At 39.7% G+C, this 72,089-nt stretch overlaps 3 protein-coding genes across 3 annotated transcripts in view; all 3 read right to left on the bottom strand.

Annotated features, from left to right (window-relative positions):
* The window catches only part of LOC148535004 (olfactory receptor 1-like), a 918-nt gene extending 874 nt beyond the window's left edge, over window positions 1–44 (bottom strand). Inside the window, exon 1 of the mRNA XM_088464899.1 lies at window positions 1–44. This exon is cut by the window's left edge and continues 874 nt beyond it. Within this exon, the coding sequence (XP_088321025.1) occupies window positions 1–44 (44 nt within the window).
* Window positions 45–12,832: 12,788 nt separating this feature from the next.
* On the bottom strand, window positions 12,833–13,738 carry LOC148535005 (olfactory receptor 1496-like). Its single transcript, XM_088464900.1, has one exon. The coding sequence runs from the start codon at window positions 13,736–13,738 to the stop codon at window positions 12,833–12,835; it is 906 nt and encodes a 301-aa protein (XP_088321026.1).
* Window positions 13,739–42,998: 29,260 nt separating this feature from the next.
* LOC148535006 (olfactory receptor 1-like) lies at window positions 42,999–43,916 on the bottom strand. The gene has a single exon (XM_088464901.1). The coding sequence runs from the start codon at window positions 43,914–43,916 to the stop codon at window positions 42,999–43,001; it is 918 nt and encodes a 305-aa protein (XP_088321027.1).
* Window positions 43,917–72,089: the final 28,173 nt, after the last annotated feature.

Raw genomic sequence — 72,089 nt, forward strand, 5'->3', positions numbered from 1 at the left:
AATGGCAAAATATGGAATTTTATAACAGAAGTGTGGTTCTCCATGAAATTGTCACCAGTCTGCAAGACAATAATTATAATATATACATATATAATTAGTTATAACTTACAGTAATATCCACTCACCAATTGTAAAGACATGGTATATATTTACAGGATGTTTTCAGACCCCCCATGTTTTGGTTTTAGGTAAAACCACCCTAAAGTGTTTTGGGTCAGATTCAATTTTGTTTTTTGGATTTATTTAAAATGTATAAAAATCAATAAAAACAGCTAAAAATTTGTACCAGCTTACATGAAATCCAGAACCAAGATTTGTTTTTTACATCCGAGTTCTGAACTTACAGCAGACCTAAGCTGGGTCTCAGTTCTACTTGAAACCCCAAAAGTGATCCAAGCTGAGACTCGGTTTGACTTGGATCCCCTCAGTTCAGTTGTGTTCTTTTATCAAGAAAACTAAGCTGCACATCTCTAGTTTTTACATATATTCCTGTCACATGCATTATTTTAATTTGCTACATAGCTGTATAAAACTAGATAAACCTGACATTTCACATTGTAATGTTCCTTGCTGACTCATAATGAATGAATTAGACAAATTAGGGACATCTTATAGAATGTAAAATATGTCTTTCAAACTGAATTTCTTTTCAAAAAGGTTCATATTTTTTTGTCTGCTAGGTAAATATCCACATTTAAGTAATGTAATTGAAGCAATAAGAGCATATTCTATAATACACATGTATCAGGGGGTAGAGGAAAGACCAGATACAGTTTGATATCAATGATACATTACTGAAATTTGCCATTCTGTATCCTGGGTGCAAACATGACATCCTGACACTCTGCTACCCAAGTGCAATCCTCATCTCTTTTCACTCTGCTACATGAATACAATTCTAAGCTCCTGCTTCTACTCGATTGCAATCTTGAGTTCCATGACACTCTACTACTTGAGTTAAACAATTAAAACTCTGCAGCCTTTTAATACTTTTATGTCTTTTTTTAATTGACCCAAACAGATGTGCTGTATTACAGGTTGTTATTACAATTGGCTTACCATTTTTTTTTTATTACTACTTTAGGGCAGAAATATGAATTATATCAACAATGAGATATATTTCTGTGCTAACTTTAAAAAGTTGTCATTTCTAATTTATTTTGTAAATATTAAATCTGCAAAATGTATATATTTAAATGAATATATTGATCAGTGCTATTAATATGTAAATTAAATCCTGACTATGTTCAAACATATTGGACTGAAAATATGCTGGAACACAGGAGAATACACATACTTAATATCAGCGCTTGTACACACGGATGTTGAAAAACAACACTGGTAAAAACAGGTAATAAATCCTTGTACAGTAGTTTGTCCGTACTTTTAAGGGAGTCTGTGAAGTATAATGTGTCACAAGTCTACCCCTCAGCACAGTGTACTATATTCTTCATGAGCTTTCCTATAGGACTACATTGTCTTTAACTGAGCATTAACACTGCAGACATTGTTGAATTTGATATTAAATGAAGTAAATGTAACCCTTGCTAGAAAATTTGCTTTTTCTTCTCTTACAAATACTAATGTTACAGTGCTGGTGTAATTTAGCTATAGATGATTTCAGACTCATTTGTACACAGTTACATTGACCAGGAATAAATCATGGATAGACTACACAGTAGCTTTCAAAAGTATGCTCTCATTATAATCATATTATAGTACTATCCAACATTCATATTTCTAACAAAAAAGTGAGTCTTTTTAGTTTACTTACAAAATGTTTCCCTACAAATCCTTGCTAAAACACATCAGTTGTTTAAATTTTATGACAAATATTATTTAATACCTTCCTGTATGTCTTATAAGGTATATGTTCTATTACATAATGACAAGCCCACCAGTGCTCTCACCTTATATTTGGTTCACCTACTACGTGAGTAAGGTAGTTGTGTTTAAAAACTGATAAAACAACGAGGATGCAATTAAATTCACAGGCTGGAAATCAAAAATGGTGATCATATAGACCAGCAGTAAATGTAGTCTGTGTTACTGACTCTACAATTCGTAAGGATTAGAGAATTTGTTCCTTATTCTTCTGTCCCCGCTCAATTAGTCAAACATTTCGGAGGCATCTATGTATAGCATAAAAACATGATGTGATGACAATAAAACAAAAATGCAAGAAAACAATAAAACAAACAAGTAAATGATTAAAGTAATTATGTATCCACTTTTTGAAAATACCACTCACAAATAAACATATCCCCAAGTTTAGCATTGCTGGTGACCTTCACCTTTCCTGAACCTGAGAGGCAGCTGCTGCTGAATCACCACCATTGTATCAGTTGATGTTAGATGACACAGAGAAGGAATAACATGTGCTGGGAGAATGCTGGATTATATACTAGAAAGGGAAGCATGGTGAGATGGGGTAATAGGACTTGGTTGCACATATTGGAATGTGATGCATATCTACATATATTGCAGTTTTAAAATAACCCTTACTGCATAAGAAGCTTTACCATATTTGTTTTATAGCCATAATATTTTGACCTATTAATTCAAAGATATACACTTTAAAAATCCAAATTCTGAACTACCCCAAAAATAAATAAATACAATTTTACTTATAATCAGACAGTGTAAGTGACACTTTGCTGACATAAAGTACATACACAATATTAAAATTGTTCTATACAAACTATATAAAGACATTTTGGTGTCAACTAATTTTCTACCCACTGTACATAGTACACAGCACTGTGCTGATACTGTCAGCTACAAATGCCCTAAGTAATATTCCTCATGTCTTCAAGTCTATCTGTGAAATAAATATTTAAAACTTCTGTTGTGTAAATCACTGTGTAATAGATTACATACCATAGAACATGTCTTGTCCCAGCCCTTGTTTCATGTTAGACACAGTTTTTATATATAAGATTTTATATTCTATTTATACAGTAGGTTGATGAAAGACCTCCAGGGGAAAATAAATGTTATGTAATTATATTGTTGCAGCAAACTGCTCTGGGATATTTATTCACTCACCTGCATTTTAAAAGTAAACTTTTTCATTTGGTTACTATATGCTTACAGAGTTCTGAGATTTATATATTAAAATAATTTTACATACTTTTGCAAATTGTACTTTTCCATGTTGGATCAACTTGTATTCTAATTTTTTATGTCCATTTTACATTTGAAATACAGAAAACAAATAAAATACAAGATATTGTACAGTTCATGTCTGATTTCTGTACTGTCTATGTCCTCTTCTACCAAAGTGCAAACCTCAGTTTCTGGCACTCTGCTTCTTGAGTGAACTCTTAGGTTCCTGCATTGTTTGAGTGCAATCCAAAATTCCATGATACTCTGCTACCCAAGTGCAATCCCTGACTTTGTTACTCTACTGTACATGTGCTTCTTGCACTCTGCTACTTGAGTAACATGTTCAATCTTAAATTCCTTCCATTCTGTTACCTGAGTACAATCCTAAATTTTTGACACTATGCTACCCAATTGCTAATAGGAGTCCCCAAGGACAGATTGGGATATTCTCCCTCCTACTCCCCTCTCATCCCACTACTTTATCTCTCTCTCTCCCTTAAAAAGTGGGAGGCACATATAGAAACTGTTGTAATTCCTACACCGTTCACCTGATTTGTATGTAATTACCCTCAAATTAAATCTGAAAGTCTGTCATTAAAGCACATCTTGTTTGTTTCATTTCAAAGCCATTGTGGTGGTGAATAGATGCCAAAATATGAAAATTATGTCAATGTCCCAATATTTATGCACCTGACTGTATCTATCTATCTATCTATCTATCTATCTATTTATCTATCTATCCATCTTTATAAATATGTATATGTGTGTGCACACATACATACATTTATACATCCACACGCATATAGATATACAAATATATACATACACACATACATACACACACATATATACATATACATATGTCACACATACCTTACACACACACACATATGTCAGATATAAAGTACATTACAAAAAACTTACCTTGCAGCAGATGTGATAGGGACAGGATCTAGCAGGCTGGTAGGGGCACCATGTTCTTAATCCCCGCCCAGTGGCAGTTCTAGGGGCTGGCTAACAGGGCTGTTGCCCAGAGCGCCAGCCCCTAGAGGGTGCCACTGAGTCCCTGGGAGCGAAGAAAAAAAAATCCCAGAAATAAAAAAAAACCCAGCGCTGGCCCCCACCTGCTAGCCACTGCAGGGAGCTCCATTTGCCGGGCACCTGCAGATATTTGTTATCAGCAGGCACCCGGCTCCCTCCCTGAAGCGGCAGCAGAAAGCAAGAGCTCACTCCTGAGCTCCGGCTTCCGGCAGAGAGAACTATGGGAGGGACGTCATGATGTCATGACATCTCCTTCATAGATCCGAGGAGCTGGAGCTCACTCCTTAGCTATGGCTCCCACAGAGTGCACTATGGGAGGGACATCATGATGTCTCTCCCATAGATCCGTAGTGGAGCCGTGGTCGGACCGGACGACAGTGGACACAGGAGTGGAGCTTAAGGTAAGTATTGTGTTTGTATTTTAATTGTATTTTTTTTCAGAAGCACCAGCACTGGGGGCATGGCTATAGGGGGGATTACTATAGGGGGCATGGCTATAGGGGGCATTACTACTGGGGGCATGGCTATAGGGGGGCATTACTACTGGCAGCATGGCTATGGGGGCATTACTACTGGGGGCATGGCTATAGGGGGGCATTACAACAGGGGGCATTACTACTGGAGGCACTTCTATTGGGGGGCACTACTACTGGGGCACTACTATTGGGGGCATTACTATAGTGGGCATTACTACTGGAGATACTACTAATGGGGCATTACAACTGTGGACACAACTGTAGGGGAAATTACTACTTTGGGCACTACTATAGGGGGCATTCCTACTGTGTGCACTAGTATAGGGGACATTACTACTGGGGTACTACTAATGTGGGCACTACAACTGTGGGCACTACTATAGGGCACATTACTACTGTGGGCACTACTATTGGGGGCATTACCAATGGGGACACTACTATAGGGGACATTACCAATGGGGGCATTAACACTGTGGGCATTACCAGTGGGGGTATTACCAGTGTGGGCACTACTAATGAGGGCACTGCATGGGGGGCACTACTACCAGGGTCATTGTTAAGGGGCACTACTACTGTGGGCATTGTATAAGGGGCACTAATTTGGGCATTGTGTAAAAGGGGCACCACTGTGTGTCATAACATGAATAAGGGACTACTGTGTGGCATAATTTGAATTGGGGATAATGTATTATAAAGGGAATTACTGTGTGTGGCACAATGTATTATACAGGGCATTACTGCGTGTGGCATAAAGTATTATACAGGGCATTACTGCATGTGGCATAATGTGTTATACAGGTTATCACTGCATATGGCATAATGTGTTATACAGGGCATTACTGCATGTGGCATAATGTGTTATAAAGGCTATTACTGTGTGTGGCATAATGTGTTATACAGGGCATTACTGCATGTGGCATAATGTGTTATAAAGGCCATTACTGTGTGTGGCATAATGTGTTATACAGGGCATTACTGCATGTGACATAATGTGTTATAATGGGCATTACTGCTTGTGGCATAATGTGTTATACAGGGCATTACTGCGTGTGGCATAATGTGTTATATAGGCCATTACTGCATGTGGCATAATGTGTTATAAAGGCCATTACTGTGTGTGGCATAATGTGTTATAAAGGCCATAACTGTGTGGCATAATGTGCTATAAAGGGAATGACTGCGTATGGCATAATGTGTTATAAAGGCCATTACTGTGTGGCATAATGTGCTATAAAGGCCATTACTGTGTGTGGCATAATGTGTTATAAAGGGAATTACTGCGTGTGGCATAATGTGTTATAAAGGGCATTACTGCGCATGGCATAATGTGTTATAAAGGGCATTGCTGCGTGTGGCATAATGTGTTATATAGGGCAATATTGCGTGTGGCATAATGTGTTATATAGGCCTTTACTGCATGTGGCATAATGTGTTATAAAGGTCATTACTGTGTGTGGCATAATGTGTTATAAAGGCCATTACTGTGTGGCATAATGTGCTATAAAGGGAATTACTGCGTGTGGCATAATGTGTTATAAAGGGCATTACTGCGCATGGCGTAATGTGTTATAAAGGGCATTACTGTGTAAGTCATACTGTGTAAGGTGCATTACTGCATATGGCAATTATTTGACATGAGCGGAGAGCTTGGGGGAAGCCCAGTACCTTTGTAAGTGCTGGGCACGCCCCACAGTGTGATGAATTCCGGAAGTGCTCGCGCTTTCAGCACGCGCAGAGGAACGCCATTTAAAAAGTAATTTTTTTTCTTTTTGGTGGTGGTGGGGGGAGTGAGAGCACAACTGGGAACTTTCGCCCTGAGCTCCACAATGTCTAGAACCGGCCCTGGCCCCACCCCTCACGGCACACGGGTGAATCGGAAATGACTTGGTTCTAATTAAATTGTGTCATATTGGCTCTGCCTCCTCCATATTGACCCGCAAATCGCACCAATTTGCCATGAGGGGGCGGGGCTTAAGAACATGGTCCCTGCACTCCAGTCTGTCAGGGGGGTTTCTGGGTACTTAGAAACCCCCCTGTGTGCTCTACTGAAATCAGTTCTGTACAATGTAATTTTGCCTTCATAATACTGAAAATCCTTTTTGTATTGCCTTTCTCAATTGCATCACATCTTTATCTTTAACATTCTTTATTTTAGTAAGTAACCCTGCACCCACTACTTCTCACACACTTCTCTTTATATTTCACTTTTGTAGCTGTGCTCATAGAGTACATTTAGCAGCACTGTTCTTTTACCTGTGTTTTTGAACATTTAACTACACTGTCTCTATATCACACAGCCTCCACTCCAGTTTTCATACCTCTTGTTCCCTCATTCACACCATGAACACCTTTACGTCAACATATATAAAATCCTTTACTTTGCCTACTTTTTTCACCCCTATCCTCCCTCGCTAGTCTCCTCCACTTGCTGTTCCCTCTTTCTTCCCTCTTCTGTCTCCCTTCCAACCCTCTGTTACTCTCCTCCACCGTTCCTGTTTCTCCATTCACAACCACCTCCCTCCCTTCATGGCCATGCTACCCCACCACTAATCCCCACTCCCTCCTGTCTCTGCCTGTCACCTCCAGGGCTACCAGAAGAAATCCTTGGCCCCAGTACAGCAACTTCCTGAGGGCCCACCATGGAGGGAGTGTGGCCATAGCATGTTGGGCATGGCTGCACCTCTTTGTTGGTGTGCCTAGCATGTCGGAAGCACCCACTCAGAGGAGCATGGCATAGCTCCCAGCAGCTGGCACAAAAGTATTGACTATTGGGATGGCGGGACAATCCTATAAAAGCTGCATTTTTAGCTTTATGTATTTAGATGTTATAATGAACCAGACAAAATTAAAGTGCAACAACTTTATGTTATACATTTCTCATATATCATAAATAAAATTTTGGTCATAGAGGTAAATGAACGGAGAACTTAATTTTGACATAACATCAGGTTATTTTAAAACACACACATTCTGCAGCATATATATATATGTATCCTAACCCACTGCTCCATGCTCCTTCCTCACTATCTACTCCATCTGCGTCGCCCCTGTCTGTTTGCCCATCTCCATTAGAATGTAAGCTCTCATGAGCAGGGCCCTCTTCCCTCACATGCTTCTCCTTCATCCACTTGGACTATAATTTACTCCTAACTCCCCAAACAGCACCTACCACTTGGTTGCTGATGCCCTGCTGCTTATTACAGTGTTATGCAGTAATGTTTATAAACCATGTACTTCTTCTGTATTATTTACAACTGTTAATAACTGTTTTCTTGTGTGTAAATTTGTTTATGCACATTGTAAGGCTCTGCTGAACCTTCGTGGCACCATATAAATAAGGCTAATAATGCTAATTCTACTACAACTATTAATAATAATATACACTATCTCACATGCCGCATTGTGTCAGATTTATCCCAAGAACTTGTATTATCAGTTTTAACCAGTTGGGGTCTCCAAGAGTTACAGTTTTGTTGCTGGACGCCCATATTATATACTCCGTGTGAAAATGCAAAGCAAATTGTAACATTTTGTGATTGCTCAATCACCGTGACAAAGTGGTAAGGTCTGCGGTAATCCCTCATAGACAGGTCCAATGTTTAGATTCAGGTTACACTGCATGTTAAAATGTGTTCAAGTAATTCAGTCAATGGGAGTAAGAGGACACTTTCTTGTAAATAGCTATATATGTAGTTGTTTATGTTAAATGACAAAGACAGAAGTGCATTTGGTGCCCCCTCACCAAAACATGTGGCCTGATCCAGAGGTGGATGGAATAAAGACATACAGTAGGACACAAGGGCCAATGTTTTGAACCTGCACATGTATCCAAGATGCATGCGTTCTGATGGTTACCGCTGTGGGATGCATATCAGAATTGTGCAGAGATCCAGGTAATTTTGGAAGCATGTTCCTGGGAAGTGGCTACTGGCGGTGGATGTCAGAGTCGTGCTGGTGTCAGGGACTGCGTTTAAACTGGCAGATCCTCTGGCACTGGTGGCCATGTACCTTTGGACATTCTGAGCAACCATAGGGTTTCTCTAATGTCTGATGGTGTTGCTGATGTCTGATCGATGGTGCATCTTCTGCAGCTGTATAAAAATGTATGTTCGTTTTTCTCTCAATCAGCCCCATAGTGTAGTATATTCAAATAAATTAAGGTGTGTTCAAATTAGAGATGTTCACCGATCCCTGTGTTTTGATTTTGGTTTTGGATCTGGATCTCCCCTGGTTTGAGATCTGGATTGGTTTTGCCAAAACCTCACCACCTTGTTTTGTTTTTGTGTTTTGGTTTTGGATCTGGATTTTTTCTTAAAAAAAAAATGCTAAAATCACATAAAATGGGCCTTTTTTGTTCCTACAGTATTAATAACCTCAAGAACATTTATTTCCACTCGTTTCCAGTCAATTTTGACCACTTCCCAGCTCACAAAATTGATTTTTTTCATCTAGTTAAAGGGCCAAAAGGTTGCATCCAGCTTGCTGGCTCAAAGCTGATTGATATAATTATTAATAGAGTTGAGGACTGGGCAAAGATGATGTTTGGGATACCTTTGAGGATTGAAGAATTGAAAGTTGATAGTTGGTGTAAAATTGATAATAAATAAATTAAAAAACAATTCATTGGTGCAGCCCCAGGCTGAATAATTAACGACTGGAGTCGGGCAGCACTAGGTTGCAACTTGCTTTATCTTGTGCGGCTAAGCCTAACACACATACACACATGAAATAAATTGACAAAATACACTATTTTTTGTTGTTATTTTTTTGGGTCCAGAACTTGGGCCCAGAGCACCGATTGATGACGACTGGAGTTGGGCAGCACTAGGTTGCAACTTGCTGTATCTTGTGCAGCTAAGCCTAGCACGCACACACACACACACATGAAATAAATTGACAAAAGACACTATTTTTGGGGGGGGGGGTTTTCGGGTCCAGAACTTGGGGCCGGAGCACTGATTGATGATGACTGGAGTCGGGCAGCACTAGGTTGCAACTTACTGTATCTTGTGTGGCTAAGTCTAACATGCACACACACACATGAAATAAATTGACAGAGATGGATGCAGCAGACAGCACAGCACCAGCCCAGATGGATCAGCAACAGCCCAGATGGACACAGCAGACAGCACAGCACAAACCCAGAATGGATCAGCACCAGCACCTCTCCCAGCCCTATACTACCCACCATCCCTGTTCAGTCTCCACAGCCGGAGTGAAATGGCGTCCGCTGCATAGTTCCTTATATACTACATAGATCATAGAGATGAAAGCTCGCGAGCTGTGAGATTTTGTATCTATGGTTTTGCCTCGGTTTGAGATCTGAGGCAGGGGGGAACCGAACGCACATTCAGTTGTTGCCCTGGATCTCAAAATTCAGTTGGGTTCAAATCTCTGAGATCCGAACCCGCTCATCTCTAGTTCAAATCATTAGAACTGCATCCTTTAAAATCAATTTAATTAATCTGTATGCAGCTCCAAATGCATTGCAACCATCAGTACCGCAAGTGACAGTTTTATCATATCTTCCATGGTAAACTCTGTACTTTCGTGTAAGATAATCACCACTGTATAATACTGTAATACACGTATTTTACTTTTAACAGCAAGGTATTAAAATCCCCCATACATTAAGCTAAACATATAGAGCTTATCTGAGATCCTTAGGTTACATCAAAGAGGAATATTTGTAGCCAAGTCATGAATACAACAGTTTGTATTTATAGAAGTGGAGATGTTGCCCATAGTAACCAATCAGATTCTAGCTATTATTATTTAGAAGGTGCTAGATAAATGAAAAGTAGAATCTGATTGGTTGCTATGGGCAACACCACCAATTCTATAAACTTGCACTTTAATAAATATACCCCTAAGTGTCCCAAGGGGAGACCCAATGTGTTTTGTCTTCTGTACGTCCAGACTTTCTCCAGGGTGTAGTATAATATGGTGTGGGATTCCTTATTTATTGGAGAGGGCTAAAACAAGTGTCTGGTTGAAAACATCCATTTCCACCTTTTGACAACAAGTGCCAGTGACTTCTTTCTGTCAGATAGTTTGGAATTATTGGGCATCATTTTCACCCAACTATTATCCTACACAGAGTGTTCTGACTGACCTTAGAAACAGATTATTTCAAGTAGTTCCACAGTTATTAACAACAGGGCATCTTGGCTAAGGTCAATATGGCTTCAACAGACAAAAAGCACATACAGTATAAAGTATTTAATACTGTGAAAAAATATAAGAAAAGCAGACATTAGGGACCAAAGCCCCCCATTAAAACATATATAAAAGTCATAATAATTCTTATATAAGAGACAGAACCAGATAATTATCCAGTTTGACTTAAAATGATATTTACAAAAGTGGATTATATCTAAGAACATATATATCTTGCTAACATCAGTGTAAATCTAGCATTCAAATTCAAAACAGCTTTATATTTAGGAGGCCAAAATAAATAATAAATAGATACAATATACTACAATAATATTTTTACCTTTTAGATGTAAAACTATATCTAGAAGGTAATAACATCTTTAAATATATTTGTTTGAACAAACTGCACTATATACTTCTCGTTCTCTGGGGGTGCATCTCATCCAGGTAAGACCATGGGGGAAATGTATCAAACCTCAGAGAGATGGAAGTGGAGGTGTTGCCAGGGCCAGCGCTAACATTAGGTAGCTTTAGGCAGCTGCCTAGAATGCTGGCCACTGGAGGGCACCGCTGGTTGGTTGGTCCGCACTACACAGTAACAAACACACCGCTGTCAGTGCCAGCAGCTATATGTTTGTTTTAGCAGCTGATGAGAGTCAGAAAGACTCTCATTGGCTGCTGCACCCACTGCCGGAGCTGGTGAAATTGGGATGTTGGCGTGGGGTGGCATCTCTGTTTGACCGCATTGGTTGAACACACCAAGAGCCGGCCCTGTGCAGACAATAGGTCCAGCAGGGGTAACATGCAGGTCTAGAACTGCATGGCAAGGAGCCCCTTGAAAAGGTCTACCCACCTCCCCGCCAAGCCACCACCATAATATTTTTGCCGACATGGGTCAGTAACCTTTACTGCACTGGATAAGACTGTTATAAGACAGATCCCTATACCATCTCCACCGTCCGAGAGAAGCATTGTATCTCCTCAATAAAAGGATTGGACCTGCAATTAATGGTGTTTGCCTATCATTTCCACCACACAAATCGAGACAGCACATATCCTTTGTGACCCACCCAACACACCGCTGCATATCCTGCATAACCAGTTACGTCAATTCTCCTTTCACACATCACCTTCCACCATCCCCACCTTCCAATTCTCGCACCAACATTGCGGTGATCTCCTATTATCCTCCTGCTTTATTCCTGCATTTATAATTTGCACAATATTTGAATGTATGTATATTAAGAAGGAATTTATCTATATATATATATATATATATATATATATATAGATAACCCAGATTTAGTTATGGGTATTAGTAATTTTAAGTAATTTCTTTAAAGAACAATTGGAATCATGAGAGGGTTATTATGTTTTTTGTTCTCTGACATAGTATTAAATATTAAATTCTATTTGGATACTCTCACATTAAAAAAGCTAACCTGTAAAAAGAAACACCATTACAACAACAGAAAGGACCATTACAACCAGCAGAACCACTTGGTAATTCTTCGAATAGAACATCCAGGTTAGAAATCATTTAGTTTTTTGATATTAACTAATTCGATACTACAGTTCTTCTTTACATAAAACAGTTCTTGAAACAAAGAACCTTGCCGGGTACTTCAGATCCACTTGCTTTTGTTTTATAGTAGTTCAATTAGGGTCAATATATATGGTTGTAGTGGAGATAGAAAACAATATTAGGCAGCGTTATGAAGTGACTTTTTGTTTTATAGTGTTGAAATCCATACACACAAGTCATAGAAAAAATATACAGTAATACACTTTTGTAGATTTTAAGTACCTGTGAGCCTCTAAAACCTGGCATATGACCATGCAAAATCATGATAGGACAATAAGGGACAGTATTATTTCTGCAGCTCAGATAGCATTCTGTCCTGCCCAATGGCCACTTCTTTTCTGTATGAATCAGCCATCAACCAGGACATTTACAGGAACCTGGTTTGATCTATGCACATGGATACAGGAAAGAGACTAAGTATGATCCAAAGAGGAGTTACCTTATCTCTTGTCTCTTATGCCTCTTATCTCTGAAGAGCTCTCCTGATTTTATGATTGCGTAGACTATATACAAGAGGGTTTACCATGGGGATCACTGTTATATACAGCACACTCATGATCTGCTCTAAGAAATTGTTTTGGTTTGATGGTGGTATCATATAGACGGAAATACCATTAACATAGTAGATGGTCATGATGGTGAGGTGGGATGAGCAGGTGGAGAAGGCTTTTCTTCTTCCATCCCTTGATTTAATATGCAATATTACAGTGATAATTTTTTTGTATGACATCACATTGATGAGGAAAGGACAAAAGCCAAGTAATACTATGTCAACATACATGATGATATAAAACATGTTTGAGCCAGAACAGGAGATGTCACACAGAGCTTTAAGATCACAGAAGAACTGATGAATGGTGACAGAATTGCAGAAGGACATTTTAAGAACTGAAACTACACATACCAATGAGTTTAAACATGCACATAGCCAGATCATCATCACAAGCAGGATACAGATCTTCTTGCTCAGTATCTGGTGGTAGTGTAAAGGATGACAGATCGCAATGTATCGGTCATACCCCATCACAAATAAAAGTATATCCTCGGAGCTAGCAGCTATAAAGAAAAAGTATATCTGAGTTAAACATTGTGTGAAAGTCACTGTGTTATCCCCAGATTGCAACATGTCCAAGAGTTTAGGAACAGTTACTGTTGTGTAACACATATCTACAAAGGACAAGTTACAGAGAAACAGATACATGGGGGTGTGTAAACATGAATCCAAACAAATCACTGTAATTATAGCTGTATTCACCAGGATTCCAAGTAGGAATAATAAGAAAAAAACATAGAAAATGAGGAGTTCATCACCGGCTTTCATGGAAAATGGCAAAATATGGAATTCTAAAACAGAAGTGTGATTCTCCATGAGATTCTGTCACCAGTCTGCAAAACAATAATTATAATACATACATACATATAAAATAAGTTATAATTGGCAGGATTGACCACTCACCAAATGTATACATATAACAGTATATATTTATAGGATATTTCACATATATTTATGTCACATGCTTTATTTTCATTTTCCACAGAGCTGTATAAAACTGGATAAACTTGACATTGATTATAATGTGCCTAGCTAATACATAATGAAGTAATTAAACAAATTAGCAAGTGTTGGGGGATATATATTACACTGGGAAATTTCATTCAGTAAATAGTTTGGTAAGTTGCTCCTAGTAGGGTATGGGATGGTTTCACTCACGATTCCAGTGAGCAAAATTCCAACACCAGCATCCCGACAGGGTTAGGTTACCGACACCTCTCAGTAAGTATACTAACCTTACCCCTACCCCTAAACCAAAACCTTCCTCCCCATAGCCTAAACCTAACCCTCTCCCCCGCAGCCTAACTCTATTCCATTCCCTAGTGCCTAAACCTAACCCCATTACTTACCAGCCATCGGGATGCTGGTGCTGAGATTCTGAATGATGTTGGGATTCCGGCACCGGCATTCTGAGCACCGGTATCCCGAGCACCAGCATCCCGACAGCCGGGATATAAACTACATCCCTGTCTGATAATTTTATTGTATTCTTTTTATGGCTTGGGGGGATACCACAGATAATGAGATACTAGTTTCAAAACCAAAACAAGGAAAAGAGATCTGTATCATGTTCACTTATATTAAAATTTTTCTTTAAATAATAGTTCTTAAAATGAATCCTATCTGGACAAGAAGCAGTGAAATATTGGTTAAAATAAAGTAATAAAAATATGTGCAGAAAAGTGAAATTGAATAAAATAAACATATAACTTGATATACAGTAATGAGGATATTATCCCCCTGATACTATGTGTTGCTTTCATAATAAGCTAAGAGAGTCTGTATATCTGAGCTTGCTATCACAATAGTACCACATTATCACCATATATATATGTAAACCTTATAAGTGGAATTAAATAATATATTTAATTTGCCTACATCCAAATTTGCAGTGATAACTACCTAAAATATTTGGACACTTTACTTAAGAAAATTACCCACCTGCAGGATAATCAAAAGGCAAGAGATTATTTTGCAACGTGATACTCTCATATATTTGCTTGCACTAATAAAGCTATTCAAATAATAGATCTTTTTATAATACTAAATATTCTTAAAATTTAATTATACACTTATCAAGCCAGTACAAATATTATTGAGAGAACAACTAAAATAATAAGCTTACGGACCTAAGAATTAAATAAAAAGACAATATTGTAAAAATTAACTTAAACATACACTAATTTATAATCAATAATAAAGATGACACACAAGAGGCATTTGGCTGTAATGAGTTTATTTATTTATTTACACAATTTCACTTTTCTGCACATATCTTTATTACTTTATTTTCTCCAATATTTTGCTGCTACTTGTCCAGATTGGGCTAATTTTAAAGACTACTATTAAAAGTTAAATTAAAGTGCACCTGATACATCCCCTTTTCTTTTTTTTTGTTTTCAAACATCTTATAGAATGCACAATACATATTTCAAACTAAATTTCTAACAAAACTGTGCATGTTTTTGGTCAGTTGGTAAAATACTGACATACAGTACATGTATATACATCAAAGCAATAAGGGCATAATACCTGTACACATGTATCAGGAGGAAAGAACTGATACAGGTTAATACCCATGATTCATTAATGGCTTAACTCAGAGGTTCCCAAACTTTTTTGAATTACAGCGCCCTAGAGTATCATCACTGTTTCCATGGCACCCCTAAGCCAAAAGTTTGATATTGAAAAATTCAGAAAAAAAATAATAAAGTAGTAAAGTGAAGTAAATTGTGCTCAACTGTCATCCTTAGGCTCTGTTATGTGGTGGTGGACAGGTCTGTGCTTCTGTTTGTCCACATATTTACATTAGATTGACCATAAATAATTTGATTTGGTGCTGGACCACCAACCTGAGGCACCCCTGCAAGTGTCTCGAGGCACCCCAGGGTGCCGTGGTGCACAGTTTGGGAACCAATGGCTTCATTTATTTTTTACATTTTTCATAACTTTGGGGCACAAACATAAATTATATTAACAAAATAAAAGCTACAACTGAGATATATTTCTAAACCAACTTTGAAATGTAATCATTATTAATTTATACTTATATATATTTTTTTCAATTCTTTATAACTTTAGGGCACATACATCATTTATATTAACAAAATAGGATCTACAATTGAGATATATTTCTAAACCACCTTTGAAGTGTAATCATTATTAATTTAATCTGTAAATGTTAAATCTGGAAAATGTATATATTGGAAAGAATATATTGATTGGTTCTGTTAAAGCATATTGATTATTCAAGCGCTTGTACCATACACACAGCCATTGAAAAACAACACTTGTTAAAGCATGGATAAATCCTTGTAGGTTGTCCTCACTTTTAAATGAGTCAGCGAAGACTTACGTGTCTCAAGCACAGTGTACTATGTGCTTATTGAGCTCTCCTACAGAACTTTTGTTACAATTCTGGTATACTGTCATTTAGCTTTACAGTATGTTATATCTCTCTGATTGGTATAGGGTTACATTTACAAGGAATAATCATGACTAGACTATACAGTAGCATTTAAAATTTATGCTAGCACTGTTGTCACATTATAGTACTATTCATCATTCATATTTCTAACATTTAAAGTCTATTTAGTTCCCTTACAACATTTTTTCCTACAAAACCTTGTTAAAACACAAGTCAGATATTTCCATTTTATGTCGATTATTACATATAGAACTTCCTGTACGTTTGATATTGTACTTGTTCTATTAAATAATGACCAGCCAATAGTGCTCAACCCTTCTAGTTTTTTCACCTACCACGTGAGTAAGATAGTTATTTTTTAAAACTGGTAAAAACATGAAGATGCAACTAAATGTGCAGAATGGAAGATAAAATTGGTGATCACAGAGACCATCAGTAAATGTAATAGATTCTATTGACTCTACTATTCTTAAGGGTTAGAGAATTTGTTAATTATTCTTCTGTCCTCTTTTATTTAGACAAACATCTGGGAAATGTATGTAATATTCACAGAATACCAGAGGCATCTATGGATAGCATAAAAACAGGATGTGATGTCAATAAATAAAATTTTTGCTTTTAGAGCAAAACAAAAAGGTAAGAAAACAACAAAACATACAAGTAAATGATTAATTAGTTACATATCCACTTTTGTAAATCCCATCCTCAAATAAACATGTTCCCCAAGTTTAGCATTCCTGGAGACCACTGGTTGTTTTGTAAAATCACTTTGTAATAGATGACATACATAGAACATGTCATGTCTTAGCCCTTGTTTCATGTTAGAAACATACTATATTTCTATAAGATTTTAGTCTCTATTTATGCAGTACAGTATTATAATGAAAGACCTCTGGGGGAAAATATAATTTTATGTCATTACATTGCCCACGCAAACTGCTCTGGGATATTTATTTCATCATCTGCCTATAAAAAGTTTATTTTTTCATCTATTTAATTATATGCTTTCAGAGATTTATATATATAATAATTAAAATATTTAAAATCCTTTCACAAATTTGTAGTTTTCCATGTTGGATCAACTTGTTTTGTAATTTTACTGTTCCTTTTACATTTAATACACAGAAAATAAATAAAATACACAAATATGGTACATTAACATATCATAATTATCACACAGCCGGTGAGACATAAAATCACAAATACCATGTAAATAAAAACAGTAATAAAAATGCAGAATAGCCTATTACCACTATAAGAATGCATATGCCTATAACACAAGTTCATCTAGGACTATGGGTGAAATGTAATAGGGTCTGATTTTTTATGCAAGTATGGAGTTGTATCGTCTTGCTGCGAGTATGTTCCAAGTTTGTACTGAAATATTCAGTATGTAATAACCTGCAAGTTGGAAGGTGTGAGTTGATCTGAAATGCGAGTTCATGTGAGTTTTAGGCTATTGCTACTGAAAAAAAATTAGCAAATTGTAGTGCGAGTTTCATTACAAGGTGATAGTTAGGCAATGTAACTATTGGCTACAGCGTGTTTAGCAGAAGCCTACACAGATCAATGAGATCCGTGTAGGCTTCTGTGAGCTAAAAGGTAATGAAAGTGTTAAAAAAGAAAAAAATTATGTTGCCCCCCCCTCCCCAAAAGCATAACTGGCATCGGGCTGGGTAAACCCATCCCGGTTGTGAATTGGTCCCAGGGGCAAACGCAGGATTTCTAGATGGTGGTTTCCAAATGCCTGATTTTAGAGTGATTGTGGCCAGACCATGAAGAGAACATAATTAGCACTTCAACAGCTATAATGTGTCATACAAAGTGCACTGTATGTCAAAATTCTGACATATACTGGACCAGCAAACACAGTTAACCCATTAGATGCAGCAGTAGGGCCATCCTGCCTGAACGGTTTTATTTCAAATGTGGGCACCATTCCAGAGCATTGGAGCAAGTCCAGGCATTTGGGGGAGCGGCAGAAAAACCTAGCATTGCCCTGGACTGATATGTACAGATTGGTTTCCTTGTGCACTGGATAGTGTATGTTATGCTGTATTAATAATTATCTCTATAAATGGTCAATAGTAGTGCATCCCTAGTGCATGTTTTCCAGATATCCTAGTTTGTGCACAAGTGTAATCATTACTGGTTGTGGTAATTACTTCATTTGTGATACTGAGAACTTTAAAACATGCAGCTCTACAAAAAATAATTTTACACTGTTATTGTGGTCATGGTGTGGGCTGCGGAGGCCACCAGAAACCCCCCTGCATTTGCCTATGGGTCTTTCATATTTTCATCAACCAGCACCAGGCACTGTGAGTTGATCCTGGTTGTGGAAATACAGGAGACAAAATGAGTAGGGGTCTCCCATATTATCCACAACCAGCACCATGCTCTAACTAGTGGGGGAGTAATGCCAAAGTAGGGGGACACAGTTGATGGTGTCCCTCAGCAAAAACATTCACAACCCCACTCTAGTCAGTCCAGGCTGGGGGTTCCTCGGGAAGTTCAGACCCCCACCATAAAAGGGGTTCCCCCTCCCAAGTGTACCCAAGGCCTAGGCTAAAAGCTCAGGGATATTCCCTGCACCCCTGTTGCCTTTGGGTTTGGGGTTAATTGTTTAAAAATAGAATAAATATAGTCTTATTACAGTGGGACTACTGGTCCCAGCAAGCTGGCCCAGCATGTTTGCAGTTAGAGATCCACAACTGAGGGCCTGCTGGCTCCTATAGTTCCAGTGTAAAGGAAATATTTAACAAATGACCTGACACAAACCTAGAATGTAGTATTAGTTTATTACACATTCACTTGCACTCACATTCACAGTACATACTCACCTACTCTATGGCACAGGTTGTCCTCGTCTCCATTTAGGCATCCTGGGTCTTGGCAAGAACTTTAAAGAAATACACACAAACATATTTATTTATCATATACTAAACTATTTTTCTTTCCTTATTTAAGGGGATGTTCCTAGTTTTCATTCTACCTTGACCATCCCTGGTGCAGACACTTTATTTGGAGGAGTAGCTGACACATATGTGGATGGTGAGCTGCCAGCACTTCTCTCAGTTGAAGGATACACAATAGGTAGACATGCCAACAAATCATTGTGTAACTGTGAGATGGCAGCAATACAGACCCAGTTAAGCCCTGTAATGGCCCATGGAGGGTAATTATGTTGTGTTCATCTCCTGCTATCTGCATGGAAGTATGGTTGATAATGCTTCAAAATAGGGGTGTGCACCAGCCACTTCGTGTTTTGTGTTTTGGTTTTGGATATGGCTCTTTCTTCATGTTTTGGATCTGGATTGGTTTTGCCAAAACCACCCTTCCGTGTTTTGGGTTCTGGGTTTTGTATTTTGGATCTGTATCTTTTTGGAAAAAAGCATAAAAACAGCTAAAATCACAGAATGTGTGGGTTTTTCCATTCCTATGCTATTATTAACCTCAATAACATTAATTTCCACTCATTTCCTGTCTATTCTGAACACCTCACACCTCACAATATTGTTTTTAGGCCAAAAGCTTGCACCGAGGTAGCTGGATGACTATGCTAAGCGACACAAATAGGTGGCACAAACATGTGGCCCATCTGGGAGTGACACTGCAATGGCAGACAGGATGGCAGTTTGAATAACTAGGCCCCAAAGAGTACATCATTCAAAGAAAAAAAAGAGGTGCCAGATGGAATTGTCCTTGGGACCTCCCACCCACCCTTATGTTGTATAAACAGGATATGCATACTTTAACAAACCAATCATTTCAGCGCCAGGGTCTGCCACATGACTGTGGCTGAAATGATTGGTTCATTTGGGCCCCCACAAAACAAGCTGGCAATTAATCTGTCCCTGCACAAACTGGCTCTATGGAGGCAAGATGTCGTCCTCATCCTCCTCATCCATCGATTCCTCTCCCTCTTCAGTGTTGTGTACATCCTCATCCTCACAGAGTATTAATTCGTCCCCGCTGGAATCCACACAGGTCCCTCTGTACTTTCTGCAGGCTGGTCTCCCTGGAAGAATTGATAATTAATTTTGATGAACATCATCTTCTCCACATTTTGTGAAGCAACCTCCTACACCTTTCGCTGACAAGGTTCCTGGCTGCACTAAACACTCTTTCGGAGTGCACACTGGAAGGGGGGGCAACTTAGGTAAAATAGAACCAGTTTGTACAGGGGCCTCCAAATTGCATATTTTTCCTGCCAGTACAGATACGGACTGCCTGACATGCCTACTTGGATGCTGTAACCGATGTAATCCTCCACCATTCTGTCAATGGTGACTGTATCATATGCAGTGACAGTAGACATGTCAGAAATTGTGGCCAGGTCCTTCAGTCTGGACCAGATGTCCAAACTTGGTCCTGTCTGCCCTGCATCATCACCAGTGGGTTGCTTAGGCTACCTAAGTTGTTTCCTGGCAGCCCCACTTGCGGGAGAAAATGAAGAAGGAGCTGATGATGTTGCACGTTCTGCTTCAGTTGACAGTGTTTTCACCAGCAGGTCTTTGCACCTCTGCAGGCTTGTGTTGGCCAGAAAGAGAGATACCATGTAGGCTTTAAACCTAGGATCGAGCATGGTGGTCAAAATGTAGTGGTATGATTTCAACCGATTGACCACCCTCGAATCCTGGCAAAGCGAATGAAGGGCTTCATCCACAAGTCCCAAATACCGAGCAGAATTGCTCCATCTTATCTTCTCCTTCACTTTCTCAAGTTGCTTCTGCAAAAGCCTGATTTGGGGAATGACCTGAATCAAGCTGGCAGTGTCTGAACTGACTTCACGTGTGGCAAGTTCAGAGGACTGGAAAGCCTTGCACAACACGGAAATCATTCTCCACTGTGCTTGAGTCAGGTGCATACCCATTCCTTTGCCTATGTCATAGGTGGATGTATAGGCTTGAATGATCTTTTGCTGCTCCTCCATCCTCTGAAGCACATAGTGGGTTGAGTTCCACTACGTCACAACCTCTTGCTTCAGGTGATGGCAGGGCAGGTTTAAGAGTGTTTGCTGGTGCTCCAGTCTTCGACATGCAGTCGCTGAATGGCGAAAGTGGCCAGAAATTTTTTGGGCCACCCAAAGCATCTCCTGCATGCCCATGTCATTTTTCAGAAAATTCTGCACCACCAAATTTATTGTGTGAGCAAAACATCTGACGTGCTGGAATTTGCCAAGATGTAATGCCCACACAATATTGGTGGCGTTGTCAGATATCACAAATCCCCAGGAGAGTCAAAGTGGGGTAAGCCACTGGGCGATGATTTCCCTCAGTTTCTCTAAGAGGTTGTCGGTAGAGTGCCTCTTACTGAAACCGGTGATACACAGCGTAGTCTGCCTTGGAACGAGCTGGCGTTTCTGAGATGCTGCTACTGGTGACGCTGCTGTTGTTGGTGCGTAAGGTGATACATCTACCCAGTGGGCTGTCACAGTCATGTAGTCCTTAGTCTGCCCTGTTCCACTTGTCCACATGTCCGTGGTTAAGTGGACATTATGTACAACCGCATTTTTTAGGACACTGAGGACACTTTTTCTGACGTCTCTGTACATTCTCGGTATCGCCTGCCTAGTGATGTGAAATCTAGATGGGATTTGGTATCTGGGACACACTACCTCCATCAATTGTCTAAATCCCACTCCTCTAATGGTGGCTACCAGATGCATGTCTAACACCTACATAGCTGTCAAGGCCTCAGTTATCCTCTTTGCTTCAGGATGACTGCTGTCGTACTTCATACTCCTCGCTAAGGACTGCTGGAGGGTCAATTGCTTAGTAAAAGAAATAGTGGTGTTCCTACTTTCTTTCTGGGATGATGAACGACTCCCAGCAGCAACAGCAGCAGTGGCAGCAGTAGGCGTAGCAATGCAGAATCCTCCGGAGGAATCCCGGATAGGAGAGTCAGTCATGCCAGTGACATGGCCTGCAGGACTACTTCCAATCCTGACTGAGGAGGAAATTGATGAGGAGGGAGTTGACGATGTGGTTTGCAGGTGCTTGGATACAACAGAATAAATGGATTTAGGTGTCCCTGGAAGGCTTACGGTCTTAACCACAGTTTCTGAACTTGACAGTAACTTTTTATGAATGTGCTGCAGGTGACATATAAGGGAGGATGTTCCTAGGTGGTTAACATCCCTACCCCTACTTATTCCACCTTTACATATGGTACATATGGCAAGACATTTGTTGTCCAGATTTGGATAGAAATATTTCCAGTTCAAAAATGTAGAATGTTTGGTCTTCTGCCCAGGCATGACTGTGATGGGCTTTTTCATCCCACGGACAACATCCTGTTGTACTTCAACAGTGACATCTTCAATTTGAATATCAGCAAGTGGACTTTGGGTTCTCCTTCCCGCACTTGCAGAGGGCGTGCAAATGGTGGAAGGAGCCACCTCTTCCCGTCCAGTGTTGGGAAGGTCAGGCATCGCAACCGTCGCCACACTCGGACTCTCCATGGGAATTTGTGATATCTTCTTAGAATTAGAATGCACAGTTCTTTTCTGTGCTTTTGCCAGCTTAACTTGTTTAATGTTTGTATCGGGAGGAGGGCGTCCATCATCATGTGAAGCTGAACCACTAGTCATGAACATAGGGGAGGACCTTAGCCGTTCCTTGCCACTCCGTGTCATAAATGGTGTATTGGCAAGTTTATGTTTCTCCTCAGATGATTTAAATTTATTTTTTAAGGTCATTTTCCTCAACTTTGCCATTTGGGATTTTATATGCCCTCTACTATGACATTGGACATCGGCCTTGGCAGACAACGTTGATGGCATTTCAACGTCTATGTCATGACTATTGGCCGCACCTTCAGCACTAGGAGGAAGTGGTTCTTGACCTTTCCTTATTTTATTTTTATCGGCCAAATTTTTGTCTTCCATTTTTTCATGGTAAATTGTATACCCTAATGTAAGATGATCACCACAGTATAATACTGTAAAAAATGTATTTTGCTATCAACAGCAAGGTAATAATTTGCTTGAAAAAGTCCCAGGAACGGGATGAAATGCGTTGCTGTCCTACCTGTCCTTGCATCCTACGTTGTAACCTGCTCCTGCTCCTGCAAGTGATTCCAATATGTGCAGCCTCTCCATCCCGGTGTGAGAGGATTTACTAGGGATGGCCATGGAGACTGACATCCGATCCGGCCAGCATTGCTACATTACAGCCGGTGAGAGAACGTTGTTTTGAACCTGATATCGGTCAGTTCTTAACTTGCTCTATTTTTAGTGTGCGCCCAATGGGGTGACACTTTGAGCTCATGTACCCTTCACCATTTACAATATACAAAGCCTCAGACTGGTTTCATGCTACTTGTTAAGATATCCTAACTGCAGGTCAGCAGTTACATCGTTTCAGCATACAGCTACAAACTAGCTACTGATGTGCCCAGCTATAACGTGGCATCACAGCTTTATCTCTCATGCCAGGCATGGCACGCCACACACCACGCCATGAGTCGCGCCACAAATAAAGTTTAGTAATGAAAAAAGTCATTACGTGTAATATAACTTTTTGCCCACCAGATGTCACTTTTCCTAAACTACATAGCACATGCGTCTGATTTCATTACGTGTAATACAACATTTTGCCCACCAGCTGTCACTTTTCCTAAACTACATAGCACCTGCGTCTGATTTCATTACGTGTAATACAACATTTTGCCCACCAGGTGTCACTTTTCCTAAACTACGTAGCGCATGCGTGTGATTTCCAATGTACCGTACGGTATGTTCTGTATCACCGCCCAATGATTGTTTGACAGAAGCGGTGATTCGGTACACTATTCAGTATTACAGCGTTTTCCACATGGAATCAGGAATGTACGGTATAATAAAGTGGTAGAGGAATGTCTAATCCAGTTTGAAATCATTAAGCTCTGTAATACCCACTGACTGTGCGGTTGAAATCATACTGTGTTTGCCCAAATGTAAATACTGTACTGTCGGCACTGTCCCAGACTTATACATTGTAAAGGTTTCATTACTTTACAAACTGCAGAACTCTCGTAATGGGTGATGTGTGTGGCCTAGCGGTCTAATGCCTAGTCTCACTGCTTCTCCCCTCTTCTTGTTCCATGGGTTTGAGACCTTGAAAATATGTTTTTTTAAATTATTTTTAAAATCTTCACTTAAAATATTCAGTATTCAATACAGTACACGTGGAGCACATGCCCAGTGCTTCGGGAGTCAAACAGCAAAAATAGGATTTTTATTATTGTACATACAGTACTGTACCTTAGAATGCAAACTTGCGTCAATGCCGGTGCTGATACAGACGTGGACATTATAGTGATTTTTTATGACCATCAAGTGGTAATGGGCTCTGTTAAAGAGAGTGGTCTCTGTATAACAAACTGACTGTGTGTTTAAACCGCAAAATTGCGTCAATGTCAGCGCATGCCCAGTGGATGGGTTTCAATTACTATGGAATGTGTGCCGCATGTCCAGTGGAGCCAAGCCATAAACCAAGTAGCGCTATGCCATGGCGCATGCCTACTTGTCTGTATTGCTACAGTACTGTTGAATTTTCACACTTGTGCCATTCTGCACTGTCCGAGACTTACCATACAGTATACACAATAGTATTATCATGACTCCTGAAAGTGCTACAGTAGTGGACTTTGTTTGGAGGGAAGGTTCTGTATTACAAACTGACTGTGCTCTAGAGCGCAAACTTGCGTCAATGACAATGTTGTCCCAGACTTGGAAACTTTAGTGATTTAATGTGTTCAGTAACTGATAGTTGACTCTGTTTGAGAGAGTCCCTGCACTACAAACTGACTCTGCATTTAAACCGCAAAATTGCGTCAATGTCTGCACAGTTGGCGCTGTGGTGACTTATAGCCAGTTCTGATGGGTTACGGTACAAATAGGATCTCTGTTGCGTGCCCAGTGGCAGGGTTGCAATGCATTGCCAGTGGTGCTGCGCCATAGCCATACCCTTGTAGCGCTATGCCATGGCATACAGTATGGAAGATCATACAGTAGCGGGTCATGATTCACACACAGTGAAAGTGGGATCTCCGTATTACACACTGACTGTGTAATAATAATATTAAAAATAAAAAGTGTAACCTTGACTGTCTAATATTAATAAAAAAAAAAAAAAAAGTTTAACCTTACAGGTTTCAAACCCGGGTTGTACAGACGTCTGCAATGTAGAAGTTCGATTTCTTACCTCTACGCTACAGACGCCTGAGTACTTCATTGTATGGTACTGTAGATGTCACATAAAGTACTGTAGAGGACAGATGCAATTATTACTAGGAGAGACTAGTGAGCGAGGGGTTAGGTGATCCGTCTTGCTTACACTTCTCTCCTTATGTTTGAGACCTTGATAATTAAATTTATTTTTTTAATGTTCACTATAGTACTGTAGTTCAGTATTGTTATCCAACCCTTACAAAAGTCAATATATTAAACTGTGTGTACTGTAGATGTGCCCAGCTACAGTACTGTAGTTTGTTACTCCATACGGTACACCATATACCGCATTGCTAGTTGCGCGCTACACTGTGGCATATTGAGTCTCATAGCACTGCGCATGCCCAGTTGTCTGTATTATAGTAAGTACAATACGGTAGACATTGTAGTGATTCCATGACTCTAGGAACTACAGTACAGTACAGTAGATGCAGTAGTCTAGGGGGCTAATGCCTAGCCCTACTGCATCTACCATTTTCTTGTCCCGCTGGTTCGAGACCTTTAAAATATATACTGTATACGGTAATTTTATTTTGTTTTAAATCTTCACTAATACATTATCCAGAAATTCTGGTATTTCTATGCCACAGTACTTTATGACAAAAAAGTGTAACCTTGATGTGTAATAATAATGAAAAATCAAAAGTGTAACCTTTCAAGTTTCGAACTCGCAAAAGGGTTTTACAGGCAGCGTAATGTGTTGGTTTGATTATTTACCATTACACTACAGCCGCCTGCAATACCAAGGTTGCACCTGGCTTGAGTGTGTCCTACAATACTGTACATCATCGTATCTCAGGCGCATGCCCAGATCTACGGTATACCCATGTAGAGCTTTTTTTTTTTTTAAGTCTTCGCTAATTTTGTTCAGTATTGTTTTCAAACCCTTACTAAACTCAGTACATTTTATATATTAGGAGGTAAATTTACTAAGATGGGAGTTCTATTAAGAAGTGATGTTGCCCATAGCAACCAATCAGATTCCAGGTATTATCTTCTAGAAGGTGCTACTGTAGATAAATGAGAAGTAGAATCTGATTGGTTGCTAAGGGGAAAATACAGTACAGTAACTTCTTAAATAGAACTCCCATCTTAGTAAATTTACCCCTACATGTTTAACTTTTTCCCCCCAATTTTTTTTCTTCCGCCCCCAAAATGAATGTGAATTTTTGGAGTGTTCTGACTGTTTTTTTTTTTTTAAAAGTTACGCAGTTTACAGTACCTTTAGGGGACTGTCTTAAGGCTGCACGTTGAATGCTTCCCGCAATGTTGCACCCCAATTCACCAATTTTTTCCGCCTGCTATTCATACACTAGGCGAAACTTTTTCACATACTGTCTTACTGTACATTGCATTGACTTCCCGCCTACGGTAGGCGGAAAAGCTTTCAAATTGAATACAGCGATAATTTTACGCCTAGCGAAATGATGTAATCTGCTAAACTTTTTTTAGCCAATCACGTCTTTTTGCTCCAATGGGTGAAAAAGTGCCAACCAATGTGCTCCCAACTGTCATCTCACAGGCTGTGTTTGAAAAATGACAGTTGGGAGCTGATTGACTGACACCTTATCACTTTTTTATCACTTTTCACTCTGTCTCCTAACACTGCTTAGTACAGTAAATAGACCCCTTGGAGTGAAAAGATGAGGCCGGCTAAAAAAAGTAAATAGACCCCTAAATTGAAAATGTCCCTCAGTGTATACAGTACCGTATGTCTACTGTATTGTATTCTACTGTAAGTGCCGGGCAGCTGTGAAATCACTGTGATGGGCAACAGGGATACTGTACAGTATATGACTGTGGGCGGCAACCCCCATCGGCCAGCGCGCCCCTGGTGAGTGAAATCCTGGCCAATAGCACGATACACCCCTGTTATTGATTTTTTGTACCTTTTTAATGACAGATGCACGTGTTGGGTCTCAGGTGCACTTAAAGACTAAATTACATACAGTACAAACACCAATTTTATTAATTAATGACAATTTTTATTTAACCTACAGTAACATGCTGTACAGAGGGGGGGAACTTCTTTAGCTTTCCACCCCTGTAGTCCTCTACTGTCCCCCGCTTCTTTCTTCTGCCACTGGAATGTCCTGGAATTCCAAGCTGGAAACGGACATGACTACTGTATAGTACCTAGGAGGAAGGAGATGACGTGAGAACTGTCCTTCCTCAATACCGACTGATACGCCCTATTGGACCAAGGACTACACAAAAAGATTAGGCTTTTAAGTTAAAATCATCACTGGCACTTTTGGCCTCAGATCGAGAGTTTCACCTATACCAGGTGCTGACTCTACCTCGCATCGGAGTGCAAGGTCCACTGTATGCCCTGAAGAAAGAAGGATAGGCAGAGATGAACAGACAGTAAAAGACAGACACACAGGTTCTCACCGGAGATGCTCTTGTTCTTCATCCTGCTTGATCCCACACACCCTGTACTGTAGAGAGAGAATCCGCTGTGCAGGGCCCTTCCCTGCTCTAACAGTGTCACACTAATCCACTTCTCCACATTAATATACTGTATGCCCTAACTAACCAGCCTAACAAATTTATTAATAACAAATTTGTATTATAATTAAGCCTGGTGGCAAAATACTGTAAGCAGTGCCCCTAGGCCCACAGCCAATATAACGATAAAAAAAAAATACATGAAACAAGACAGTATTTGGGTGCCCCAGATGGAGGTGAACAACAGCTGTCATTTTGAGGTCAAAAGTGAAAATAACTCCAACCCCCCCCTACTGTAGCAGCAGGTGGCCCTTGGTTTCCCAAAGAACAAACTGCCAGGGAGCTAGAAGTATCAGAAGATTCATCTGAATGCAATAACAGAGCACTAACATTATCAAAAATGCTTTTCTCACCTGATCCTGATGTCGAAGGGACCGCCGCTCCAACCATACAGTAGATGTACAGTAGAAGCCTGTCTCAATGGACGGTGCACCCACTACTGTACAGTACTGTATGTCTGCAACTATGGATGTGGATGTTGAAGCAGCCACTACTACTGTACTGTATATGAACCAAAGGAACCTGAAAACTTGAAACATCTGCATTACAAACAGCAACATCAAGCACAGTAGCAGAAACTGGCAGCTGCAGCACAATCTGTGATGATGCCAATGTGTGCCATGGAACAGGGGGCAATGTAAAGTAAAAGTAGGTGTACTGTAGGAGCCAGTGGAAGGGGTGGTTGAACCATTAGCTGCGGGCTTGCACACTGACTAGGCACATACTGAACTGTACAGTATTGAACCCGCTGTGCATAAGGGTTAAACAGTGTAGGGGCAGTGACATAATGCTGTGAGATTTGTACTGGGCCATGAGAAAAGGATGGGGTGCAAAACTGCTGATTAATCCCCACTAATTGTGGTTGCAATGACCGTTAGAGGTCTCGCGACTTTGACCACGTGGCCGGGAGGGGGAGCAGTGCGGTGGTGACAGGGCATGGCTGGGGAATAGGGTTAAATACTGTATGAACAGAGGTGTGTGACAGCAGAAACGCAAGGACAGGGGAGGGGAAGAGAGAAATGAATGAAATTAAAGAATGAAAGGAAAAGAGTAAAAATATGAAGTACAGTACATAAGGTACAGTAAGGGAAAGGAATTCTAAATAAAAAGCTTATAAAATAAATTAGGAGAATACTGTATAATGTAGAGACAGAAAGCACAACCACAATACTGAACATACAGTATGGACACAGTGTACAGTACTTAGCAGTCCGGATCACAAACTGAAAAGAGGAAGTTAAACCCCTCCTGCACATTACTAATTATATACAGTACAGTATAAGCTACATAACAGTTGCTTGACCGTTTCTTTTGATGACAACTGGTAAGACTCTATGGAGATGATCAATATCATTTTTACACTGGGCACGTGTCAATACTGTTCTCCAAAACTTCATTATCCCATCCAAAAGTTCCTGTTTAGTTGTTGGTTTCACATCAGACCTGATAAACCTCTTCAACTGGGCCCAGACCAATTCAATGCGATTCATGTCTGGTGACCTACAGGAAAGTAAAAAAAATCAAATATTCAGTCACAGTACTGTACTTTAGTAAAAAGTGTACTAGAATAATTACTGCTCGGTACTGTACATACTTTTTTGTACAGTAAACAGTTAATACAGTACTATAGGACAATACTCACTCTGGTGGTGTGCGTTCCCAATTTATCCCTCTCTCTTCCATGAATTTCGCTGAAGCCAAATGTTTTGGATCATTATCCTGGAATAATCGATGTTCTGATGGAAAGCATTTTCTCACAAATGGCACCATACAGCAATCTACTATTTTTTCTTGGAAGAAGGTCTTATCCATGATGACTAAAGAGATGAGAAATTATTGTCAGTAACAAGCGTACACTGTACAGGACTGTAAATAATTTTTACAACAAACATTACTGTACTGCACCTTCAAAAATATAGATCGGACCTGCACCCCAACGAGATATACCTCCCCATACATGGACCTTTAACGGATGCTTCGGACAGGGTTTAAGTGAGAGATGTGCACAGTGTCGGAAGGACAGTTGAGAACCTCTCGAGAGAAACTGAAGTTTCATCTGTGAAAATTATGTCATTAAAATTCTCTCCACTCTCTATCTACCGTTGTGCTTGTTCAACTCTCTTTTCTTTATTAACATCCCTTATCATGGGATTTATCCGGTGGAATAAAAACAAGTTTTCGTTTACTGTCATGTAAAATCAGTGCATTATTAATATATATATATATATATATATATATATATGTATTTTATGTACAGTACCTTGTAGGGCCAAAAGTCCACCCCAGTTCCTTACGCATCCGTTTGAGAATACGTTGGATTTGTAAAGCTGTACGCTCATCATCCTCACAAGTCAATATGTGCACAATCTTTTTGACGCTCCTATGGTAGAACACATACAGAGCATATACTGTAGCAATTATTGGACAGTTAGTGTTGAAATTGGAACACAATACAGTAGCAATCTAGCAACATACAGTATAATAAAAAAAATGTTGCTGTAAAGTACCTACCATGTGCATTTAGAAGGAAATCTATATCTGGTCTGCGTTCTCTCAAATGCATGATAGAGCACAGTCTGTAAACTAACAAGAACACCACACTCTTTCAGCCAGGCCTGGATCTGTCGTGTTGTTTTGTGTTCTTTTTTCATGATTGCAATTATCTTGCTGATGGCTTTGCTGATTTTTGCCATTTTTGCCGACAAAATCTGTGGAGAGAACAAGAGAAATACGGTACAGTACTGTTGCTGAGTATACAGACTGAGAACAGTATACAGTACATAATTTAATGTTCAGTATCTTAAAAAACACAGGGGGGTATTACATTCTTACTGTACATCAGCCGTAACATGTGTACACCGGTATATACTGTACTGTACTAGTAAATTTCATTTTGCAGGCTGTGTTTAATAAATGATAGTTTTGAGCTAATTAGTGATATATATTTCCCAATTTAATCTCACATCAAGCTTTCATACAGTAGATACAGTATGCCCCTTAATATGCAAATATGCATCTACCGTATGAAGGAGACAAACAGGACAATAAACACAGCAATATTGCGCCTGAAACTAAAATGGCCGCTGAGCAAAACAAGATGGCGGCGGGGACAGAACGGTCACTCACAGGAGACTATATGGGACAATGGGCAACTAGGAATCGATCAATGGTATACGGTGTGTTTAATTGAAGCTCGATACGCAAATAAGTGACTACGGGAACGGAGCATGCCGAGGCAGCGGGATATTAAACACAGCAGTTTTGCGACTGAAACTAAAATGGCCGCTGAGCAAAACAAGATGGCGGCAGGGACAGGACGGTCACTCACGGGAGACAAAACACAGCAATAGAATTCCTTCCCGCTGAAAATCTGGCCGCTGATTGGTGTATTTGAAAAATGCACTTCCTTGTGGTCCAATGGCATAGCAGAGTTTCGGCGGCAAGGTTTTCTTTGTCTCTGGTAGCATAAAAGAGCATCTCAGACAGGACTAGCTATCCACACTGTGAATCTGCTACTTAACTGTACAGACTTGCTGCTCGGATTGTCTCATCGGCACGTATCAACAGTACGAACCCTTGAGATACTACTACTACCTGCAACGCTGACTGACTTCTAAGTAGCTGTTGTTGCTGCTCATTACCGTGATCTACCTCTGCAACTCTGCCTGACTTCTGAGTCACCTTTGTTGCAGTACCCTGAGCTTCTACAGCTGTTTCCTACAGTATCAACCCGCTGGTAGTGTAAGTACGGTAGCTTGCTATGTTATGGTTCACGGTCATTTTGCAGTTTGCTGTGTTAGACGCTGATTTGCGTAGCCAGGTTTCAATGCATAAGGTACCAATTTGTTTCGCTCGGCGGCCATCTTAGTTTCATTCGCAATATTGCTGTGTTTAATATCCCGCTGCCTCGGCATGCCCCATCCCCGTAGATGCTTATTTGCGTATCAAGCTTCAGTCAAACACACCATACACCATTGATCAATTCCTAGCTGCCCATTGTCCCTTATAGTCTCCCGTAAGTGACCATCCTGTACTCGCCGCCATCTTGTTTTGCTCAGCGGCCATTTTAGTTTCAGTCGCAATATTGCTGTGTTGAACATCCCGCTGCCTCGGCATGCCCCATCCCCGTAGAAGCTTATTTGCATATAGAGCTTCAATCAAACACACCGTACACCATTGATCGATTCCTAGCTGCCCGTTGTCCCTTATAGTCTCCCGTGAGTGACCATCCTGTCCCCGCCACCATCTTGTTTTGTTCAGTGGCCATTTTAGTTTCAGTCTCAATATTGCTGTGTTTAATATCCTGCTGCCTCGGTATGCCCCGTCCTTCACCCATCCCCGTAGATGCATATTTGTGTATCAAGTAACTATCACACACACCGATCGTTTCCTAGCCTCCCGCTGCCCCTCATAGTCTCCCGTGAGTGACCGTCCTGTACTAGCCACCATCTTGTTTTGCTCAGCGGCCATTTTAGTTTCAGTCGCAATATTGCTGTGTTTAACGTCCCGCTGCCTCGGTATGCCCCATCCTTCACCCATCCCCATAGGCGCTTATTTGTGTATCGATTAACTATCACACACACCGATCATTTCCTAGCCTCCCGCTACCCCTCATAGTCTCCCATGAGTGACCGTCCTGTCCCCGCCATCTTGTTTTGCTCAGTGGCCATTTTATTTTTCAGTCGCAAAATTGCTGTGTTTAATATCCCGCTGCCTCAGCATGCCCTGTCCCCATAGTCGCTTATTTGCACATATTATACCTAAAGTACAGTATCATTGCATTATTGCACCACTTTGCACATTTAACTTTTACACTAATGGTTCTAATTAAGTATGTGCAGGCTCGGTTTTACTCGGAATTACTTGGTTCTTATCGCCACTTTACCGCAAATTCGGATTTATTATATTGGCTATCCAAAACACATGACAGGCGATAGCCAATAAAATGCCGTTTAAGATCCGAGTAAATCCGAGTAAAACCGAACCCGCTCACCCCTAGTTCTAATGGTACTGTACACACTAAGTTTTGATTTATGTTATAAAAATAGCACATTTGGGGCTCTACTTTACAGTACTGTACTGTATATCAGTTCAGATATTCACACATTTTATTACTGATGAGCTGATACCTACCGTACAGTACTGTACAGTATATAATTAGGGAGTGGTCTTTAGACACCTATATTATTTATCATATTTATTATCTTGTGCCTCTATACAATCTCACAATATTGGTTAGTGCTTTAACAGTTGGCGCTGTAATCTCCTATATTTACCTGTATATACTGTATAACACACGCACAGTGTTAGGATACAGTGAAAAGAGATACTGTAAGGTACTTTACCAACCAATCAGCTCCCAAATGTAATTATTCAAATACAACGTTGAAAAATTACAGTTGGGAACTGATTGGTTGGTGCAGTACTGTACAGTACCTTACCTGTACCATTTTTGGCACAGACAAACAAATGACTGGGCATACAGTACAGTAGCACTTGTAGCCATTGATTTGCAGATGGACACAAGCATTTATTCTGTGTGGAAGGGTCAACATACTGTACAGTACTGTACGTCGAAATTACCAGGTCTCTGACCCAGGTTAAATGTAAGGTCAAAGTGACCCTTTCACACAGTAAAAATCTGTTCATCAGCAAATTACTGCACCAAGTACAGTAAAGTGCTTTACTGTAAATGCTACAGTACTGTAATTTGCTTTTCTGTGTGATAGGGTTATTACTGGAGTTGTATAGAGTACAGTAGCAGCACATTCTTGAAAGTGCAGTATGAGTACTGTAATTGTTTAGAGTGTTGTAATGTGAAACATTTACTGTATACAGTACATGTATTTCCACTATTTTACTTAACATTGTATTTAGTGTCTTTATACTTGTGTATTTCAGAGTGCACCGAACTGTCAAAATGGTGAAGAGCAAAGGTTTTTACAACGGAAACGAATCTTGCCCACTTCCAATGACCAAAAGGCTGAGTGCACTAGTCCCACAATGGTCTACAAGCAAACCTTCCAAGAAGAAAACAGGTAAGGAAAATTTACAGGTACCTCTTCTAGTCAAGGCAAGGAAGAATGCAAAGCCCAAGAACAACTCTTTGCAAGTGGACATCGGAGAAAATGGACCAGGGAACGTGGAGCAACCCATGAACGTCCAGAACCAGGAGGAAACAGCAGTCATTTATGGACCAGAAGAATTGGACACCTTTGAGCCTCTTGTTGAAGATGTATCCCACTCACCAACTCGTCGAAAGCTGTCATTCCAAGAAGATAACGCATGCACATGTAGCTGTGCTAGGTTGCTGTGCTGTGATACTAAACGAAAATTCCCCTTGGTATTTCCCTTCGTTTGTAAATGGGGCACAGAGTGAGAAGTGATAAGATACCAGCCAATCAGCTCCCAAATTTCATTTTTTAAACACAGCCTGTGAGATGACAGTTGGGAGCTGATTGGAGACCCCTGAATCTGTCCGTGACGTACAGTATTAATGTCAGACTTAAAGGGGGCAGGCCCAGCACAGAAAAATAGTGTGTACAGTACTGTAAGTTAACATAGATTTGGTCGACAGGCATTAGAATAGTGGATCAATCAACTTGCCTTTTGTTACTGTAGGTTTATTAAGCAAACAAGCCATGTCGACCAATAGTGTGTCACCCTTTAGTCCATGTACAGTACAGTACTGTAGATTTAATCAGCCTGTCAATCAAATGTCTGCCAGTCATGTCAGTATGTGGTAACAACTGTCAGTCATCGTCAGATACTGTAGTATCCAACACCCTACAGTGCAGTGTACAGTAATGTAGAGTATGTCAGAGTCGTGCATTGTACTGTATTCATTATTGTACAGTATACTGTAATTCATGTGATTATACAGCAATACTGTACTTACTTCGCCTTATATGCCTCCGGATGCGCTCTAGACGAGGCCTATCCCTCCTCAGCAGGTCCGACCACCTGCGCTGCAGTGAGCAAATGTTGCAGCTCAGGCCGTAGAGCCTGTGTATTTCACAGCTTGCACTTCTGTAGGCGAGCTCTTTGTCTTGGTTTGTTGCGAAGGCTTGGTCCCGCCACTTCACCAAGACAAAGAGCTCACCTGAAGAGAATCGTCTTGCCCTCATAGCAGCCATTTTCAATAGCCAGTGACGCACGTCGTACATCACACAGCGCATAACGTATGGTGCACAGCACATGATGCACGACGCACGTCGACACTAATTCACACATTACGGCAGGCGTCTGTGGTGCACTGTAATGTAGTCATAACCGTAGTGGCAAAGTAGTGTGGGCATCACGGGATTGAAAAGTTTCTGAAGTCATGAAATCACTATTGTGTAACATTCATAGCGGCACACTACAGTAGTTGTCCTAGCAGATGGAGGATGGTAACTTTTCGTAGCCATTTTCAGGACACAAGGGCAGAGATGACTGCTTACAGTAAATGCATTAACAAAGCATCCTTTATTATGGTAATTAGAGGCTCTTGCTTGCTTTGGGGGAAGGGACCTGATGCACTGTGTATGACTCTTGGCCCACTGGGCATGCACCACAAATCCCATTGCATCCCTCCTACTGGGTATGCACCTGCCAGAGATGGAAATTCAACAGCATACCGACTGCAGTAATACAGCCAACTGCGCATGCTTAGTGATGGCATAGCACTACATGGCGTATGGCTTGGTGCCACAGATCCCATTGTACCCCCTCCATTTCTAATCCATCGCAGATGGCTGACAGCCACCATAGCACCAACCATGTAATACAGAGAGCTCTCTCTCATACAGATCCCACTACTACCGTACTTAGTGTGCAAGGTTGGAACAGCATCACCATTGTCATAAGTTTGCGATGCAATGCTATTTTGCGCTTCAAACACACAGTCATTTTTGAACACAGCACTCTCTCACAGAAACCACTCTCTGACACAGTCCAAGAGACGTAGCTATAGTGTGTAAGGCTGAGACCGCATCTACATTGTCGCATGTTTGCGTTTTGTGCTTTGGGCGCACAGTTTGTGATACAGAGCCCTGTCTCTCATTCTATACAGTCCATTCACTACCAGTTTCTGCAGTTATGAAATCACTATTCTGTGGTGCAAAATTCAACAGCACCGTCAGTTTTTAATATACAGTACAGGCACATTCATATCGGCACACTAGTTGTCCTAGCAGATGGGGGATGGTGTCCTTGGCAACGGTCACTATTCGTAGCATTTTTCAGGACATTAGGGCAGAGCTGACTGCTTACAGTAAATGGATTAACAAAGCATTCTTTTTTTATGGTAATGAGAGGCTCTTGCTTGCTTTGGGGGAAGGGACCTGATGCACTGTGTATGACTCTCGGCCCACTGGGCATGTGTCAGAAATCCCATCGCAACCCTCCTACTGGGCATGCACCCGCCAGAGATGGAAATTCTACAGCATACTGACTGCAGTAATACAGCCAACTGCGCATGCTCAGTGATGGCATAGTGCTACATGGCGTATGGCTTGGCACCACTCATCCCATTGTACCCCCCCATTTCTAATCCATCGCAGATGGCTGACAGCCACCATAGTGCCAACCGTGTAATACAGAGAGCTCTCTCTCATACAGATCCCACTACTACCGTACTTAGTGTGCAAGGTTGGAACAGCATCACCATTGTCATAAGTTTGCGATGCAACACTATTTTGCGCTTCAAATGCACAGTCAGCTTTGAACACAGAGCTCTCTCTCACAGTCAGAAACCACTCTCAGACACAGTCCAAGAGACGTAGCTATAGTGTGTAAGGCTGAGACCGCAACTACGTTGTTGCATGTTTGCGTTTTGCGTTTTAGGCACACAGTTTGAAATACAGAGCCCTCTCTTGGCGCTACAGATCCCATTGTAACTCCTCCACTGGGCATGCGCATGAAATCCCATTGCAACCCCTCGAAGCAGACAGCCACCACAGCGCAGACATTGACGAAAGTTTTGCACTATTTAAACACACAATCAGTTTGTAATGTCTTACTTTTAAGCAGCTTTTTAAAGAACAACACTACAGTATTACAGTACAACACTACTAAAGTAGTTTCACTATAGTGTCCAGAGCAGACAGTGACAATAAAAAAAATATACGGTACGGTATATTCTTTTCCAGGGATCGAACCCAGGACCATAATTCAACCAAAGTGATCACTTAACCACTAGCCCACACGACAGCTACAGTGAACCGCACAGAGCGGCCTCATCCTTGTGCACTCCTCCCGCTGCTGTTTTTAATTTTAAAAAAAATTGTCATACTGTAATTCATCCCATCTCAGTGAAAGATGTGCGTGCATCTCATTAATCTACAGTATTGGTTGTACCATGACAAAAACTCGGGCAACTTCTCTACTGTTCAGTTACTGCACCGTACCGTATGTACAATACTGTATGTACATTATGTGACATTAAAAATACAGTATTGGTTGTGCGAACATGCAAATGCTGTGAATGTGATATCCATCCAATTTACTGTAAGTTTAACAGTATGGCATTCAGTACAAGGCATTCAGTACAAATTACAACAGTGGAGCACTCGCCACCCAGCGGTTAAGCACTGTATTACATGCAATTACAAAAGTGGAGCACTCACCACCCAGCGGTTAAGCACTGTATTACATGTCGTAGCATATCCTTCGTTGAAGAATACCACGGTATGCCACAAGTCCATGGCATGACTCAGTGGCCTGCACGCCATGCCACAAGTCCATGGCTTGACTCACGCCACGCCATGAGCAACAAAATAGCTGGGCAGATCTGTAAGTATGTTTCATGTGAATCTGACACTCTGGAACTTTTTGTGCAGTGACTGCCTTTTCAGCGATTCCTCAACTAAACACAACCATTATTACCATCTATACACTAGCTAGTTTTATTTACTTTTATTACATGCATTTATTGTATATGTGTACATGTTTCATGTTTGTATTGAACATATGATCAATTGATAATCTTATTGGTTAATACCTTATATTTATTAAAATCATTACGTTATTCATTTCTGCCAGAGTGGTTATTTTAAATATTTCTCCAGTGTTTGCGGGGTTGCAATTTGTTCCCCTTCCTTCTTAACCACTGCAGGTAATTGTAGTAGTTCTAGTGTATCAATCAAGCGCTGGGTATTTTGTTTCTTCAGGTAATTATTTGACCCATACATAAAGTTAAAACATATACAGCATTTCTGAGTTCCTTAGGTTACATAACAGGTATATCCAAATGGATTCTACATGGTACAAGGGGATGTGAACATCTGGCAGCAGGTAAGTATGTATGAGTGAGGTAGGTGTGTAATAAATTTATACTATCTATGGTGTGTGTGTTGTGTCTTTTTTTAACTATTTATTTTACAGTGGGGGTATGGATGTGGCCACCTGCTAGCACTTGTAGTTCCACAAGTGCCAAAGGGCAGGCATGCTGGCACCTATAGTTCCACTGTAAAATACAATAGTTTAATACTATTTCACACTTTATTACCCCCGTAACCACCGTTCAAGGGGTGTGGGGAAGAGCCCCGGGCTTCAGACCAAGCCTGGGGTTTCAGGAGAGTGGGACCCCTTTTTTGGGGGATCCCCACCTCCCATGAGATCCCCAGCTTGGCCTGACCAGCTTGGGGTAAGAATGCTTTGGCCATGGAGACCCTGTAATAGAGTCTCCTCTCTGTGGCATTACACCCTGGTTGCTTTGTGTCCAGTGCTGGTTTTAAATATAGGGGGAACCCTATGCATTTTTCCCCCCTATATTTAAAAACAAAACTGATCCTGCATCCAGGTGCTGGTTCCTAAATTATGGTGGGACCCTACTCATTTTGTTCCCCATAATTTTTGGAACCAGGACTGGTTGACCAGTCCAGGGCTGGTTAGGCTTTTGGGTGGGGACCCCACATCAATTATTTCAAATAAATTAACCCATAAAATATTTAAAAAAAACAAGCAGCCAGCACATATTTTACTGATATGTGCAGGCTGCATGTTCAGGAGAGAAAGTCGGGCAGAGAACTCGGGGCTTCAACACAGACAGGATCGATTAAATACACCATCAAACAAAACCTGTCAAAATCGGAAGCATGGTATATTCCTGATTTTTAAAGTGAAAAAAAAAATGGCCGTTTTTGATCAATCCTATCCAAAATGAAATATGGGACAAATCGGGACCAACACGAATCTTAGTAAATTTACCCCTTACTCTCTAGATAGAAAACTATATCTAGAAGGTAATAACATATTTAAATGTATTTGTTTGAACATGCTACACTATATAATTCTCATTCCCTGGAGGTACATCTCATCCAGATAAGACCATGGGGGAGATGTACCAAACCTTAGAGAGATATGAACTGGAAGTGTTGCCCAGAGCAGCCAATCAGCTTCTAATTGCCATTTTATAGACTGTATTGGATAAATGATAGCTGAAAGCTGATTGGCTACTATAGGCAAGTTCTCTGCTTTAATCTCTCTCTAAGGTTTGAAACGTCTCCTCCATTAGAGAAATCCAAAACATTGATTTATATGAGCAACTTACAGTATTTATCCCTATCACACATAGGTATGATCTTGGTGTTTTATAATGTTTAATGCACTATGTTTGTCTTTACTGGTTCTCATTGGGGGAGGTGTATTAAATATTCAAGAGAGAAAAAGTGGAGAAGTTGCCCACAGCAACCAATAAGCTTCTAACTGTCATTTCATAGACTGTGCTAGATAAATGTCAATTAGCTGATTGGTTGCTTTGCTCTATTTCTCCACTTTAACTTTCTAAAAGACTTATACATAGATACAGTACATCTACCCAAGTACTTTCTCAGAAATGTGTGCAATCTACAGGTATATTTCCATAGGAGGCCGACCCCCGTGCTTTGGTTTTGATTTTGGTTTTAGGTCCAGAATCATCTTCGTGTTTTGGTTTTGGATCTGTTTATTTTTTTAAATAAATAGAATAAAAACAGCTAAAATCATATAATTTAGACATGTTTGGACAAGTTTACATGCAACCCAAAACCCGTGTTCATCTATTAAATCAGAGTTACGAACTGACTGCAGAACCAAACCCGGGACTCAGTTTGACTTTGAACCACAAAGTGATTCTAAATTTGGACTCATTTTGACTCGGAACCACTAAATTTGGTTGTTGTTGGTTCTCTGAGAACCGGACCTGCACATCTTTACTATTAATTTGTTTAACATGTTATCTGCACTACGCACTATGAGACTATATTTGAAGGCTATTTATAGCTGTTTATGTATTTATTTAGCATGGGATATGAAGATGGAAAGATAAAGAATGCTGGATCTAGTGCAAATCAGACTGGATGTAGACCTCTATGGAACACAATGGGCCGTGCTGAATATGAACCTTAATGCATTGACTTCCACTGGATGGGGATCTCTCTTTATTGACCACTCTGGAAGTGATCAATAAAGGACATCAATGACTTGCTCTAGACTAGGAATGGGGTTTTGCATATTGATCTGGATCTGGATTGGATGTTTGTCTTGAATTCATTTCTGCCACGTTAAGTATTTATTTGTAATTACAAGTCCAATTAGTGCAACACCACCAGTGTAATATTTATGGATTGGATGTTTACCTTGAAATATCGGATGCAGAAATACATCCATGCAAAAGCAGAGGACCACCCATATTACTAACCAGTGTATTGTAGTTTATGTGGTTCACAGGGTTATTAAATGGTAGGATTGCTACCAGCCTGCCCCTTGACTCTGCTCTCTCCAAGCTCCTCTGTTTTCTAACCTTCAATGTTTTCCTGCGCCTTGTTCACATTTAACCATTCTAATGGTGTCTTCATTTCATTCATTTTCAGGTGCTAACATGCACTTACCTCCCCCATTTCTGTCTAACTATGGCCCCGTTTTTTTGCTCTGCTTTGCTTCCACTATTCTTGATAGACTTGTCTTGAAACATCTGACCCACTTTATATCCTCCCACTCTATCATTGATCCTCAGTAAATTCACAAATGACTTAATCCTAGTCAACAGACCACTTCTCCCTTCTCATAGTCCTTGCATGAAGTGGTTTATTATGGATGTTTTGAATTCATTTACCTGGCACAGCTACATGAGGTGTGACCACAATCAGCTGGGCTTTCACTGGTGTGGTTGCATCCATACTTATCGACTTTCTTTCACTCCTTTCCGGGAGCAGCCGGAGAGGACCATCTTCTCTCTGCTTTAGGGGACGGGCCAGACTATAGCCAGCATTAGGCCCCACCCCTTTACAGGAGGCACAGAGAAGGCGGGGCTACATGATGCGATTCACGTAATTAAGCCCCATACTCTCCCTACGGACCCGCAAATTTCACGGAAAATCTCCCCATCCTGCCCACTTCACTAGGAAGAGGGTGGGATGCAGGAGATCTGCCTACTATTCTGGGGGTGCGGAAGGTTCTTGAAAAATCGGGGGCCTCCTGGGACTCCCGGGAAATTAAGCAAGTTTGCTTGCATGTCATGTTGTCTGCTGCTCCTTCCCCTGGCATTTTTAGAGGACATCCTTTCTGCACATGTGCAAAATAGATTTACTCTTCTCCTTTGGGCCCATGAGCAGTGAAGTAGCCGTTTATGACTGTCTACAACACTGTAGAGTTTGCACTCGAGAAAGCTATGTGAATGGGATGGGGTGAGAGGGGATGGGATTAGGCAGAGTGGGGGTGGCTGAGGTGACTCATCAGATGCTGGTTCCATTTACTAGTATTGTGCATATAAATGTATTTAAAATGTGGAATTGAAAGGGCAACTCCAGCCAAAGATAATAAATTATTTAAAGTAATAAATATTAAATTGTATTTTGATACCAGATCCACCTAGCTATAATAGTTCCACTTATCTCTGCCCTGTACTAGAAACAAGCGAATTGGTTATTTTTTCCATTACTCTAACAAAAAACAAGCTCAGCTGTAAAAGTAGACATCATGGATATGAGGGGTTATTACAAACAGCAGACCTATGGGTGGATCCTGCAAATAAAACATCCAAGGTGGGAATACTTTCATTTTTTTATAGTATTTGAAAAAAAGAATCTTGAAGGATTCTTTAATTAGGGTATTAAAAGCATCATTTTAAATTATTGTGGGGGAGATCAAAAACAATAATTGGCAATTTTATGACTTGACTTTTTGTGTTACAGTGTTGTAATCCATACACACAAGTCATAGTAAAATAATTCCCTTATTACTTGTGTAGCTGTGATAGATCCATATATAGTGCTACAGTATCTATGATGGTCTGTACACCTTTCATTAGTTCTGATTCTGACCTCCTAGGTACTGTAAAAATCTGTGTGAGTCTTTAAGGCCACCAACATCAAAGTGATTGGGGTGGATGTATATATATATGTATCACCAGCATGCATAACAAGAGACTACCCAGGGCAATATATTTGTTACTGAACTTCTTTATTGAAAGGCTTACAGTGAACAATATTTATTGTGGAGGTAACATTAATCAGATACATTTTACTGTAGGTATATGCAGATAATAGTATATAAATGGGTGGGAATGTTTGTAACAAGCGTTGGGGAACTGGGCAGGTGGGTGATGTCTTCCTCAACTTGATTGAAATGATATTTTCAGCTGGTAAATAATATTCTCCATCAATGAAGATCAGTACAAAGGTGTTTCTTCAGGAGGTCAATGCCTACATTCCAGTAACACAGTTTGTATATTTAAAAATACCTGTGATCATCCAAAATCAGACATATGACCATGCAAGACCACAATAGTACCATATGGGACTGTATTATTGCTACAGCTCAGATAGAATTCTTTCCTGCCTAATGGACACTTCTTATTTTTATGAACCAGCCATCAACCAGGACATTTACCAGAACATTTTTTGATCTATGCACATGGATACAGGAAATGGGCTAAGTAGGAACCAATGAGGAGTTACCAGCTATGCCACTAATTTATGAAGAGCTCTCCTGATTTCATTATTGCGTAGACTATATACAAAAGGATTTATCATGGGGATCACTGTTGTATACAGCACACTCATGATCTCCTCTAGATTATTGTATTGTTCTGATGGTGGCATCAGGTATACAAACATGCAGTTAGCATAGTAGATAATCATGACAGTGAGATGGGATGAGCAGGTGGAAAAAGATTTTCTTCTTCCATCCCTTGATTTTATATTCAATATAACAGTGACAATTTTTTTGTATGACATCACATTGATGAGGAATGGACAAAGGCCAAATAACACTACGCTAACATACATGACAATATAAATCATTTTTGAACCAGAACAGGAGATATTAATCAGAGCTTTAATATCACAAAAGAACTGATGTATGGTGACAGAATGACAGAAGGACATTTTAAGAACTAAAACTACCCACAACATTGAGTTTAAACATGCACATAGCCAGATCATCATCACAAGCAGAATACAGATCTTCTTGCTCAGTATCTGGTGGTAGTGTAAAGGGTGACAGATTGCAATGTATCGGTCATACCCCATCACAAATAAAAGTGTAACCTCTGTTGTGGCGGCTATAACAAAAAAGTTCATCTGAGTTAAACATTGTGTGAAAGATACTGTGTTATTCTGAGATTGCAACATGTCCAGCAGTTTGGGGACAGTAACTGTTGTGTAACATATGTCTACAAGGGACAAGTTACAAAGAAACAGATACATGGGAGTGTGTAAACTTGAGACCAAACATATAACTGTAATTATAGCTGTATTCACCAGGAGTCCACACAGATATATCAGTAAAAAAACACTGAAAATGAGGGGATCATCACCGGATTTCATTAAAAAAAATGGCAAAATCTGGAATTTTATAACAGAAGTGTGGTTCTCCATGAGATTCTGTCACCAATCTGCAAGACAATAATTATAATAAATACATATATAATAAGTTATAACTTACAGTAGTGCTCAATCACCAAATGTAAAAATACGGTATATATTTACAGGATATTTTCAGACCCCCCATGTTTTGGTTTTGGTTAAACCATCCTAAAGTGTTTTGGTTCAGATTCGAATTTGGTTTTTGGATTTGTTTAAAATTTATAAAAATCACTAAAAACAACTAAAATCATGTAATTTGGACCAGTTTACATGCAATCCAAAACCAAAATTTGTTTTTTACATCTGAGTTCTGAACTTACAGCAGACCTAAGCTGGGACTCTGTTCTACTTGGAACCACAAAAGTGATCCGAGCCGAGAGTTGGTTCAGCTTGAATCCCCTCAGTTAAGTTGTGTTCATTTATCAGGAAAACCATACTGCACATCTCTAATTTTTACATATATTCATGTCACTTGCATTATTTTAATTTTCCACAGAGCTGTATAAAACTAGATAAACTTGACATTTGTCATTGTAATGTGCCTAGCTGACTCATAATGAATGAATTAGACAAATTAGGGAAATCTTATAGAATGCAAAATATGTCTTTCAAACTGAATTTCTTTTAGAAAAGGTGCATATTTTTTGGTCTGCTAGTAAATTATGCATATAAGTAAATGCATTGAAGCAATGAGATTATATTCTATAATACACATGTATCAGGGGGTAGAGGAAATAACTGGATTTGATATCCATGATACATTACTGAAATGTATCCGCTCTGTTACCTGGGTGCAAACATGAAATCCTGACACTGTGCTACCCAAGTGCAATCCTCATTTCTTTTCACTCTGCTACATGAATACAATTCTAAGCTCCTGCTACTACTTGATTGCAATCCTGAGTTCCATGACACTCTACTATTTGAGTTAAAATTTAAAACTCTGCAGCCTTTTAATACTTTTATGTCTTTTTTTTATTAACCCAAACAGATGTGCTGTATTATAGGTTGTTATTGCAATTGGCTTAACATTTAATTTTTTATCACTACTTCAGGGCAAAAATATGAATTATATTAACAATGAGATATATTTCTGAGCTAACTTTAAAATGTTGTCATTTCTAATTTATTCTGTAAATGTTAAATCTGCAAAATGTATATATTGAAATAAATATATTGATCATTTCTTATTAATATGTAAATTAAATTCTGACTATGTTCAAACATATTGGACAGAAAATGTGCTGGGACACAGGAATAAAACACAACCTTAATATCAGCGCTTGTTCACACAGATGTTGAAAAACAACACTGGTAAAAACAGGGAAATAGTTTGTCCATACCATTAAGGGAGTTTGTGAAGTATAATGTGTCACAAGTCTTCCCTGCAGCACAGTGTACTAAGGGCCTGATTCAGAGCCGGACGCTCTCACCAGAGTGCTCGCACTGAATCAGGGCCCTCCTCCAAGAAAATGGAGCGTCCTCCTGGACGCTCGTATAGCTGTGGGTGACCACCCACAGCTATAGCGTGCGTCCATGATGATGGTCGCGATGGTCAAAGACCATCGCGACCATCGGGCTTGCAACGAGACCCTGCGGTAGGGTCTCGCAGCCGCAAGCCCAGGAGTGATTTTGGCTCTATCAGAGCCAAAATCACTCCAACTGACGTCACTAGTGATGTCAGTGGGGCCGGACCAAGACAGTAGGCTTTCCCATGGGAACGCCTCCATCTGGCAGGCACGCCCACCAAAGGGGGCATGCTGTCAATCAACATCGACAGCATGCCCTCTTTGGTGCGAGACCCGGAGCGATGGAGAGCCCGTCGCTCGCCGGGTCTCGCTCATGCGCACGATGGAGCTCCCTCCATCGTGCGCATGCGCAGTGGGGGAACATCGACCCGCTTGCGAGCATACTGCCGCTCACGAGCGGGTCTGAATGACCCCCTATATTCTTCATGAGCTCTCCTACAGGACTTCATTGCCTTTAACTGAGCATTAACACTGCAGACATTGTTGAATTTGATATTAAATTAAGTAAATGTAACCCTTGCTAGAAAATGTGTGTGTGTCTGCAGGACTATTTGCTTGGATTATTTACTTGAATTTCAGCATCATAGTACATTTATTAGGCTTCAGAATGCACATTAGAGACTTAAACAACAGGTGAGTGTGTAAAAGTACATTTTAGCTTTTTCTTCTCTTACAAAGAATAATGTTACAGTGCTGGTGTAATTTAGCTATAGATGATTTCAGACTCATTGGTATACAATTACATTGACCAGGAATAAATCATGGATAGACTACACATTAGCATTCAAAAGTATGCTCTCATTATAATCATATTATAGTACTATCCAACATTCATATTTCTAACAAAAAAGTGAGTCTTTTTAGTTTCCTTACAAAATGTTTCCCTACAAATCCTTGCTAAAACACATCAGATGTTTAAATTTTATGACAAATATTATCTAATACCTTCCTGTATGTCTGATAAGGTACAGTGTGTGTTCTATTACATAATGACAAGCCCAATAGTGCTCTCTCATTATATTTGGTACACCTACTATGGGAGTAAGGTAGTTGTGTTTAAAAACTGATAAATACATGAGGATGCAATTACATTCACAGGATGGAAGATAAATATAGTGATCATATAGACCAGCAGTAAATGTAGTCTATGTTGCTGAATCTACAATTTGTAAGGATTTGAGAATTTGTTCATTATTCTTCTGTCCTCTCTCATTTAGTCAAACATCTTGGAGGCATCTATGTATAGTATAAAAACAGGATGTGATGACAATAAATCAAAAAAGAAAGAAAACAACAAAACAAACACGTAAATGATTAAAGTAATTATGTATACACTTTTTGAAAATACCATTCACAAATAAACATATCCCCAAGTTTAGCATTGCTGGTGACCTTCACCTTTCCTGAACCTGAGAGACAGCTGCTGCTGAATCACCACCATTGTATCAGTTGATGTTAGATGACACAGAGAAGGAATAACATGTGCTGGGAGAATGCTGGATTATATACTAGAGAAGGAGTCATTTGCCTGAGAGAACACTAGATTATACACTAGAAAGGGAAGCATGGTGAGATGGGGTAATAGGACTTGGTTGCACATATTGGAATGTGATGCATATCTACATATATTGCAGTTTTAAAATAACCCTTACTGCATAAGAAGCTTTACCATATTAGTTTTATAGCCATAATATTTGACCTATTAATTCAAAGATATACACTTTCTGAACTACCCCAAAAATAAATAAATTTTTACTTATAATCAGACAGTGTAAGTGACACTTTGCTGACATAAAGTACATACACAATGTTAAAACTGTTCTATACAAAGTATATAAAGACATTTTGGCGTCAACTAATATTCTAGCCACTGTACGAAGTACATGGTACTGTGCTGATACTGTCAGCTACAAATGCCCTAAGTAATATTCCTCATGTCTTCAAGTCTATCTGTGAAATAAATATATAAAAGTTCTGTTGTGTAAATCACTGTGTAATAGATTACATACCATAGAACATGTCTTGTCCCAGCCCTTGTTTCATGTTGGACACAGTTTTTATATATAAGATGTTATATTCTCTTTATATAGTATGTTGATGAAAGACCTCCAGGGGAAAATAAAATGTTATGTAATTATATTGTTGCAGCAAACTGCTCTGGGATATTTATTCACTCACCTGCATTTAAAAAGTAAACTTTTTCATTTGATTACTATATGCTTACAGAGTTCTGAGATTTATATATTAAATCATTTTACATACTTTCACAAATTGTACTTTTCCATGTTGGATCAACTTGTATTCTAATTTTACTGTCCATTTTACATTTGAAATACAGAAAACAAATAAAATACAAAATATTGTACAATTCATGTCTGATTTCTTTACTGTCTATGTCCTCTACTACCCAAGTGCAAACCTCAGTTTCTGGCACTCTGCCACTTGAGTGAACTCCTGAGTCCCTGCATTATTTGAGTGCAATCCAAAATTCCATGATACTCTGCTACCCAAGTGCAATCCCTGACTTTGTTACTCTACTGTACATGTGCTTCTTGCACTCTGCAACTTGAGTAACATGTTCAATCTTAAATTCCTTACATTCTGTTACCTGAGTACAATCCTAAATTTTTGACACTCTGCTACCCAATTGCAAATAGGAGTCCACAGGGACAGATTGGGATATTCTCCCTCCTACTCCCCTCTCATCCCACTACTGTGTCTCTCTCTTCCCTCCTGTCTTCCACTTTTCCCACTCTTGCTCTCCTGCCCCTCTATGTCTGTGTCTGTTTCCATTCTGAATTTTTTCCCTGCTAATGTTTTGTGATGGAGAACATTGAAGTGATTGTATGTTATTTATTGTGAGTGCCAGTGTGTGTGTGTGATGGTAACATTGTGGATGTTTCTGTGGTACATAGCTTGAGTGATAGTTTGACTAGCAGGAATACTACAATTGCTGAGTGTAGGGACATTGAGGGTCAGTGTGTGTGATACAAAGGTGAATGTGACTAAGTGACAAGACTATGATGCTCAAAGTACAGTAAGTGACAGGCAGTACTAGTGGCAGGAATATGGAGAATGAGTGACAGGAATGGTAAGGACACACAATGTGAGTTACAGGGGGGTAAAGGCAGGGTTGCAACTAGATCCCCTTCAGCTAAAGGTCCCTAACATCATCATTTGCTTTCCAAATGTACATATATTGGGAATAGTAACATGTGGTGAGCGAAGCAAGCCGCCATGCCAAAAGCCTGGCGAGTGAAGCAAGCCTGCGAGGGTACAAGTTTCTACTGTTGGTGGCCAGATATTACATTTGAGACAAAATAACAGTGCTTTCAGGGCATGGAACCTCACTTCTGCCCTCACTCAATATCACGTCTGGGTCCATTAGCTCAAGGTGATCCAGGCTCAACCGTGAAGGCAGGGACAGTGAGGGGGAGTTACAGGTAGAGTGTGGGCATGGACAGTGAGAAGTAGTTACAGGGAGGGTGAGGGCAGGCACACTGAGTGGGAGTTACAGGGAGGATGAAGGCAGAGACATATATATATTTGTCTTTTCAGGCCATTCTAGCTGTAATGGCACTAGAAGTCCCTGCACACCCAGTTGCTAAAGCATTCTGGGACTTGTAGTTTCATGACAATTGGACAGCCAGTTAGTGATTTAGTTGCACTAAAGACCACTGGACTTCTTACCTTTCCATGTAGAGCTCCAGGGCATGCTGTTATAGTGCAGCCACCACAGGGTCCAGGATCACTGCATGTTTACTGTGGTGGCAGTATGCAGACAGCACTGGACCACTGGGAAGTGGAGCTGAGGAGCATAAGGAGGCACCCTGCCCCTGGCAAAATCTGCCACCATGACTGTGGTCACTGTGAGTGACCCACTCCTGAGTCCTTACCAGCATCGGCATTGCCTGCACTATTAAAGGGTGGCCTTGTGCACAAACAGACCACCCCTTGGTTTCTCCAGGCCCTGCTAGCAGTTGGTTCTCTGGTTTGAGCACAAGCTACATGCACTGAGACCACTTTTCCTGTCCTGTCCTGTCTAACAGCACCCTGAAATGCCCACTAGCAAGAGCAGATGACAGCTTCCTGTTTGCGTTCCACAGTGTAGTGCAAATCCAGGAAGTACAACAGCCGGCACTGGCATACATAGAAATTAGCCTGTTCCAGTAGCCAGTGTCAGCTGGCTTGGCAGGCAGTGTAATCTGGCCAGGCAGCAGGCTGCATTGTACTGGCCCAGCATGAACTTTCCCGCTGTCGCAATGGCCCAATCCATCCCCTTGGAGTTCCTGCCCCTCTACTACCCAAATGCAATTCTGAATTGCATGATATTCTGATACTATTGTGCTACTGTATCTTGAATACCAGAAATTTTATTAACCATCTGCAATCTTGAGTTCCTTAAACTTCACTACACAAGTACAAAAACTCAGTTCCTCCCATTCTGCTACCCCAAGTGCATTTCTGTATTACATGACCCTTTGCTACCCAAGTGCAATCATAACACTGAAGTATCCATATTCTCCTGAAACTGTGCTTCTTGTTTACTATCTGGAGTACTTAAATTTGGCAATACATGTGCAATTCTAGGTTCTTGCAACTGTGCTATCAAAAAACAATATACATTTAGGAGAGAGATGAAAAAGAGAGGGGGGGGGGAATTCACTGCACAGGTAAAGATGCCACCATGTCAATCGAAAGCAACAAACCTAGCAGAATATGTTGTCTCCACATATCTCCTGTTAATAACAAAATAGAAAATGTATGACGGAATTGTGGTTGTGCTGCTCAGAGTAAATGACAATAGTTGCAAAAAAGGGACAAAGGTCAAAAAGACCAAACAAAGCCTTTATGTGGAGCACTCTTATAGCCAAACAATATCAGGTATCTACATAAAATATAACTTTTATTGCTTCAAAATTTAATAAAATCGACTCACAAAACAAACACTAAAGAATTATATAGGAAGGGTTAAAGGTGTAGGTAATGTAAGGGAATACAAGGGAGCATCCCTCTGGGGGTGGCAAAATATAACAAAAATATATAACAAAATATAAAAACAATAATGTGTCACATGATTGTATTGTGTATATATGATTGGCATAAATAAATGTGTTTTTTTAAAATCAATTAAATTGTGTGCATTCCATATTGTGATCCACACATTTTTCAGCTTAGCACGCTAGTTTGCCCAAGATTCTAGTTCTTATATCTGATTTAATATGTGTAAGTAAGGGAAACTTTATTGAAACTTATTGGGCTGTATCAGAGTGCAATACATCTATACACAATTTGTGCATGTGACCCCTCAGATTATTATGTTATTTACTTATTACCAGTGCTATCCATTCACACACACTTGGTTTTATTTTATACTAATGTATTTTTCTTTCCTTATTTAAGGGGATGTCCCTAATTTGCCCTCTACAGGTTTGTCCTCAAAGACCGAGCCTCAATATACCATGCAGTGCACGATGCATATAGTGAGTGAGGGGTACTTAGCAGTATAGCAACTTTATTACTTGTATGTGGGTCTTAGTCAGAATCGGATGCAACAAATCTGCATCATGAGACTGCACTGATTAACTAGATATGCAACACTTGTATAAATTGTGTGCGACTGAGCTGAATCTGAACATGCAGAACATGAAAGAAAGACATGGCCAAGGCTGGATTAAGCTTTCGCGGGGCCTGTGGCAATAAAGACAGAGGGACCTGACCCATCTTGTCAGCACCGCTCCCATGCTGTGCCACTGTGTGTTTGAGTCCACACTGCACACCCTGCACCAATATAATATTATACTTACCTCTCTAGAGTCCTGCATAAGCCGATGCTAAAGACAGAAATCCCACTGAGATATGCGCATTAACAATAGAGGAGTTTCTGGGAGCACCATGTTCCCAGAGACCTGCGTGGGAGCAGTAGACTCTGGCACAAAGCAGGGGCTACTGTGTTGTCAGAGAGGAGGGGGCCAACACAGAGGCTGCACATGGCCTCCTACTCTCTTAAACTGCCCCTGGTAGTAAGTACCTTTGTGGGGCCCATAGTTATATTTTGAAGGGGTTCCCTCAACGTGCACACACTTTCCCTCTATCCAGTAAAGAATAAAGAAAACAGCATTTCCTTGTACCCACATCCACTTGTCATTGCTTCCATGTGACAAGATGCCTTACAGTGTTTAGGGGCACAAGCATTAGTAAAACAAAAATGTAAATTTTGTACAAAGGGATATGAGGTATCACTTCTTTTGGCACTGTATATGGTATTATAAATTTAATAATAATATAATAAGATAAATACTTTTTTTGTCATAGTAAAAAAACAACAAAATTACAAAAACCAGGTAACCACATACGCATCACAGCATGGAGAATTCTCATTAGTTAAAATCGCCAGTCAGGTTCAACCTAACAAATTTTGGGGATGAAGTCAGCATCCTGGCGTGCGGCATGCCGACGGTCTAAATACCGGCCCAAAATACTGACAGGTCAGGATCCTGGCACCAGTATCCTGACAGTTGACATCACAAAGGTAAGTATCGGGGTTAGGGTTAGGCATTAGGGGGTTAGGCAGCGGGGAGGGGGTGTTAGGTTTAGGGTGCAGGGACAAGGATGTAAGGTTTAGGCACTAGTGAGGGGTGGTTAGGTTTAGGCACCGGGGTTAGGGTAGGGGTTAGGGTAGGGGTAGGGAACATACGTACTATGCATTCCTATGGGTGTTGGGATTCTGTCTGTCTGGATGCCATTTTACCATCAAAACTGTGCTTCTGGTGTATCAAATCTAAAACTTTGTGGTATAGGAATAGTTTCTTTACATCAATTATTGGTGTTGGGTAAGAAATCCTGGCTGTTGGTATTCTGCTGTTCAATCTATTATGATACTATTTCCTTTATATAAACAGTTTTTAATATACAATTCCTCAGTAGATGGCAACTCACTGCCAATAATACTTTCAGCCATTTTAATGACTCGCTCTAACAACATGCAATCTGCTTTAGTACTATTCTTGTACCATTCCGGTATACAATAGGATAGCACACTCTCAATAATGCAGCGGTAAAAATTCACAAAATTTAAAAAAGATTCACTGCCTGTAATCTCCTCAAAAAATATAGACGTTGTTGCACTTTCTTTATCATGGCCACAACATTAGAATATCTGGATAAATTGTCAAAGATTATAATACCCAATAATTTAAAAACTTTTACCCTCTCCACCTCCACGTTGTCAATAGTGAGTTGCAATATCCATCATCCACCTAAATCAATAATTATTTATTTAGTTTATTTCAAATTTAAAACCAAACAATTTTCCTTTCTCCAATTAATCAAATGCTCCACCTCACTATGATATGCCGGCTCATCCCCGTCAGAGATGAGACCTACTATTGCCTTATCTTCCTCGAAATTAAAAATAGAATTCGAATCAAACAAAAGGACGCAGTCATAAGTGAAAAGGGAAAATAAAAGAAGGCTTAAAATGCACCCCTGAGGGGTACCAGTGCTAATCCTAATGACAGATGACCTCATGTTACCCAATTTATCCTGTTGTGGTCTATTTATTAAAAAATCTAAAATCCAATTACATAAGGTAACTGAAAATCCCAGGTTCAGTAGTTTACTTATTAATGCAGTTAGGAGGATGGTCTTAAACACTGAGCTAAAATCAATGAATAGAACTCTAACATACATATTTGGCTTCCCCAAATTACTGAGGGAAGAATGTTCCACAGAAATCAGAGCATCCTCGGTTGATTTATATAGGCAAATTGATGATTATCAAAGCCAGCAGGCAATTGATATTTCATATGAGTCAAACCAATTTCTCAAAATATTTCGTAATCAGCAGGGTCAACTAAATTGGTCTAAAATCATTTAGACCCATAACCTTAGAGTTCTTAGGGAACAGAATCACCAATGTATTCTTAAAACAATCAGGAACAATGCAATATCCCAAAGATTAAAATAAAATCAAAGATCTGTGAAATTTCACTAGCACAAACTTTTAACACCTTCCCTGGATTATCGTCAGGAGCAGGCGATTTTCCAGTACTAACACCAAGTAGGCTATTCCTAACCTTGCACACCGATAGTACCAATGCACGATCATCATCTGAGTGAGGCAATTTAACAACAGTGTAGCTATTCTCCCTGTCAAAACGGGCATAAAAATTGCTTAGCTCTTCAACTAATTTAACATCTACAGTATATGTCCAGAGGAAGGGAATTTACAGTAGCTTTATAATCGGATAAAACTATGGATTCCCTTCCATATGCTCCTAGAGTCCAAGTCATTAACAAATTTAGACTCAATTTTTGCTGAGTACTCCCTTTTAGCCTTCTGATAAAGCAGAAACATACCTTGCTTAGTTATGCTAGTGAAAAGAATATTAAATGAACTTTAAGGATGAATTGCCCTTGTATACATATAAAAAATATAAATTTACCAGTAACATTTCTTTTCTAATAAAAATGTTAGTGCAAGATAAAAATATCTTTCTAGTCATTTTATTAGTTTAATTAATACTTAATAAAGTATTAACATACGGTGCTTTAAAAGATTGATGATGAAATATGTTTTTTTAACTGATGTTTTATGTGAATAATGATATTACTTATGATTAACAGTAAATTAATTATGGCGAAGAATGTGTTAATAAAAAAGTAGGTATTGGAAAAATATAGAAATAAAGGAATCAAGAGTTTTTAGAAAGATATTTAAAATGGCTGCTACAGACATTTTAAAGATGCATCTGAAGCTAATTTTTATTAAACATACAAGAATAAATTACAAATATTGAACTAATAGCACATAATTATGTTTTATGATTTAGAATGTGACAGCAAAATAATGAGAAATAAGAATACAGCACTTTTCCTTACAACAAGAAACATGTTATATAAATTTATTATTTTTGAAAACTTTCATTAACCTTGGATTAAAGTAAATATTATGATGAAGATAAAGAAAAAACTAAAGAAATAACAAAATGTTTATAAATTAAATTCATAATAGTGATGCACAGTTTTATTGTTTCAAATTGTAAAGTGCAACGGAATATGCAGTTCTATATAAGAAACTGTTAATAAATAAACAAAATAAATTTGTAAAAACTAATATCAATGTAGAAAAGTTTATTTGTAATAACTAACAAATAAAAATATAATAGCGAATCCTAAAATGGACTTTGTGCACTCACTACGTATTTTGTTCTGATATAGTTTCAGATAAGAAATACACATGCGGAGATGACTTTGACTTATGGATAGCATCCAAATACTCAAGTGACCTTGGCTAAGTAACATTGCATGTAATTACTGACCAATGATGATTGCTAGGTGAAGCCAAGGCCACCAAGATGGAGAATGCATCCAATCAAGTTCTGGATATTCCACTCTAATGATTAATACTTAAAAGTAACATCATGTTTATGTAAATTAATAGAGTTAGAGAAAAGTATAAATAGTTTAACTAAAGGCTGTTATGGAGGACTGGGGATCAAAGCTGTAGGATGTCATGTTGCTGCACGTAACAATAAATGTTTTCTTTGCATTATCTTGTAATTATAGTTTACTTATTTTCTGTTCATGAATTGTTAAGTATAACTACAATTTTTATTATTATCTAATTCATGACAGGACATTGAATAATTGAAACAATATATTTTAATTCTGTTTCTTTAAATGCCTATCTTACTCTTGTAACCATCATATGAATGTGTGAGTGTATGTGATTGGATCAGACTTTACAGGATCTGTATTATAAGGCTATATTCACAAAGCCAGTATCTGTTGAGATTCTGAATTCAAGTATCACTTCTAGTTAACGCTTGAAGGAGGAATAAATAGTTCCAAGTCCCAAGTAAAAAACACTTTAAGGCCGTAGACAGCAGTGTATGAAACACATGTGAGAGAATAAGGTGGTTATTAGAAATAATAAATTCTCATAAAAAGGGACCTTATCATTTTGCAGACAATTCATTTTGTAGAAGTATCTGACACATATGTTGAGGGTGACTTGCCAATACTACTCCATGTTAAGGCCTAGATGAACTAAAAAATTGGCAATTATGAGGGCCATAGATGTGGTGGTTGGCCAAGTAAAAATTGTGCATCAGATAAAAGACACATCATGATTACTTCTCTTCGATATCGGAAGAAGTTCAGCAGTGCCATCAGCTCAGAACTGGTATAAACCAGTAAGACCCAAGTACACCCATCTATTGTTCAGAGAAGTCTGTCCAGAAGTTGTCTTTATAAAAGAATTGTGGCCAATAAGTAATACTATTCCTTTGATAATGAAACAAGGCCAAGCGACTCAACTATTCATGAAAACATACAAACTGGGTTGCAGAAAAATGGCAGCAGGTGCTCTGGTTTGATGAGTCAAAATCATGGACAAAGTGATCCGGCCATGCACAGAGTGAACCATCCATGTGTGTATCTCATGCATCACATTCACAGTCTTGCTTCTTGTGGTACAAGTGCAGTCTACTGTTTATTGCATTAAGCATCAGCTGTAAGACTTGCATTTGAATCACAATCAGGCCAACTTTCAATTTATGTCATTATACACAATACAGTATACCTGAGAAGTACAGTACTTGTGTAGTAGGGACCTTCCACTCTATCAAAAGAGGGTGCTGGTAGCTAAATAAACACTTCTATACAATAGAGATATGTGCATTCGGATTGCTGAAATCAGAAAACACCTGAACTTGGGCTTTCTGAGGGGATTCGAGTCCCAACTCGGGTCTTTCTGCCTAGTTCGGATCTCAAAACGAGGGAAAACTTAATTTTCCTGTGAAAGTTGGATCACATGTGTTTTGAATTGCATATAAGAGTCCCCCCTTGTGATCAGGCACCATTTCACACAGGAGAATATAGAGGAAGGGTGTTCATAGAAAAACACCAATAAGATGTCATTAGATTGCTATAGTAAGTAGGAAGGGTGACTGCACTGACTTTTGTATGTGTGCTTGTCAGAAACACTAGCTAGTAACTGCAATCCAGTGCTCTGCAAAGAGTGGTGCTGTAAACAGGCTCATGAGTATGATTGTTAAAAAGTGAACTTGTACTCTTTTCCATAAGGATATCTATCTAGTATCTATCTACATACCAGTATATTAATTTTTTTGTCACTTTGTACTGTATATAGTCAGAGACACAGTGATTTCAAGATTATTTGACATAAAATACTGTTTTGTTTTTTTAAAAATCCTTTTTTTCCCTGTTGTCTATAAAAACATGCTGTCTTTTCTAATTCAATTTAAACAATTATACAAACATATACCAATGCATTTAAAAAATGTAATGAGACAATTTCAAACTTGACATAAACTCAGCTGATAAAAATGAGAACCATGTTGAAGCATGACTCCATTTTGTTGTTCAAATGCTAGAAGAAAAGCCAGAATATATGAATTGTTTTCCCTGCAAGAGGGCCTCACCTTTCAGTTAGGAATTTGTTCATATAGCATAATTAATTTTAGCTAGTTAAAACGGCAAATATATAAGTTTATACTAGATAGGAAATAGGAAAAATGAAGACTTATATCTGCAGGTGTCTCTATATGCAGTATATCTTGTTTTCAATGTTGAATACATAAGCTATTTAGACAATGGACAATAACCATTTGTAAGTTTTATTGTAGAAAATCCTAGTTATTTTACTTAGTGCAATATTGCCCTCTGCTGTTTGTGCTAATGTGCTTTTGATATATTACAGTATGTTTGAGAATTATTAATTCATATGCAAAATCTAATCAGATAATCTTATGTTAGCACATGTGCAGTGTGATTTTTCTTTGCCCTTATGCAAATCAGAGTGCTCTAAAAATAGTTTGTTCAGAATAAAATCAGAATGGTATTGGTAATCTGTTTTTATGTACTTTCCCTCTCTGGCTGATATCGGTGCATGCTTAAGTGTGTCTGAAGACTGACAACTTGTTCTGAACTCAAGGAGCAAAGGGGTTAAAACGGCTCCACACTTTATCAAAACATTGGAGTCTCCCGACTGTTAAAAGTTACTTAATGAGTGGATTTGTTTTAGAAAAAGTGCTGAACTCTGCAAGACCCATATATGGTTTATATATATATATATATATATATATATATATATATATATATATAGTGGTGCTTGAAAGTTTGTGATCCCTTCAGAATTTTCTATATTTGTGCTGCAATTTAGCCTAAAACTAATTTTGCCACTCACAGATATATGATATTGGATAAAGAAGTGTGCACATCTAATTTTTATTGTCTCATTTGTTTGATTTGGTACTCTTTATCTACTTTAGGACATGTGTGAAAAGCTGAGGTAGTTTCAGGCCAAATTTCAGCCAAAATACAGATAATTCTGAAGGGTTCACACACTTTCAAGCACCACTGTGTGTATGTGTATATATATATATATATATATATATATATATATAAATATATATACAGTTAGGTGCATAAATATTGGGACATTGACAGGTTTTTCATATTTTGGCCTCTATTCACCACCACAATGGCTTTGAAATGAAACACACAAGATGTGCTTTAACTGCAGACTTTCAGATTTAATTTAAGGGTAATTACATCCAAATCAGGTGAACGGTGTAGGAATTACAACGGTTTCTATATGTGCCTCCCACTTTTTAAGGGAACAAAAGTAATGGGACTATCAACTCAAAAGCTATTTCATGGACAGGTTTGGGCTATTCCCTCATTATTTCATTATCAATTAAGCAGGTAAAAGGTCTGGACTTGATTCTAGGTGTGACATTTGCATTTGGAATCAGTTGCTGTTGACTCTCAATATGAGATCCAAAGAGCTGTCACTATCAGTGAAGCAAGCCATCATTAGGCTGAAAAATCAAAACAAACCCATCAGAGAGATAGCAAAAACATTAGGTGTGGCCAAATCAACTGTTTTGAACATTCTTAAAAAGAAAGAACGCACTGGAGAGCTCAGCAACACCAAAAGACCTGGAAGACCACGGTAAACAACTGTGGTGGATGACAGAAGAATGATTTCCCTGGTGAAGAAAAACCCCTTCACAACAGTTGGACAAATCATGAACACTCTCCAGGAGGTAGGTGTATATGTGTCAAAGTCAACAATCAAGAGAAGACTTCACAAGAGTGAATATAGAGGGTTCACCACAAGAGCCACAAAAACAGGAAGACCAGATTAAAGTTTGCCAAACAACATCTAAAAAAGCCATTACAGTTCTGGAACAACATCCTATGGACAGATGAGACAAAGATCAACTTGTACCAGAGTGATGGGAAGAGAAGAGTATGGAGAAGGAAAGGAACTGCTCATGATCCAAAACATACCACCTCATCAGTGAAGCATGGTGGTGGTAGTGTCATGGCTTGGGCATGTATGGCTGCCAATGGAACTGGTTCTCTTGTATTTATTGATGATGTAACTGCTGACAAAAGCAGCAGAATGAATTCTGAAGTGTTTCAGGCAATATTATATGCTCATATTCAGTCAAATGCTTCAGAACTCATTAAACAGTGCTTCACAGTGCAGATGGACAATGACCCAAAGCATACTGCAAAAGCAACCAAAGAGTTTTTTAAGGCTAAAAAGTGTTATGTTATGCAATGGCCAAGTCAATCCCCTGACCTGAATCCGATTGAGCATGCATTTCAGTTGATGAAGACAAAACTGAAGGGAAAATGCCCCAAGAACAAGCAGGAACTGAAGACATTTGCAGTAGAGGCCTGGCAGACCATCACCAGGGATGAAACCCAGCGTCTGGTGATGTCTATGCGTTCCAGACTTCAGGCTGTAATTGCCTGCAAAAGATTTGCAACAAAGTATTAAAAAGTGAATGTTAGATTTAGGATTGTTTAGTTTGTCCCATTACTTTTGGCCCCTTAAAAAGTGTGAGGCACATATAGAAACCGTTGTAATTCCTACACTGTTCATCTGATTTGGATGTAATTACCCTCAAATTCAATATGAAAGTCTGCAGTTAAAGCACATCTTGTTTGTTTCATTTCAAAGCCATTGTGGTGGTGAATAGAGGCCAAAATCTGAAAATTCTGTCAATCTCCCAATATTTATGGACCTGACTGTATATATTCTAAACCAACTTTGAAATGTAACCATTATTAATTTAATCTGTAAATGTTAAATTTAGAAAATGTATATATTGGAATTAATTTATTAATTGTTTCTGTTAACATGTTTTGTAATTCAATTATTCTGATTATGCTCAAACATATTGACCCTACAATGTGCTAGTATACAGGAGAAAACACATGCTTTATATTGGCACTTGTACTGTACACACGGACATTGAAAAACAACATTGGTTAAAGCATGGATAAATCCTAGTAGTTTGTCCTCACTTTTAAATGAGTTTGCGAAGACTAATATGTCTCAAACATAGTGTACTATGTTCTTATTGAGCTCTCCTACAGAACTTTTCACAGCACTGAGGTGGTGGGTTCAATTCCCACCACGGCCCTCACTGTGCAGAGTTTGTATATTCTCCCTGTGCTTGCGTGGGTTTCCTCCGGGTACTCCGGTTTCCTCCCACACTCCAAAAATATACTGGTAGGTTAATTGGCTCCCAACAAAAAAATTAACCCTAGTGTGTATGTGTGTGTGCGCATGTGATAGGGAATATAGATTGTAAGCTCCACTGGGGCAGGGACTGATGTGAATGGTCAACTATTCTCTGTAAAGCGCTGCGGAATATGTGTGCACTATATAAATAACTGATAATAAATAAATAAATAAAAAATAAACTTTTGTTACAGTGCTGGTATACTGTAAGTTAGCTTTACAGTATATTATATCTCTGTAATTGGTATACAATTACATTGACAAGGAATAAATAATGGATAGACTACACAGTAGCATTGAAATGATGTTCTCACTATAGTCACATTATAGTACTATTCATCATTAATATTTCTGACATTTAAAGTCTATTTAGCTCCCTTACAAAATGTTTTCCTACAAAGGACAGATATTCTATTTTAGGACAATTATAACCTATATACCATCAACTATGTTTGATATGGTATTTGTTGTATTAAATAATGACTAGCCAATAGTGCTCAACCCTTCTAGTATTTTCACCTACCACGTGAGCAAGATAGTTGTTTTTAAAATTGGTAAAAACATGAGGATGCAATTAAATGCGCAAAATGGAAGATAAAAATGGTGATCACAGAGACAATCAGTAAACGGAATAGATTCTATTGACTGTACTATTCTTAAGGACTAGATATTTTGTTTTTTTATTCTTCTGTCCGCTTTCATTTAGTCAAACATCTGGGAAATGTATGTAATATGCACATAATACCGGAAAAGCATAAAAACAGGACATGATGTCAATAAATTAAAATTTCACTTTTAAGGCAAAACAAAAAGGCAAGAAAACAACAAAACATACAAGTAAATGATTACATTATGTACTGTAGTTACATATCCACTTTTGTAAATCCCATCCTCAAATAAACTAGGGATGTGCAGGCTCGGTTCTACTCGGTTCCGTTCGGTTTTGTTTTACCAAATCTTATTGGCTATCCAAAACTCGTGACAGCTGAAACCCAATAAGATTCGGGAAAAAAAAACGAACGGAACCGAGTAGAACCGAGCCTGCACATCCCTAAAATAAACATGTTCCCCAAGTTTAGCATTCCTGGACACCATCGGTTGTCTTGTAAAATCACTTTGTAATAGATGACATATGTAGAACATGTCATGTCCTAGCCCTTGTTTCATGTAAAAAACAGACTATATTTATATAAGATTTTAGTCTCCCCTTCTAAAGTATGTATATATATATATATATATATATATATATATATATACATATTTGAAAATCCTTCCACAAATTTGTAGTTTTCCATGTTGGTTCAACTTCTATTCTGATTTTTACTGTCCCTTTTACATTTAATTCACAGATAATAAATAAAATTCACAAATGTAGTACATTAACATCATAGGCAAAACTAGGAATCTGGTAATGGGTGGTCCCACATGCCCCTTGTGTCACTCAAGCCTTGTTCCCTGTGTGTCACCTACAGCCTCCTGCCACCTATTTTTTCAGCATTGTGGCTCATGTCTCTAGAGCCTCCGGTTCCCTGTATCACTCCAGTCTGGTGCTCCATGTCAACTACAGCCTTGTATATTGATTCCAGCCTCCTGCCCCTTTGTCTCTCCTCCTGCTACCCTGTGTCCCCTCTAGCTTCTAGTGTCACTTTCAGCCTCTTGCATCCCCTCCAGCCTCTTGTGTCCCCTCCAGCCTCCTGTCTCCACCCCAGCCTCCTGTGTCCTCCCCAGTCTCCTGTGTCTCTTCCAGCCTCCTGTGTCCCACCCAGCCTCCTGTGTCCCATCCAGCCACCTGTGTACTCTCCAGCCTCCTATGTCCCCCCCAGTCTCCTGTATCCCTTCCAGCCTCCTGTGTCCTCTCTAGCCTCTTGTGTTCCTTTCCAGCCACCTGTGTCCTCTGCAGTCTCCTGTGTCCCCCCATCCTCCTGTGTCCCCATCAGCCTTCTGTATCCCTTACAGCGACCTGTGTCACTTGAAGACAACCTATTTACCTTCTTTTTTTAACAGCCTACCTGCTCCTCTAACATTCAGATGATCCAGCATCCGGTCCTCCTGTTCATGCACACTTGTTGCTCCTCCAGGCTTGGCTCTTCTCAGACATAGGCAGCCACACAGAGTTTGCACCACGTGACATCATCAGGTCATGTCGCACATGTGTGATGCATATAAATGACATTATAAGTGGTTTTTATTTTTTACAAATGTGAGTGTTCTATCGTCTGAATAAAATTTTCTGTCAATATATACAGTATTGCACTATTTGTGGTATCTTCTTCTCTTTGAGCTGATCTACATTTGAAGTTGGAGTTTCCTATGGTGTAACAGACTGGAGATACTATATGTTTTTTATTAATTTGAAACATGTGAGTGTTCCTTTGTTATCACCAGTACAAGTGTAATTTTACTATCAGTATTGCACTATGTTTGGTTTCTCTTTTTGAGATATTGATACAAAGGAAGTGGAATTGGAATTTTACACATGTTGAAATTGGAGGAATAAACATAAGAAGATTTATATGTGGAGGACTTCATTGTGGTTCTTTTTTGGAAGTATAAAGAGACATTGTTTGGCAGCGCCAAAGGGTGAAACTTGACTTTTGTTCATGTCGCACATGTAAACAAAAGGAGGCAGAGCTTGGGATGGGTACGGAAGCAGCAACAGCTGCTGCTAGCTGTTGCTAGTCAAAGTCTTCTTCCTCCCGGCCCTGAGGCAGCAGCTTCACCAGCGGTCAGTTTGATCTGGCTAATGGGTGGTCTGGTGAACACCCGGACCACCCCCTAGTTTTGCCAGTGATTAGGATATCTAAATTATGATAATTATTACATGGCTGGTGAGATATAAAGTCACAAATATCACATAAATAAAAAAATAATAAAAATTCAAAATAGCCTATTGCCACTCAGTTTAACACACTATAATATTGCATATACCTGTAACACAAGTCCATCTAGGACTATGGGTGCAAAAAAAATAGGGTAATAGGGTCTGATTTTTATGTGAGTAAGGACTCATATTGTCTTGCTGCATGTATGATTCAAGTTTGTACCGAAACTCACAGTATGTAATAGCCTGTGAGTTGGAAGGTGCGAGTTGATGTGAATTTTAGGCTTTTGTTACTGCAAAAAAACTTGCAAATTGTAGTGCGAGTTTCATTACAAGGTGAGAGTTAGCCAATGTAACTAATGGCAATGGCGTGTTTAGCAGTAGCCTACACAGATCAGTGAAATACGTGTAAGCTTGGGTGTGAAAAGGGAATAAAAGTGTTAAAAATAAAAAAAAATTACGTGCCCCTCCCCCAAAAAAAACCTAACCAGCACCAGGCTCTGTGAGCCCATCCTCTTTGTGAAAATGCAGGGAAAATAAAGTGAATAGGTCCCCCATATTTTCATCAACCAGCACTAGGCTCTGTGAATTGGTCCTGGTTGTGGAAATACAATAGACAAAATGAGTAGGGGTCTCCCATATTATCCACAACCAGCACCATGCTATAACTAGTGGGGGTGTAATGCCACAACAAGGGGACACTGATGGTGTCCTCCAGTGAAAGCATTCACAACCCCAGACTAGCCAGCCCAGGCTTGGGATTCCTCATTAAAGGGGGGCCCTTCCAAAGTATACCCCCAGGAGCAGGCAAAAAGCCCATGGCTATTCCCTGGTGCCTTTGGGTGTGGGGTTAATTGTCTAAAAACAGAATAACTATTGTCCATTACAGTGGGGCTACTGGTCCCAGCAAGCTGTTCCCTGCATGTCGGCACTTGGATATCCACAAGTGCTAACAGTCATGGACCTAAGGGACTGCTGGCACCTCTAGTCCCACTGTAAAGGAAATATTGAACAAATGACATGAAACACTCCCCAAATGTGATATTAGTTTATTACACATTCACTTGCACTCACAGTACATACTCACCTACTTCATGATGCAGTTTGGTCCTCTTCTCCATGTAGGCATCCCGGGTCTTGGCAAAATAAAAAAAATAATTAGCCGTGCAAACACCAATAGTACTGTCACAGTATTTCCCATAGTAATCTAAGGTGGGCCAGGTATTGGCTGAGAAAGCTGAGCCCTGGATCTCTTAGCCAATAAACACGTCATCCATAGACCTTTCTGAGGAATGGTCAGGAAACTCTAGGTCATTCCTGTGAGAATCCCGGGTTTATGCATGCGTTATTTTTGCCCTTTCGCTGTATACCACCTTGAGAAAGGCAGAAAGGTTATAGCTCTGTGTCGCACAGTACCCTGGATCCTTTATGAGTCCCTTTAGATCGCACAGGAAATGACACAATAGCAAAGGTATAACGATACCTTTATTTTACACATACACTACTTCTAAATGTAAAATAAGCAACTACAACTATATACAATATATACAGAAATGACACTAGTATTAGCTAAGCCTTGGGGACCCCAAACATGTCCCTATAGCAGGGGACCCTTTTAGTGTTAGAAAGGTGGACAGTTACCCTGTCCGGCTTACCCGCCTTGGCTGGGCGAAGCTATGCGTGTGTGCGGCTGCTGTGTGGCTCCACAATTCTCTGGGAAATGGCTTCTCCATCCCTGACTTGTGGTTCTCAGCCACTTGGCTTGATCGCTCTCTGCTCGCCAAGAGTAGGGCATGCAGACCAGTCACCCAGCTCCAGCTGGCACACCAGTCCCACACCATGGGACTGCTCTGGTGTGAGCATATGCTTGGGCAGAATCTCCCAACTCCTGCCCAGCCTGGATTCTGCCACTTAGGCTAGGAACTCTACTACCCTCAGGTCTCAGGTCAGAACTCCCTCAAAACCCCTCCATCTGCCATTATGAAACCTCTGATGTTCCCACAGTTAGGTGCCACCCCTAGCCATAGTATTGGTTGGTTTGAACGCAGGGGCTGGGTACTGAGCAGTTAGTGATCATATAATTCCCTGCTTCCCCCTGTGGATTTCAGTGCCGGCCTGTCTCGCAATGCCTACTTTGGTACAAAGGAAACTTAATCATGTTGATAAGAGGGCTGGCTCCCCTGGGGCTCTAGAAGGTGTCCCTGTTAACCCCTTGAAGTCATTTGTGATGTCACATGCCATTCAGTTGACTATAGCTTCCTGTCTAGAGCTTAGAGACGGGGGCTGTGGGGGTTTCAGCTTTGTAACTTCCTATGGAGGATATCAGCAGGAACACACAGTTTACCTGTATATTACACACAGTAACACAACATGGTCAGACCCATTTATATAATGTTATATTAATGTCCCATACGCAGTTCTGTCCACAGCACAATGTGATGCACAAATACTTAATTTGCATTATAATATGTCCAATTCCACTGACACCCATGCAGAGGTGCTGAGCAGGAGAAACAGCTGTTTCCACCTCCTGCCCTTATACCCTGGAAAGCAGAAAGCAGGCTATAAAAAGTACATGATTTTGGGATGGGCTGAGTAGCAGGGTTGTAAGATGCCAGGGGGGGGTACATAGGCCGTCACAATTCCCCCCATTGAAGTCTATGGGGGAAGTGCTTAACCAAGTTACCAGAAAGGTGCTATGTGTCGATGGTACCAATGTTTATGCTGTTGCATGTCGTTGGATCGATATGTTGAGGCAGCAGTGAGCGGTCCCTAAGCTCGGCTGTACTTTTGAAGGCATTATCATATTTTAGCAACTGCGATCCATGAGAGAATGCAATAGCGTTTGCATTACTGTCCATTTCCGAATCATTGTGTCAGCTGTTTTCAGTCTTCTACATTCTGGTTGTATTAGTTAACACCATACAACAGATTTTATTATGGACTTATCAATGAGGCTATTAATATTAAAAAAAAGAGCACTGGAAACCACAGACAGTGTAGATTTATATGATATAAATCAATATTGTTTACTGTTATTTACGAATATCAAATTCAATTAATACCTAAAAAGTTTCCTCACTGTCTATAAATACTAACAAAAAAAAATGTCAAACAAAAAAATGGCAGCTGCTCAATCAATCTGGTAGTACTTTTTTCAGGTGCATGAAAGGGAGGGGTCATGCCAAGTAGAAAAGGGAGGGGGTTTTTACCCCCTATTGTTCCTCAGCACACTGAACCATACTAGCAACAGTATATGAACACTATATGGTAATAGAATTTCAGAGATATTGGTTGCATACATTTGCAAATACATGGGAAGCTGCTAGGAATTGTCATGGCTTCTCTATCACTAGCAGTCCCTAACACTAAGTGGTTCACGTCTGGGGCGCAGTGCACCCCAAAAAACGTCCAGCCCAGGACCCCCCCAGGGCATCACACGAAAATGGAAAAAGAGTGACAGAGCAGTGTAAAGTATAGATGTGTGCGAATATTTAATAAGTGATGAAAGAGATTAAAATATTTGTGAAAAAATACATGAATAAAAAACAAACGTATAAGGTGATGTGAAAAATAACTATGTGTATTAAGTGGTGATGCCCTGAGGAGGCCCAGCCAGAGTAGCCTTGGGGGCCCTACGCCCAAACGCTCACCCCATATGTAATATATGCCAATTAAAGCCTCATAATAAAGGCACATATGTATTTTGGCAAATGTAAGGCCTCATGATAAAGGCGCATACAATACATAAATGCATCCAAACTGAAAGCCAGCTTACCTGGGAGTCACCCCTGGGAACTCCAACTAGCACTACTAGAACCAGCATACCCTGCTAATGCTGGCTCATTCATGCATCTCATAAACACAAACAAAAAAATGGCAACTGCTCAATCAATCTGGTGGTACTTTTTTCAGGTGCATGAAAGGGAGGGGTCATACCAAGTAGAAAAGGGAGGGGGTTTTACCCCCATATTGTTCCTCAGCACACTGAACCATACTAGCAACAGTATATGAACACTATATGGTAATAGAATTTCAGAGATATTGGTTGCATGCATTTGCAAATACATGGGAAGCTGCTAGACCACATCACAGCTTCTCTGTCACTAGCAGTCCCTAACACTAAGGTGCCTACATCTGCAATTTTGTATGCAGAAAATATGTTGCCAGTATCTCAGTTCCCATGGCCACCCTGCGTGACCAAAAGTTTACTCATTTTGTCAAATATCAAAGGAACCTTGACCACCGCTGCATATTTGTATGCAGTTGCTTGGATCTGAGAGGCCACCGGTGAGAGTCTTAATACATTTCCAGGTGTCTGTAGAAATAATATATTTTTGCATGGCAGCTGCATAAAAAAATTGCAACTGCAACTACATTATCATCCACATCTGAATTAGACCCAAAGTGTGATCCTGAATTTTTTAGTCTACTATTCATGTGCTAATTTCACTCTACTATCCATGTGATTTCCTGAATTGCTGTCTTGCATTTTTGCAATTTTTCTACCCAAGTGCAATCCTGGATTTCCTACACTCTGCTATCCATTTGCCATCCTGAATGCCTAACACTCTGCTTCTCATATACCTTAAGTTTGGCTGTACAAGTGCATTTCTAACTTCCTGCAAACTCTGCTACATGAGTGCAATTTTCAGTTCCTGCCACTACCTGAGTACAAGCCTGAGTTCCATGACACCCTGATACATACTGTACATTGAATCTTGGATTCTTGCCATTCTGCTACCTGAGTGCAAAGATGTGTTCTTCACATTCTCTACCCAAGTGAATTATTTAAATCTTACCACTCTGCTACCCAAATACTGGGCCTGATTCAGAGCTGGACGCTCTGACCAGAGCGCTTGCTCTGAATCAGGGCTACCTAAAATTGGAGCGGCCTATTGGATGCTCGCATAGCTGTGGGTTACCACCCACAGCTTATGTGAGCGTCCATGATGATGGACGCGATGGTCAAGACCATCGCGACCATCGGGCTTGCGAAGAGACCCTGTGGTAGGGTCTTGGTGACCGCAAGCACTGGAGTGATTTTGGCTCTATCAGAGCCAAAATCACTCCCACTGACATCACTAGTGATGTCAGTGGGGCTGGACCCAGACGGTAGGCGTTCCCATTGGAATGCCTTCGTCTGGCAGCCATGCCCCCGGCACGCCCACCAAAGGGGGCGTGCTGTCACTCACCATCGACAGCACGCCCCCTTTGGTGCGAGACCCCGAGCGACGGCTTCCCCGTCGCTTGCCGGGTCTCGCGCATGCATACGACGGAGCTCCCTCTGTCGTGTGCATGCGCACTTGGGCTCCATTGACCCGCTTGCGAGCGTACAGCGCTCGCGAGTGGGTCTGAATGAGACCCACTGTCTTTAACTACTGACACTATTGAAGTGTAATCTTGACTTCCATGGTACTCAGCAACCAAAGTGCAGGAAATGCAACATACTGTACCATTAAACAATACTTCACATGTAAGTTGTCTTCAAAATTTTATTTACTTATTACCAGAACTAAAAAGAAATTCACAAAAACATTTATTTATCATATACTAAACTATTTTTCTTTCCTTATTTAAGGGAATGTCCCTAGTTTGCCTTTTACCTCAGCCATCCAATGTGCAGACACTTCATTTTGGTGGAGTAGTTGACACATATATGGTGAGCAGCAGGCACTACTCTCAGTTGAAGGAGACACAAGATATAAGTGTGACAATAAATCATGGTGTAACTTCGATAGCAGCAACCCAGTTAAGTCCTGTATTTTCCCATGGAGGGTAATTATGTTGTATTCATCTCCTGCTATCTGTGCTGCAATATGGTTTATGAAGCTTCAAATGTGGCTGCTGTTTGTTTCTGCAGCAGGTTGCTATGATACTGTAGCATTGTAAATGTGATTTTTTACATCATATACTGTACTAAACTATTTTTTTTTCCATTTTAAAGGGATGTCCCTATCTTGCCTCTACTTCTACCATCCATGGTTTGTATCCTTTGGAGGAGTAGCTGATACATGTTGATGGTGAGCTGCCAGCACTACTCTCAGTTGAAGGATACACAAGAGGTAGGTGTACCCACAAATCATGGTGCTACTGTGAGATAGCAGCAATGCAGGCCCAGTTAAGCCATGTGGTCCATGGTGGTCCAATTATGTTATGTTCAAGTCCTGCTATCTGCATGGCTATATGGTTGATAATGCTTCAAAATGTGACTGCTATTTGTTTCTGCAGCAGAGAACACATGATGCCACTGTAAATGTGAACATACAATTTTATTTGTGCTATCACCATCATCAATAGTATTGGCATTTACACCCACCTCATGTTGGGTGCACAAGATCAATTTGAAAAAGGCATCCTTTCTCCATATGCATGTCTCAAATGTACATCCTGTCCAGGTGCAGATAACTGTATACATGGTGGTAGTAGTAATGTTGGAGGATATTCAGTACCATGTTGAAAGTCACTGGCCACGATTCAATTCAATGCGATGCTGATTTGCCCTGGGAGGGAGCTCCTGGAGCTATTCAATTCAACACAATGTTAAGTCAGAGAATGGTGGTTCTCATGACTTAACCTGGGTGTTTAGTTGTGCCAACTGGCATTCTCCGACTAAAGTGCCGGCTACAAGGCTAGTAGTGTCGCACTAAGCCGGCAAATTTGTCAGATTTCTCCTCGCACCCTTACACCCTTAGGAGGGTGAGAGAAGTGCTTTTATCACCCTAACAGTGTGGTCAATTGAATAGCTCCGGGAGATCCATCTTGGGGCTATTAAGCTTCACATTGAATTGAATCACGGCCACTGGGTTCTTCAGTAAGACCCATTCAATTGCTATTGCTTAACTTTGACCATATTTTTTATCCTATAGTGAACCTTGTAAACTCTTATGTAACTAATCTGTTCTCTCCTATGCCCCTTTCTTATCTGGCCCCATTGTCATATCTATAATGGGTGCACAGTGGGCAGTGCACACAGGTCACTGGGTCCAGAGGGGCCCTCATCACATACACTGCACCCAATCACAATACTAACCTCTCAATTAGCACCTCAGACATCATCGAAAACTTGGTGTGGGAGACAAACAGGTATTAGGGACCAAAGCACCCCATTTAAACATATATAAAAGTCATAATAATTCATATACTAGATATGGAACCAGTTAATTATCCAATTTGATATAAAAGTATATTTACAAAAGTGGATTCCATCTAAGAACATATATATCTTCCTGACATCAGGGTAAAATCTAACATTCAACTTAAAACAGCTTTATATCTAGGAGGCCAAAATAAATAATGAATAGCGACAATAATATTTTTATTTATATCTAGGAGGCCAAAATAAATAATGAATAGTGACAATAACTATATCTAGAAGATATTAATAACATATTTAAATATATTTCTTTGAAGATACTACACTATATACTTCTCATTTCCTGGTGGTACATCTCATCCAGATAAGACCATGGGGACCAGGGAGATGTATCAAACCTTAGAGATATATGAACTGGAGGTGTTGCCCATAGAAAACCAATCAGCTTCTATTTGTCATTTTATAGACTGTATTGGATAAATGATAGCTCAAAGCTTATTGGCTGCTAGAGGCAAGTTCTTCACTTTTATCTCTCTCTAAGGTTTGAAACATCTCAGAGAAATCCAGAACACTGTTTTAGATGAGCACCTTACAGTATTAATCTCTTTCACACATATGTATGAACTTGGTGTTTTATAATGTTTAATGCACTATGTTTGTATTTTTCGTTTCTCATTGGGGGAGATGTATCAAATATTCAAGAGAGAAAAAGTGGAGAAGTTGCCCATAGCAACCAATATGCTTCTAACTGTCATTTCATGGACTGTTCTAGATAAATGACAGTTAGAAGCTGATTGTTTGCTTTATTCAAATTGTCCACTTTATGTCTCTGAATGATTATATACGTACAGTACATCTACCCCAAATAATTTCTCAGACATTTGTGCAAAATACAGGTGTATTTTCATAGGAGTCTGACGCTTTTAGTATATATATATATATATATATATATATATATACATACAGTGCTCAAATTGCTCAAACGGGGTTTGTCATACCAGAACTTCACTTTGGCACCTGACTGGCGCTGAGACTGTCACTGTCCCAGCTCTGGTCAACAGGCTGCAAAGATTTGGATCCAGCCACGAGCCAATCACGGCTTGCTCGTGGAACCAGCAGCCAATCGGGGCAGCGGGCAGCATATTCAATTTGGCTCCAGCTCGTGGACCATCAACCAATCAGAGGTGGACATGTGGCCACCTCTAATTGGCTGGGCTAAAGGTCCACATGCTGTCATTGGCTTGCAGCCAGAACCAATTTGAATATGCCACTGAGGAGTGAAAGGAAGCAGGGAGCCTGGGAGTGCTACGGTCACCACCGGAGTATAGAGCAGCACGGCGCAGTGAGTTGTGGAGTAGTTTTGTGCTGTGCTGTTACATGGTGTGAGGTGTAGTATGTTGTGTGGTGTGCTTTGAGGTTTGCTGTGAGGTGAGGTGTGGTGTATGTACTATGAGGGGAGGGAGTGGAGGTATGTAAATATAAGGGGGGGGTAAGGATTCGGGCATGTCCACTTTAAAATTTCCACTTCGACCACTGTATATATATATATATATATATATATATATATATACATATATATATATATATACATATATATATATATACATATATAATATATATATATACATATATATATATATATATATATATATATACATATATAAATATATATATATATATATATAATTACAGCCTATCATTGATAATATTATTAAAACTATTAATTAGACTGTGCGCCAACCCCTGTGTTTTGGTTTTGATTTTGGTTTTGGATCTGGATTCATCTTTGAGTTTGGTTTGTAATCCGGGTTCTGAAATGACTACAGAACTGAACCAGGACTTGGTTCTACTGGGAAGGATTCAAACTTGCACTCAGTTTACTTGGAACCCCTAAATTCAGTTGTTGTCGGTTCTATGGGAACCGGGCCTGCACATCTTTACTATGAATTTGTTTATCATGTTATCTGCACTAAGCACTATGAGCCTATATTTGTAGGCTATTTGTAGCTGTTTATGTATTTATTTAGCATGGATATGAAGAAGGAAAGATAAAGAATACTGGATCTAGTGGAAATCAGACTGGATTTGGAACACAATAGGCTGTGCAGAATGTGAACCTTAATGCATTGACTTCCACTGGATGGGATGCTCTCTTTATTGACCA

Source organism: Taudactylus pleione, unplaced genomic scaffold, assembly GCF_031769625.1.
Source record: "Taudactylus pleione unplaced genomic scaffold, aTauple2 ptg000061l, whole genome shotgun sequence".
NCBI lineage: Eukaryota > Metazoa > Chordata > Amphibia > Anura > Myobatrachidae > Taudactylus > Taudactylus pleione.

What these genes read in the sequence shown, in the direction of transcription:
- LOC148535005 (XM_088464900.1), bottom strand. Translation starts at nt 13,738, where the DNA reads ATGGAGAATCACACTTCTGTTTTAGAATTCCATATTTTGCCATTTTCC.
- LOC148535006 (XM_088464901.1), bottom strand. Translation starts at nt 43,916, where the DNA reads ATGGAGAACCACACTTCTGTTATAAAATTCCAGATTTTGCCATTTTTT.